The sequence below is a fragment of the Schistocerca serialis genome, chromosome 11, assembly GCF_023864345.2.
Source record: "Schistocerca serialis cubense isolate TAMUIC-IGC-003099 chromosome 11, iqSchSeri2.2, whole genome shotgun sequence".
NCBI lineage: Eukaryota > Metazoa > Arthropoda > Insecta > Orthoptera > Acrididae > Schistocerca > Schistocerca serialis.
The window spans coordinates 13796-85884 of record NC_064648.1 but is presented as its reverse complement, the minus strand read 5'-3'; positions in this window follow the sequence as shown (position 1 = coordinate 85884).

The window sequence follows — 72089 nt, the reverse complement described above, 5'->3', positions numbered from 1 at the left end:
TCACAGGAGAACGACCATATGGTGCCCGAGGCAGCAATAGACACTTGGAGACAAGTCGGCTGGAGGCCGATGTATTGAATCTCGACGCAATTTGAGTGTTCCATCAGCATTAGGAGTCCCTAAACGTTACAATTAAGCTATCATTTTTGCGTCGGATTCGATAATCTAAACTCACAGGAGAACGACCATATGGAGCCCGAGGCAGCAATAGACCCTTGGAGACAAGTCGGCTGGAGGCCGATGTATTGAATCTCGACGCAATTTGAGTGTTCCATCGGCATTACAAGGCCCTGAACGTTACAATTAACTATCATTTTTGCGTCGGATTCGAAAATCTAAACTCACAGGAGAACGACCATAAGGTGCCCGAGGCAGCAATAGACCCGTGGAGACAAGTCCGCTGGAGGCCGATGTATTGAATCTCGACGCAATTTGAGTGTTCCATCGTCATTACAAGGCCCTGAACGTTACAATTCACTATCATTTTTGCGTCGGATTCGAAAATCTAGACTCACAGGAGAAGGACCATGTGGTGCCCGAGGCAGCGATATCCCCTTGGAGACAAGTCGGCTGGAGGCCGATGTATTGAATCTCGACGCAATTTGAGTGTTCCATCGTCATTAGAAGGCCCTGAACGTTACAATTAACTATCATTTTTGCGTCGGATTCGAAAATCTAGACTCACAGGAGAACGACCATAAAGTGCCCGAGGCAGCATTAGACCCTTGGAGACAAGTCGGCTGGAGGACGATGTAATGAATCTCGACGCAATTTGAGAGTTCCATCGTCATTAGGCGGCCCTGAACGTTACAATTAACTATCATTTTTGCGTCGGATTCGAAAATCTAGACTTACAAGAGAACGACCATAAAGTGCCCGAGGCAGCATTAGACTCTTGGAGACAAGTCGGCTGGAGGATGATGTATTGGATCGCGACGCAATTTGAGTGTTCCATCTTCATTAGCAGGCCCTGAATGTTACAAATAACTATCAGTTTTTCGTGGGATTCGAAAATGTAGACTCACAGGGGAAGGATCATATTGTGCCCGAGACAGCAATATCCCCTTGGAGACAAGTCGACTGGAGGACGATGTATTGAATCTCGACGCAATTTGAGTGTCCCATCGTCATTAGGAGGCCCTAAACGTTACAATTAACTATCATTTTTGCGTCGCATTCGATAATCTAAACTCACAGGGGAACGACGATACGGTGACCGAGGCAGCTATTGACCCTTGGAGACAAGTCGGTTGGAGGACGATGTATTGGATCGCGACGCAATTTGAGAGTTCCATCGGCATTAGGAGGCCATGAACGTTACAATTAACTGTCAGATTTTCGTCGGATTCGAAAATCTAAACTCACAGGAGAACGACCATAAGGTGCCCGAGGCAGCAATAGACCGTTGGAGACAAGTCGGCTGGAGGCCAATGTATTGAATCTCGACACAATTTGAGTGTTCCATCGTCATTACAAGGCCCTGAACCTTACAATTAACTATCAGTTTCGCGTCGGATTCGAAAATCTACTCACAGGAGAAGTTCATACGGTGCTCGAGACAGCAATATACCCCTTGGAGACAAATCGGCTGGAGGACGATGTATTGAATCTCGACGCAATTTGAGTCTTCTATCGTCATTAGGAGGCGCTGAACGTTACAATTCACTATCATTTTTGCGTCGGATTCGAAAATCTAGACTTACAGGAGAAGGATCATATTGTGCCCGAGACAGCAATATCCCCTTGGAGACAAGTCGACTGGAGGACGATGTATTGAATCTCGACGCAATTTGAGTGTCCCATCGTCATTAGGAGGCCCTAAACGTTACAATTAACTATCATTTTTGCGTCGGATTCGAAAATCTAGACTTACAAGAGAACGACCATAAGGTGCCCGAGACAGCATTAGACCCTTGGAGACAAGTCGGCTGGAGGACGATGTATTGAATCTCGACGCAATTTGAGTGTCCCATCGTCATTACAAGGCCCTAAACGTTACAATTAACTATCATTTTTGCGTCGGATTCGATAATCTAAACTCACAGGAGAACGACCACAAGGGGCCCGAGGCAGCAACATACACTTGGAGACAAGTCGGCGGGAGGCCGATGTATTGAATCTCGACGCAATTTGAGTGTTCAATCGTCTTTACAAGGCCCTGAACGTTACAATTAACTATCATTTTTGAGTCGGATTCGAAAATCTAGACTCACAGGAGAACGACCATAAGGTGCCCGAGGCAGCAATAGACCCTTGGAGACGAGTCGGCTGGAGGCCGATGTATTGAATCTCGACGCAATTTGAGTGTTCCATCGGCATTAGGAGGCCCTGAACGTTACAATTAACAATCATTTTTGCGTCGGATTCGATAATCTAAACTCACAGGAGAACGACCATAAGGTGCCCGAGGCAGCAATAGAGCCGTGGAGACAAGTCGGCTGGAGGCCGATGTATTGAATCTCGACGCAATTTGAGTGTTCCATCGTCATTACAAGGCCCTGAACGTTACAATTAACTATCATTTTTGCGTCGGATTCGAAAATCTAGACTCACAGGAGAACGACCATAAGGTGCCCGAGGCAGCAATAGACCCTTGGAGACAAGTCGGCTGGAGGACGATGTATTGGATCGCGACGCAATTTGAGTCTTCTATCGTCATTAGGAGGCGCTGAACGTTACAATTCACTATCATTTTTGCGTCGGATTCGAAAATCTAGACTCACAGGAGAAGGACCATGTGGTGCCCGAGGCAGCGATATCCCCTTGGAGACAAGTCGGCTGGAGGCCGATGTATTGAATCTCGACGCAATTTGAGTGTTCCATCGTCATTAGAAGGCCCTGAACGTTACAATTAACTATCATTTTTGCGTCGGATTCGAAAATCTAGACTCACAGGAGAACGACCATAAGGTGCCCGAGGCAGCAATAGACCCTTGGAGACAAGTCGGCTGGAGGACGATGTATTGCATCTCGACGCAATTTCAGAGTTCCATCGTCATTAGGCGGCCCTGAAAGTTACAATTAACTATCACTTTTGCGTCGGATTCGAAAATCTAGACTTACAAGAGAACGACCATAAAGTGCCCGAGGCAGCATTAGACTCTTGGAAACAAGTCGGCTGGAGGATGATGTATTGGATCGCGACGGAATTTGAGTGTTCCATCGTCATTAGGAGGCCCTGAATATTACAATTAACTATCAGTTTTTCGTCGGATTCGAAAATCTAGACTCACAGCAGACGAACCATTTGGTGCCCGAGGCAGCAATATCCCCTTGGAGACAAATCGGCTGGAGGACGATGTATTGAATCCCGACGCAATTTGAGTCTTCTATCGTCATTAGGAGGCGCTGAACGTTACAATTCACTATCATTTTTGCGTCGGATTCGAAAATGTAGACTCACAGGAGAAGGATCATATTGTGCCCGAGACAGCAATATCCCCTTGGAGACAAGTCGACTGGAGGCCGATGTATTGAATCTCGACGCAATTTGAGTGTTCCATCGTCATTAGAAGGCCCTGAACGTTACAATTAACTATCATTTTTGCGTCGGATTCGATAATCTAAACTCACAGGGGAACGACGATACGGTGACTGAGGCAGCTATTGACCCTTGGAGACAAGTCGGTTGGAGGACGATGTATTGGATCGCGACGCAATTTGAGAGTTCCATCGGCATTAGGAGGCCATGAACGTTACAATTAACTGTCAGTTTTTCGTCGGATTCGAAAATCTAAACTCACAGGAGAACGACCATAAGGTGCCCGAGGAAGCAATAGACCGTTGGAGACAAGTCGGCTGGAGGCCGATGTATTGAATCTCGACGCAATTTGAGTGTTCCATCGCCATTACAAGGCCCTGAACCTTACACTTAACTATCAGTTTCGCGTCGGATTCGAAAATCTACTCACAGGAGAAGTTCATACTGTGCTCGAGACAGCAATATACCCCTTGGAGACAAATCGGCTGGAGGACGATGCATTGCATCTCGACGCAATTTGAGTCTTCTATCGTCATTAGGAGGCGCTGAACGTTACAATTCACTATCATTTTTGCGTCGGATTCGAAAATCTAGACTTACAGGAGAAGGATCATATTGTGCCCGAGACAGCAATATCCCCTTGGAGACAAGTCGACTGGAGGCCGATGTATTGAATCTCGACGCAATTTGAGTGTCCCATCGTCATTAGGAGTCCCTAAACGTTGCAATTAACTATCATTTTTGCGTCGGATTCGATAATCTAAACTCACAGGGGAACGACCATACGGTGACCGAAGCAGCTATTGACCCTTGGAGACAAGTCGGTTGGTGGTCGATGTATTGGATCGCGACGCAATTTGAGAGTTCCATCGGCATTAGGAGGCAATGAACGTTACAATTAACTATCATTTTTGCGTCGGATTCGAAAATCTAGACTTAGAAGAGAACGACCATAAGGTGCCCGAGACAGCATTAGACCCTTGGAGACAAGTCGGCTGGAGAACGATGTATTGAATCTCGACTTAATTTGAGTGTCCCATCGTCATTACAAGGCCCTAAACGTTACAATTAACTATCATTTTTGCGTCGGATTCGACAATCTAAACTCACAGGAGAACGACCACAAGGGGCCCGAGGCAGCAACAGACCCTTGGAGACAAGTCGGCGGGAGGCCGATGTATTGAATCTCGACGCAATTTGAGTGTTCCATCGTCATTACAAGGCCCTGAACGTTACAATTAAATATCATTTTTGCGTCGGATTCGAAAATCTAGACTCACAGGAGAACGACCATAAGGTGCCCGAGGCAGCAATAGACCCTTGGAGACGAGTCGGCTGGAGGAGGATGTATTGAATCTCGACGCAATTTGAGTGTTCCTTCGGCATTAGGAGGCCCTGAACGTTACAATTAACTATCATTTTTGCGTCGGATTCGATAATCTAAACTCACAGGAGAACGACCATAAGGTGCCCGAGGCAGCAATAGACCCGTGGAGACAAGACGGCTGGAGGCCGATGTATTGTATCTCGACGCAATTTGAGTGTCCCATCGTCATTACAAGGCCCTGAACGTTACAATTAACTATCATTTTTGCGTCGGATTCGAAAATCTAGACTCACAGGAGAACGACCATAAGGTGCCCGAGGCAGCAATAGACCCTTGGAGACAAGTCGGCTGGAGGACGATGTATTGGATCGCGACGCAATTTGAGTCTTCTATCGTCATTAGGAGGCGCTGAACGTTACAATTCACTATCATTTTTGCGTCGGATTCGAAAATCTAGACTCACTGGAGAAGGACCATGTGGTGCCCGAGGCAGCGATATCCCCTTGGAGACAAGTCGGCTGGAGGCCGATGTATTGAATCTCGACGCAATTTGAGTGTTCCATCGTCATTAGAAGGCCCTGAACGTTACAATTAACTATCATTTTTGCGTCGGATTCGAAAATCTAGACTTACAAGAGAACGACCATAAAGTGCCCGATGCAGCATTAGACTCTTGGAGACAAGTCGGCTGGAGGATGATGTATTGGATCGCGACGCAATTTGAGTGTTCCATCGTCATTAGGAGGCCCTGAATGTTACAATTAACTATCAGTTTTTCGTCGGATTCGAAAATCTAGACTCACAGCAGACGAACCATTTGGTGCCCGAGGCAGCAATATCCCCTTGGAGACAAATCGGCTGGAGGACGATGTATTGAATCTCGACGCAATTTGAGTCTTCTATCGTCATTAGGAGGCGCTGAACGTTACAATTCACTATCATTTTTGCGTCGGATTCGAAAATCTAGACTCACAGGAGAAGGATCATATTGTGCCCGAGACAGCAATATCCCCTTGGAGACAAGTCGGCTGGAGGACGATGTATCGAATCTCGACGCAATTTGAGTGTCCCATCGTCATTAGGAGACCCTAAACGTTACAATTAAGCTATCATTTTTGCGTCGGATTCGATAATCTAAACTCACAGGAGAACGACCATATGGTGCCCGAGGCAGCAATAGACCCGTGGAGACAAGTCGGCTGGAGGCCGATGTATTGAATCTCGACGCAATTTGAGTGTTCCATCGTCATTACAAGGCCCTGAACGTTACAATTAACTATCATTTTTGCGTCGGATTCAAAAATCTAGACTCACAGGAGAACGACCATAAGGTGCCCGAGGCAGCAATAGACCCTTGGAGACAAGTCGGCTGCAGGCCGATGTATTGAGTCTCGACGCAATTTGAGTGTTCCATCGGCATTAGGAGGCCCTGAACGTTACGATTAACTATCATTATTGCGTCGGATTCGATAATCTAAACTCACAGGAGAACGACCATAAGCTGCCCGAGGCAGCAACAGACCCTTGGAGACAAGTCGGCTGGAGGACGATGTATTGAATCTCGACGCAATTTGAGTGTTCCATCGTCATTACAAGGCCCTGAACGTTACAATTAACTATCCTTTTTGCGTCGGATTCGATAATCTAGACTCACAGGAGAACGACCATAAGGTGCCCGAGGCAGCAATAGACCCTTGGAGACAAGTCGGCTGGAGGACGATGTATTGAGTGTTCCATCGGCATTAGGAGGCCCTGAACGTTACAATTAACTATCATTTTTGCGTCGGATTCGATAATCTAACCTCACAGGAGAACGACCATAAGGTGCCCGAGACAGCAATAGACCCTTGGAGACAAGTCGGCTGGAGGCCGATGTATTGAATCTCGACGCAATTTGAGTGTTCCATCGTCATTACAAGGCACTGAACGTTACAATTAACTATCATTTTTGCGTCGGATTCGAAAATCTAGACTCACAGGAGAGCGACCATAAGGTGCCCGAGGCAGCAATAGACCCTTGGAGACAAGTCGGCTGGAGGCCGATGTATTGAATTCGACGCAATTTGAGTCTTCTATCGTCATTAGGAGGCGCTGAACGTTACAATTCACTATCATTTTTGCGACGGATTCGAAAATCTAGACTCACAGGAGAAGGACCATGTGGTGCCCGAGGCAGCGACATCCCCTTGCAGCCAAGTCGGCTGGAGGCCGATGTATTGAATCTCGACGCAATTTGAGTGTTCCATCGTCATTAGAAGGCCCTGAACGTTACAATTAACTATCATTTTTGCGTCGGATTCGAAAATCTAGACTCACAGGAGAACGACCATAAGGTGTCCGAGGCAGCAATAGACCCTTGGACACAAGTCGGTTGGAGGACGATGTATTGAATCTCGACGCAATTTGAGAGTTCCATCGTCATTAGGCGGCCCTGAACGTTACAATTAACTATCATTTTTGCGTCGGATTCGAAAATCTAGACTTACAAGAGAACGACCATAAAGTGCCCGAGGCAGCATTAGACCCTTGGAGACAAGTCGGCTGGAGGATGATGTATTGGATCGCGACGCAATTTGAGTGTTCCATCGTCATTAGGAGGCCCTGAATATTACAATTAACTATCAGTTTTTCGTCGGATTTGAGAATCTAGACTCACAGCAGACGAACCATTTGGTGCCCGAGGCAGCAATATCCCCTTGGAGACAAATCGGCTGGAGGACGATGTATTGAATCTCGACGCAATTTGAGTCTTCTATCGTCATTAGGAGGCGCTGAACGTTACAATTCGCTATCATTTTTGCGTCGGATTCGAAAATCTTGACTCACAGGAGAAGGATCATATTGTGCCCGAGACAGCAATATCCCCTTGGAGACAAGTCGGCTGGAGGACGATGTATTGAATCTCGACGCAATATGAGTGTCCCATCGTCATTAGGAGGCCCTAAACGTTTCAATTAACTATCATTTTTGCGTCGGATTCGATAATCTAAATTCACAGGGGAACGACCATACGGTGCCCGAGGCAGCTATTGACCCTTGGAGACAAGTCGGTTGGAGGACGATGTATTGGATCGCCACGCAAAATGAGTGTTCCATCGTTATTAGGAGGCCCTGAATGTTACAATTAACTATCAGTTTTTCGTCGGATTCGAAAATCTAAACCCACAGGAGAACGACCAGAAGGTGCCCGAGGCAGCAATAGACCGTTGGAGACAAGTCGGCTGGAGGCCGATGTATTGAATCTCGACGCAATTTGAGAGTTCCATCGGCATTAGGAGGCCCTGAACGTTACAATTAACTATCATTTTTGCGTCGGGTTCGAAAATCTAGACTTACAAGAGAACGACCATAAGGTGCCCGAGGCAGCATTAGACCCTCGGATACAAGTCGGCTGGAGGACGATGTATTGAATCTCGACGCAATTGGAGAGTTCTATCGTCATCAGGAGGCGCTGAACGTTACTATTCACTATCATTTTTGCGTCGGATTCGAAAATCTAGACTCACAGGAGAAGGATCATATGGTGCCCGAGGCAGCAACAGACCCTTGGAGACAAGTCGGCTGGAGGCCGATGTATTGAATATCGACGCAATCTGAGTGTTCCATCGTCATTAGGAGGCCCTAAACGTTACAATTAACTATCATTTTTGCGTCGGATTCGATAATCTAAACTCACAGGAGAACGACCATAAGGTGCCCGAGGCAGCATTAGACCCTTGGAGACAAGTCGGCTGGAGGAGGATGTATTGAATCTCGACGCAATTTGAGTGTCCCATCGTCATTACAAGGCCCTAAACGTTACAATTAACTATCATTTTTGCGTCGGATTCGATAATCTAAACTCACAGGAGAACGACCATAAGGTGCCCGAGGCAGCAACAGACCCTTGGAGACAAGTCGGCTGGAGGCCGATGTATTGAATCTCGACGCAATTTGAGTGTTCCATCGTCATTACAAGGCCCTGAACGTTACAATTAACTATCATTTTTGCGTCGGATTCGAAAATCTAGACTCACAGGAGAACGACCATAAGGTGCCCGAGGCAGCAATAGAGCCTTGGAGACAAGTCGGCTGGAGGCCGATGAATTGAATCTCGACGCAATTTGAGTGTTCCATCGTCATTAGAAGGCCCTGAACGTTACAATTCACTATCATTTTAGCGTCGGATTCGAAAATCTACTCACAGGAGAAGTTCATACGGTGCTCGAGACAGCAATATACCCCTTGGAGACAAATCGGCTGGAGGACGATGTATTGGATCTGGACGCAATTTGAGTCTTCTATCGTCATTAGGAGGCGCTGAACGTTACAATTCACTATCATTTATGCGTCGGATTCGAAACTCTAGACTCACAGGAGAAATATCATATTGTGCCCGAGACAGCAATATCCGCTTGGAGACAAGTCGGCTCGAGGACGATGTATTGAATCTCGACGCAATTTGAGTGTCCCATCGTCATTAGGAGGCCCTAAACGTTACAATTAACTATCATTTTTGCGTCGGATTCGATAATCTAAACTCACAGGGGAACGACCACACGGTGCCCGAGGCAGCTATTGACCCTTGGAGACAAGTCGGTTGGAGGACGATGTATTGGATCGCCACGCAAAATGAGTGTTCCATCGTCATTAGGAGGCCCTGAATGTTACAATTAACTATCATTTATGCGTCGGATTCGAAAATCTACTCACAGGAGAAGTTCATACGGTGCTCGAGACAGCAATATCCCCTTGGAGACAAGTCCGCTGGAGGCCGATGTTTTGAAACTCGACGCAATTTGAGAGTTCCATCGGCATTAGGAGGCCCTGAACGTTACAATTAACTATCATTTTTGCGTCGGATTCGAAAATCTAGACTCACAGGAGAACGGCCATAAGGTGCCCGAGGCAGCACCAGACCCTTGGAGACAAGTCGGCTGGAGGCCGATGTATTGAATCTCGACGCAAGTTGAGTGTTCCATCGTCATTACTAGGCCCTGAACGTTACAATTAACTATCATTTTTGCGTCGGATTCGAAAATCTAGACTCACAGGAGAACGACCATAAGGTGCTCGAGGCAGCAATAGACCGTTGGAGACAAGTCGGCTGGAGGCCGATGTATTGAATCTCGACGCAATTTGAGTGTTCCATCGTCATTACAAGGCCCTGAACCTTACAATTAACTATCAGTTTCGCGTCGGATTCGAAAATCTACTCACAGGAGAAGTTCATACGGTGCTCGAGTCAGCAATATCCCCTTGGAGACAAGTCTGCTGGAGGCCGATGTATTGAATCTCGACGCAATTTGAGAGTTCCATCGGCATTAGGAGGCCCTGAACGTTACAATTCAGTATCATTTTGGCGTCGGATTCGAAAATCTAGACTCACAGGAGAAGGATCATATTGTGCCCGAGACAGCAATATCCCCTTGGAGACAAGTCGGCTGGAGGACGATGTATTGAATCTCGACGCAATTTGAGTGTCCCATCGTCATTAGGAGGCCCTAAACGTTACAATTAACTATCATTTTTGCGTCGGATTCGATAATCTAAACTCACATGGGAACGACCATACGGTGCCCGAGTCAGCTATTGACCCTTGGAGACAAGTCGGTTGGAGGACGATGTATTGGATCGCCAAGCAAAATGAGTGTTCCATCGTCATTAGGAGGCCCTGAATGTTACAATTAACTATCAGTTTTTCGTCGGATTCGAAAATCTAAACCCACAGGAGAACGACCAGAAGGTGCCCGAGGCAGCAATAGACCGTTGGAGACAAGTCGGCTGGAGGCCGATGTATTGAATCTCGACGCAATTTGAGAGTTCCATCGGCATTAGGAGGCCCTGAACGTTACAATTAACTATCATTTTTGCGTCGGGTTCGAAAATCTAGACTTACAAGAGAACGACCATAAGGTGCCCGAGGCAGCATTAGACCCTCGGATACAAGTCGGCTGGAGGACGATGTATTGAATCTCGACGCAATTGGAGAGTTCTATCGTCATCAGGAGGCGCTGAACGTTACTATTCACTATCATTTTTGCGTCGGATTCGAAAATCTAGACTCACAGGAGAAGGATCATATGGTGCCCGAGGCAGCAACAGACCCTTGGAGACAAGTCGGCTGGAGGCCGATGTATTGAATATCGACGCAATCTGAGTGTTCCATCGTCATTAGGAGGCCCTAAACGTTACAATTAACTATCATTTTTGCGTCGGATTCGATAATCTAAACTCACAGGAGAACGACCATAAGGTGCCCGAGGCAGCATTAGACCCTTGGAGACAAGTCGGCTGGAGGAGGATGTATTGAATCTCGACGCAATTTGAGTGTCCCATCGTCATTACAAGGCCCTAAACGTTACAATTAACTATCATTTTTGCGTCGGATTCGAAAATCTAGACTTACAAGAGAACGACCATAAAGTGCCCGAGGCAGCATTAGACCCTTGGAGACAAGTCGGCTGGAGGATGATGTATTGGATCGCGACGCAATTTGAGTGTTCCATCGTCATTAGGAGGCCCTGAATGTTACAATTAACTATCAGTTTTTCGTCGGATTTGAGAATCTAGACTCACAGCAAACGAACCATTTGGTGCCCGAGGCAGCAATATCCCCTTGGAGACAAATCGGCTGGAGGACGATGTATTGAATCTCGACGCAATTTGAGTCTTCTATCGTCATTAGGAGGCGCTGAACGTTACAATTCACTATCATTTTTGCGTCGGATTCGAAAATCTAGACTCACAGGAGAAGGATCATATTGTGCCCGAGACAGCAATATCCCCTTGGAGACAAGTCGGCTGGAGGACGATGTATTGAATCTCGACGCAATATGAGTGTCCCATCGTCATTAGGAGGCCCTAAACGTTTCAATTAACTATCATTTTTGCGTCGTATTCGATAATCTAAATTCACAGGGGAACGACCATACGGTGCCCGAGGCAGCTATTGACCCTTGGAGACAAGTCGGTTGGAGGACGATGTATTGGATCGCCACGCAAAATGAGTGTTCCATCGTTATTAGGAGGCCCTGAATGTTACAATTAACTATCAGTTTTTCGTCGGATTCGAAAATCTAAACCCACAGGAGAACGACCAGAAGGTGCCCGAGGCAGCAATAGACCGTTGGAGACAAGTCGGCTGGAGGCCGATGTATTGAATCTCGACGCAATTTGGGAGTTCCATCGGCATTAGGAGGCCCTGAACGTTACAATTAACTATCATTTTTGCGTCGGGTTCGAAAATCTAGACTTACAAGAGAACGACCATTAGGTGCCCGAGGCAGCATTAGACCCTCGGATACAAGTCGGCTGGAGGACGATGTATTGAATCTCGACGCAATTGGAGAGTTCTATCGTCATCAGGAGGCGCTGAACGTTACTATTCACTATCATTTTTGCGTCAGATTCGAAAATCTAGACTCACAGGAGAAGGATCATATGGTGCCCGAGGCAGCAACAGACCCTTGGAGACAAGTCGGCTGGAGGCCGATGTATTGAATATCGACGCAATCTGAGTGTTCCATCGTCATTAGGAGGCCCTAAACGTTACAATTAACTATCATTTTTGCGTCGGATTCGATAATCTAAACTCACAGGAGAACGACCATAAGGTGCCCGAGGCAGCATTAGACCCTTGGAGACAAGTCGGCTGGAGGAGGATGTATTGAATCTCGACGCAATTTGAGTGTCCCATCGTCATTACAAGGCCCTAAACGTTACAATTAACTATCATTTTTGCGTCGGATTCGATAATCTAAACTCACAGGAGAACGACCATAAGGTGCCCGAGGCAGCAACAGACCCTTGGAGACAAGTCGGCTGGAGGCCGATGTATTGAATCTCGACGCAATTTGAGTGTTCCATCGTCATTACAAGGCCCTGAACGTTACAATTAACTATCATTTTTGCGTCGGATTCGAAAATCTAGACTCACAGGAGAACGACCATAAGGTGCCCGAGGCAGCAATAGAGCCTTGGAGACAAGTCGGCTGGAGGCCGATGTATTGAATCTCGACGCAATTTGAGTGTTCCATCGTCATTAGAAGGCCCTGAACGTTACAATTCACTATCATTTTAGCGTCGGATTCGAAAATCTACTCACAGGAGAAGTTCATACGGTGCTCGAGACAGCAATATACCCCTTGGAGACAAATCGGCTGGAGGACGATGTATTGGATCTGGACGCAATTTGAGTCTTCTATCGTCATTAGGAGGCGCTGAACGTTACAATTCACTATCATTTATGCGTCGGATTCGAAACTCTAGACTCACAGGAGAAATATCATATTGTGCCCGAGACAGCAATATCCGCTTGGAGACAAGTCGGCTCGAGGACGATGTATTGAATCTCGACGCAATTTGAGTGTCCCATCGTCATTAGGAGGCCCTAAACGTTACAATTAACTATCATTTTTGCGTCGGATTCGATAATCTAAACTCACAGGGGAACGACCACACGGTGCCCGAGGCAGCTATTGACCCTTGGAGACAAGTCGGTTGGAGGACGATGTATTGGATCGCCACGCAAAATGAGTGTTCCATCGTCATTAGGAGGCCCTGAATGTTACAATTAACTATCATTTATGCGTCGGATTCGAAAATCTACTCACAGGAGAAGTTCATACGGTGCTCGAGACAGCAATATCCCCTTGGAGACAAGTCCGCTGGAGGCCGATGTATTGAAACTCGACGCAATTTGAGAGTTCCATCGGCATTAGGAGGCCCTGAACGTTACAATTAACTATCATTTTTGCGTCGGATTCGAAAATCTAGACTCACAGGAGAACGGCCATAAGGTGCCCGAGGCAGCACCAGACCCTTGGAGACAAGTCGGCTGGAGGCCGATGTATTGAATCTCGACGCAAGTTGAGTGTTCCATCGTCATTACTAGGCCCTGAACGTTACAATTAACTATCATTTTTGCGTCGGATTCGAAAATCTAGACTCACAGGAGAACGACCATAAGGTGCTCGAGGCAGCAATAGACCGTTGGAGACAAGTCGGCTGGAGGCCGATGTATTGAATCTCGACGCAATTTGAGTGTTCCATCGTCATTAGAAGGCCCTGAACCTTACAAGTAACTATCAGTTTCGCGTCGGATTCGAAAATCTACTCACAGGAGAAGTTCATACGGTGCTCGAGTATGCAATATCCCCTTGGAGACAAGTCTGCTGGAGGCCGATGTATTGAATCTCGACGCAATTTGAGAGTTCCATCGGCATTAGGAGGCCCTGAACGTTACAATTCAGTATCATTTTGGCGTCGGATTCGAAAATCTAGACTCACAGGAGAAGGATCATATTGTGCCCGAGACAGCAATATCCCCTTGGAGACAAGTCGGCTGGAGGACGATGTATTGAATCTCGACGCAATTTGAGTGTCCCATCGTCATTAGGAGGCCCTAAACGTTACAATTAACTATCATTTTTGCGTCGGATTCGATAATCTAAACTCTCATGGGAACGACCATACGGTGCCCGAGGCAGCTATTGACCCTTGGAGACAAGTCGGTTGGAGGACGATGTATTGGATCGCCAAGCAAAATGAGTGTTCCATCGTCATTAGGAGGCCCTGAATGTTACAATTAACTATCAGTTTTTCGTCGGATTCGAAAATCTAAACCCACAGGAGAACGACCAGAAGGTGCCCGAGGCAGCAATAGACCGTTGGAGACAAGTCGGCTGGAGGCCGATGTATTGAATCTCGACGCAATTTGAGAGTTCCATCGGCATTAGGAGGCCCTGAACGTTACAATTAACTATCATTTTTGCGTCGGGTTCGAAAATCTAGACTTACAAGAGAACGACCATAAGGTGCCCGAGGCAGCATTAGACCCTCGGATACAAGTCGGCTGGAGGACGATGTATTGAATCTCGACGCAATTGGAGAGTTCTATCGTCATCAGGAGGCGCTGAACGTTACTATTCACTATCATTTTTGCGTCGGATTCGAAAATCTAGACTCACAGGAGAAGGATCATATGGTGCCCGAGGCAGCAACAGACCCTTGGAGACAAGTCGGCTGGAGGCCGATGTATTGAATATCGACGCAATCTGAGTGTTCCATCGTCATTAGGAGGCCCTAAACGTTACAATTAACTATCATTTTTGCGTCGGATTCGATAATCTAAACTCACAGGAGAACGACCATAAGGTGCCCGAGGCAGCATTAGACCCTTGGAGACAAGTCGGCTGGAGGAGGATGTATTGAATCTCGACGCAATTTGAGTGTCCCATCGTCATTACAAGGCCCTAAACGTTACAATTAACTATCATTTTTGCGTCGCATTCGATAATCTAAACTCACAGGAGAACGACCATAAGGTGCCCGAGGCAGCAACAGACCCTTGGAGACAAGTCGGCTGGAGGCCGATGTATTGAATCTCGACGCAATTTGAGTGTTCCATCGTCATTACAAGGCCCTGAACGTTACAATTAACTATCATTTTTGCGTCGGATTCGAAAATCTAGACTCACAGGAGAACGACCATAAGGTGCCCGAGGCAGCAATAGAGCCTTGGAGACAAGTCGGCTGGAGGCCGATGTATTGAATCTCGACGCAATTTGAGTGTTCCATCGTCATTAGAAGGCCCTGAACGATACAATTCACTATCATTTTAGCGTCGGATTCGAAAATCTACTCACAGGAGAAGTTCATACGGTGCTCGAGACAGCAATATCCCCTTGGAGACAAGTCCGCTGGAGGCCGATGTATTGAAACTCGACGCAATTTGAGAGTTCCATCGGCATTAGGAGGCCCTGAACGTTACAATTAACTATCATTTATGCGTCGGATTCGAAACTCTAGACTCACAGGAGAAATATCATATTGTGCCCGAGACAGCAATATCCGCTTGGAGACAAGTCGGCTCGAGGACGATGTATTGAATCTCGACGCAATTTGAGTGTCCCATCGTCATTAGGAGGCCCTAAACGTTACAATTAACTATCATTTTTGCGTCGGATTCGATAATCTAAACTCACAGGGGAACGACCACACGGTGCCCGAGGCAGCTATTGACCCTTGGAGACAAGTCGGTTGGAGGACGATGTATTGGATCGCCACGCAAAATGAGTGTTCCATCGTCATTAGGAGGCCCTGAATGTTACAATTAACTATCATTTATGCGTCGGATTCGAAAATCTACTCACAGGAGAAGTTCATACGGTGCTCGAGACAGCAATATCCCCTTGGAGACAAGTCCGCTGGAGGCCGATGTATTGAAACTCGACGCAATTTGAGAGTTCCATCGGCATTAGGAGGCCCTGAACGTTACAATTAACTATCATTTTTGCGTCGGATTCGAAAATCTAGACTCACAGGAGAACGGCCATAAGGTGCCCGAGGCAGCACCAGACCCTTGGGGACAAGTCGGCTGGAGGCCGATGTATTGAATCTCGACGCAAGTTGAGTGTTCCATCGTCATTACTAGGCCCTGAACGTTACAATTAACTATCATTTTTGCGTCGGATTCGAAAATCTAGACTCACAGGAGAACGACCATAAGGTGCTCGAGGCAGCAATAGACCGTTGGAGACAAGTCGGCTGGAGGCCGATGTATTGAATCTCGACGCAATTTGAGTGTTCCATCGTCATTACAAGGCCCTGAACCTTACAATTAACTATCAGTTTCGCGTCGGATTCGAAAATCTACTCACAGGAGAAGTTCATACGGTGCTCGAGTCAGCAATATCCCCTTGGAGACAAGTCTGCTGGAGGCCGATGTATTGAATCTCGACGCAATTTGAGAGTTCCATCGGCATTAGGAGGCCCTGAACGTTACAATTCAGTATCATTTTGGCGTCGGATTCGAAAATCTAGACTCACAGGAGAAGGATCATATTGTGCCCGAGACAGCAATATCCCCTTGGAGACAAGTCGGCTGGAGGACGATGTATTGAATCTCGACGCAATTTGAGTGTCCCATCGTCATTAGGAGGCCCTAAACGTTACAATTAACTATCATTTTTGCGTCGGATTCGATAATCTAAACTCACATGGGAACGACCATACGGTGCCCGAGGCAGCTATTGACCCTGGGAGACAAGTCGGTTGGAGGACGATGTATTGGATCGCCAAGCAAAATGAGTGTTCCATCGTCATTAGGAGGCCCTGAATGTTACAATTAACTATCAGTTTTTCGTCGGATTCGAACATCGAAACTCACAGGAGAACGACCATAAGGTGCCCGAGGCAGCAATAGACCGTTGGAGACAAGTCGGCTGGAGGCCGATGTATTGAATCTCGACGCAATTTGAGTGTCCCATCGTCATTAGAAGGCCCTGATCGTTACAATTAACTATCATTTATGCGCCGGATTCGAAAATCTACTCACAGGAGAAGTTCATACGGTGCTCGAGACAGCAATATCCCCATGGAGACAAGTCCGCTGGAGGCCGATGTATTGAATCTCGACGCAATTTGAGAGTTCCATCGGCATTAGGAGGCCCTGAACGTTACAATTAACTATCACTTTTGCGTCGGATTCGAAAATCTGGACTTACAAGAGAACGACCATAAGGTGCCCGAGGCAGCATTAGACCCTTGGAGACAAGTAGGCTGGAGGACGATCTATTGAATCTCGACGCAATTTGAGTGTCCCATCGGCATTAGGAGGCCCTGAACGTTACAATTAACTATCATTTTTGCGTCGGATTCGATAATCTAAAATCACAGGAGAACGACCATAAGGTGCCCGAGGCAGCAACACACCCTTGGAGACAAGTCGGCTGGAGGCCGATGTATTGAATCTCGATGCAATTTGAGTGTTCCATCGGCATTAGGAGGCCCTGAACGTAACAATTAACTATCATTTTTGCGTCGGATTCGATAATCTAAACTCACAGGAGAACGGCCATAAGGTTCCCGAGGCAGCAACAGACCCTTGGAGACAAGTCGGCTGGAGGACGATGTATTGAATCTCGACGCAATTTGAGTGTTCCATCGTCATAACAAGGACCTAAACGTTACAATTAACTATCTTTTTTGCGTCGGATTCGATAATCTAAACTCACAGGAGAACGACCATAAGATGCCCGAGGCAGCAACAGACCCTTGGAGACAAGTCGGCTGGAGGACGATGTATTGGATCGCGACGCAATTTGAGTCTTCTATCGTCATTAGGAGGCGCTGAACGTTACAATTCACTATCATTTTTGCGTCTGATTCGAAACTCTAGACTCACAGGAGAAAGATCAAATTGTGCCCGAGACAGCAATATCCCCTTGGAGACAAGTCGGCTCGAGGACGATGTATTGAATCTCGACGCAATTTGAGTGTCCCATCGTCATTAGGAGGCCCTAAACGTTACAATTAACTATCATTTTTGCGTCGGATTCGATAATCTAAACTCACAGGGGAACGACCATACGGTGCCCGAGGCAGCTATTGACCCTTGGAGACAAGTCGGTTGGAGGACGAAGTATTGGATCGCCACGCAAAATGAGTGTTCCATCGTCATTAGGAGGCCCTAAATGTTACAATTAACTATCATTTATGCGTCGGATTCGAAAATCTACTCACAGGAGAAGTTCATACGGTGCTCGAGACAGCAATATCCCCTTGGAGACAAGTCCGCTGGAGGCCGATGTATTGCATCTCGACGCAATTTGAGAGTTCCATCGGCATTAGGAGGCCCTGAACGTTACAATTAACTATCATTTTTGAGTCGGATTCGAAAATCTAGACTTACAAGAGAACTACCATAAGGTGCCCGAGGCAGCATTAGACCCTTGGAGACAAGTCGGCTGGAGGACGATCTATTGAATCCCGACGCAATTTGAGTGTTCCATAGGCATTAGGAGGCCCTGAACGTTACAATTAACTATCATTTTTGCGTCGGATTCGATAATCTAAAATCACAGGAGAACGACCATAAGGTGCCCGAGGCAGCAACACACCCTTGGAGACAAGTCGGCTGGAGGCCGATGTATTGAATCTCGACGCAATTTGAGTGTTCCATCGGCATTAGGAGGCCCTGAACTTTACAATTAACTATCATTTTTGCGTCGGATTCGATAATCTAAATTCACAGGAGAACGGCCATAAGGTTCCCGAGGCAGCAACAGACCCTTGGAGACAAGTCGGCTGGAGGACGATGGATTGAATCTCGACGCAATTTGAGTCTTCTATCGTCATTAGGATGCGCTGAACGTTACAAATCACTATCATTTTTGCGTCGGATTCGAAACTCTAGACTCACAGGAGAAACATCATATTGTGCCCGAGACAGCAATATCCCCTTGGAGACAAGTCGGCTCGAGGACGATGTATTGAATCTCGACGCAATATGAGTGTCCCATCGTCATTAGGAGGCCCTAAACGTTACAATTAACTATCATTTTTCGTCGGATTCGAAAATCTAAACTCACAGGGGAACGACCATACGGTGCCCGAGGCAGCTATTGACCCTCGGAGACAAGTCGGTTGGAGGACGATGTATTGGATCGCCACGCAAAATGAGTGTTCCATCGTCATTAGGAGGCCCTGAATGTTACAATTAACTATCATTTATGCGTCGGATTCGAAAATCTACTCACAGGAGAAGTTCATACGGTGCTCGAGACAGCAATATCCCCTTGGAGACAAGTCCGCTGGAGGCCGATGTATTGAATCTCGACGCAATTTGAGAGTTCCATCGGCATTAGGAGGCCCTGAACGTTACAATTAACTATCATTTTTGCGTCGGATTCGAAAATCTAGACTCACAGGAGAACGACCATAAGGTGCCCGAGGCAGCAACAGACCCTTGGTGACAAATCGGCTGGAGGCCGATGTATTGAATCTCGACGCAATTTGAGTATTCCATCGTCATTACAAGGCCCTAAACGTTACAATTAACTATCATTTTTGCGTCGGATTCGATAATCTAAACTCACAGGAGAACGACCATAAGGTGCCCGAGGCAGCAACAGACCCTTGGAGACAAGTCGGCTGGAGGCCGATGTATTGAATCTCGACGCAATTTGAGTGTTCCATCGTCATTACAAGGCCCTGAACGTTACAATTAACTATCATTTTTACTTCGGATTCGAAAATCTAGACTCACAGGAGAACGACCATAAGGTGCCCGAGGCAGCAATAGACCCTGGGAGACAAGTCGGCTGGAGGCCGATGTATTGAATCTCGACGCAATTTGAGTGTTCCATCTTCATTAGGAGGCCCTGAACGTTACAATTAACTATCATTTTTGCGTCGGATTCGATAATCTAAACTCACAGGAGAACGACCATAAGGTGCCCAAGACAGCAATAGACCCTTGGAGACAATTCGGCTGGAGGCCGATGTATTGAATCTCGACGCAATTTGAGTGTTCCATCGTCATTACAACGCCCTGAACGTTACAATTAACTATCATTTTTGCGTCGGATTCGAAAATCTAGACTCACCGGAGAGCGACCATAAGGTGCCCGAGGCAGCAATAGACCCTTGGAGACAAGTCGGCTGGAGGCCGATGTATTGAATCTCGACGCAACTTGAGTGTTCCATCGTCATTACAAGGCCCTAAACGTTACAATTAACTATCATTTTTGCGTCGGATTCGATAATCTAAACTCACAGGAGAACGACCATAAGGTGCCCGAGGCAGCAACAGACCCTTGGAGACAATTCGGCTGGAGGCCGATGTATCGAATCTCGACGCAATTTGAGTGTTCCATCGTCATTACAAGGCCCTGAACGTTACAATTAACTATCATTTTTGCGTCGGATTCGAAAATCTAGACTCACAGGAGAACGACCATAAGGTGCCCGAGGCAGCAATAGACCCTTGGAGACAAGTCGGCTGGAGGCCGATGTGTTGAATCTCGACGCAATTTGAGTGTTCCATCGGCATTAGGAGGCCCTGAAGGTTACAATTAACTATCATTTTTGCGTCGGATTCGATAATCTAAACTCACAGGAGAACGACCATAAGGTGCCCGAGGCAGCAACAGACCCTTGGAGGCAAGTCCGCTGGAGGACGATGTATTGGATCGCGACGCAATTTGAGTCTTCTATCGTCATTAGGAGGCGGTGAACGTTACAATTCACTATCATTTTTGCGTCGGATTCGAAAATCTAGACTCACAGGAGAAGGACCATGTGGTGCCCGAGGCAGCGATATCCCCTTGGAGACAAGTCGGCTGGAGGCCGATGTATTGAATCTCGACGCAATTTGAGTGTTCCATCGTCATTAGAAGGCCCTGAACGTTACAATTCACTATCATTTTAGCGTCGGATTCGAAAATCTACACTCACAGGAGAAGGATCATATTGTGCCCGAGACAACAATATCCCCTTGGAGACAAGTCGGTTGGAGGACGATGTATTGAATCTCGACGCAATTTGAGTGTCCCATCGTCATTAGGAGGCCCTAAACGTTACAATTAACTATCATTTTTGCGTCGGATTCGAAAATCTACTCACAGGAGAAGTTCATACGGTGCTCGAGACAGCAATATCCCCTTGGAGACAAGTCCGCTGGAGGCCGATGTATTGAATCTCGACGCAATTTGAGAGTTCCATCGGCATTAGGAGGCCCTGAACGTTACAATTCACTATCATTTTTGCGTCGGATTCGAAAATCAAGACTCACAGGAGAAGGATCATATTGTGCCCGAGACAGCAATATCCCCTTGGAGACAAGTCGGCTGGAGGACGATGTATTGAATCTCGACGCAATTTGTGTGTCCCATCGTCATTAGGAGGCCCTAAACGATACAATTAACTATCATTTATGCGCCGGATTCGAAAATCTACTCACAGGAGAAGTTCATACGGTGCTCGAGACAGCAATATCCCCTTGGAGACAAGTCGGCTGGAGGCCGATGTATTGAATCTCGACGCAATTTGAGTGTTCCATCGGCATTAGGAGGCCCTGAACGTTACAATTAACTATCATTTTTGCGTCGGATTCGATAATCTAAACTCACAGGAGAACGACCATAAGGTGCCCGAGGCAGCAACAGACGCTTGGAGACAAGTCGGCTGGAAGCCGATGTATTGAATCTCGACGCAATTTGAGTGTTCCATCGTCATTACAAGGCCCTGAACGTTACAATTAACTATCATTTTTGCGTCGGAATCGAAAATCTAGACTCACAGGAGAACGACCATAAGATGCCCGAGGCAGCAATAGACCCCTGGAGACAAGTCGGCTGGAGGCCGATGTATTGAATCTCGACGCAATTTGAGTGTTCCATCGGCATTAGGAGGCCCTGAACGTTACAATTCACTATCATTTTTGCGTCGGATTCGATAATCTAAACTCACAGGAGAACGACCATAAGGTACCCGAGGCAGCAACAGACCATTGGAGACAAGTCGGCTGGAGGACGATGTATTGAATCTCGACGCAATTTGAGTGTTCCATCGTCATTACAAGGCCCTGAACGTTACAATTAACTATCATTTTTGCGTCGGATTCGAAAATCTAGACTCACAGGAGAAGGACCATGTGGTGCCCGAGGCAGCGATATCCCCTTGGAGACAAGTCGGCTGGAGGCCGATGTATTGAATCTCGACGGAATTTGAGTGTCCCATCGTCATTAGGAGGCCCTAAACGTTACAATTAACTATCATTTTTGCGTCGGATTCGAAAATCTAAACTCACAGGCGAACGACCATACGGTGCCCGAGGCAGCTATTGAAACTTGGAGACAAGTCGGCTGGAGGCCGATGTATTGAATCTCGATGCAATTTGAGTGTTCCATCGTCATTGCAAGGCCCTGAACCTTACATTTAACTATCAGTTTCGCGTCGGATTCGAAAATCTACTCACAGGAGAAGTTCATACGGTGCTCGAGATAGCAATATACCCCTTTAGACAAATCGGCTGGAGGACGATGTATTGAATCCCGACGCAATTTGAGTGTTCCATCGGCATTAGGAGGCCCTGAACGTTACAATTAACTATCATTTTTGCGTCGGATTCGAAAATCTAGACTCACTGGAGAACGACCATAAGGTGCCCGAGGCAGCAATAGACCCTTGGAGACAAGTCGGCTGGAGGACGATGTATTGGATCGCGACGCAATTTGAGTCTTCTATCGTCATTAGGAGGCGCTGAACGTTACAATTCACTATCACTTTTGCGACGGATTCGAAAATCTAGACTCACAGGAGAAGGACCATGTGGTGCCCGAGGCAGCGATATCCCCTTGCAGCCAAGTCGGCTGGAGGCCGATGTATTGAATCTCGACACAATTTGAGTGTCCCATCGTCATTAGCAGGCCCTAAACGTTACAATTAACTATCATTTTTGCGTCGGATTCGAAAATCTAAACTCACAGGGGAACGACCATACGGTGCTCGAGGCAGCTATTGACCCTTGGAGACAAGTCGGTTGGAGGACGATGTATTGGATCGCGACGCAAAATGAGTGTTCATCGTCATTAGGAGGCCCTGAATGTTACAATTAACTATCAGTTTTTCGTCGGATTCGAAAATCTAAACTCACAGGAGAACGACCATAAGGTGCCCGAGGCAGCAATAGACCGTTGGAGACAAGTCGGCTGGAGGCCGATGTATTGAATCTCGACGCAATTTGAGTGTTCCATCGTCATTACAAGGCCCTGAACCTTACAATTAACTATCAGTTTCGCGTCGGATTCGAAAATCTACTCACAGGAGAAGTTCATACGGTGCTCGAGACAGCAATATACCCCTTGGAGACAAATCGGCTGGAGGACGATGTATTGAATCTCGACGCAATTTGAGTCTTCTATCGTCATTAGGAAGCGCTGAACGTTACAATTCACTATCATTTTTGCGTCGGATTCGAAACTCTAGACTCACTGGAGAAAGATCATATTGTGCCCGAGACAGCAATATCCCCTTGGAGACAAGTCGGCTGGAGGCCGATGTATTGAATCTCGACGCAATTTGAGTGTCCGATCGTCATTACAAGGCCCTGAACGTTACAATTAACTATCATTTTTGCGTCGGATTCGAAAATCTAGACTCACAGGAGAACGACCATAAGGTGCCCGAGGCAGCAATAGACCCTTGGAGACAAGTCGGCTGGAGGACGATGTATTAGATCGCGACGCAATTTGAGTCTTCTATCGTCATTAGAAGGCGCTGAAAGTTGCAATTCACTATCATTTTTGCGTCGGATTCGAAAATCTAGACTCACAGGAGAAGGACCATGTGGTGCCCGAGGCAGCGATATCCCCTTGGAGACAAGTCGGCTGGAGGCCGATGTATTGAATCTCGACGCAATTTGAGTGTTCCATCGTCATTATAAGGCCCTGAACGTTACAATTAACTATCATTTTTGCGTCGGATTCGAAAATCTAGACTCACAGGAGAACGACCATAAGGTGCCCGAGGCAGCAATAGACCCTTGGAGACAAGTCGGCTGGAGGACGATGTATTGAATCTCGACGCAATTTGAGAGTTCCATCTTCATTAGGCGGCCCTGAACGTTACAATTAACTATCATTTTTGCGTCGGATTCGAAAATCTAGACTTACAAGAGAACGACCATAAAGTGCCCGAGGCAGCATTAGACTCTAGGAGAAAAGTCGGCTGGAGGATGATGTATTGGATCGCGACGCCATTTGAGTGTTCCATCGTCATTAGGAGGCCCTGAATGTTACAATTAACTATCAGTTTTTCGTCGGATTCGAAAATCTACACTCACAGGAGAAGGATCATATTGTGCCCGAGGCAGCAATAGACCCTTGGAGACAAGTCGGCTGCAGGCCGATGTATTGAATCTCGACGCAATTTGAGTGTTCCATCGGCACTACAAGGCCCTGAACGTTACAATTAACTATCATTTTTGCGTCGGATTCGATAATCTAAACTCACAGGAGAACGACCACAAGGGGCCCGAGGCAGCAATAGACCCTTGGGGACAAGTCGGCGGGAGGGCGATGTATTGAATCTCGACGCAATTTGAGTGTTCCATCGTCATTACAAGGCCCTGAACGTTACAATTAACTATCATTTTTGCGACGGATTCGAAAATCTAGACTCACAGGAGAACGACCATAAGGTGCCCGAGGCAGCAATAGACCCTTGGAGACGAGTCGGCGGGAGGCCGATGTATTGAATCTCGACGCAATTTGAGTGTTCCATCGGCATAGGAGGCCCTGAACGTTACAATTAACTATCATTTTTGCGTCGGATTCGATAATCTAAACTCACAGGAGAACGACCATAAGGTGCCCGAGGCAGCAATAGACCCGTGGAGACAAGTCGGCTGGAGGCCGATGTATTGAATCTCGACGCAATTTGAGTGTTCCATCGTCATTACTAGGCCCTGAACGTTACAATTAACTTTCATTTTTGCGTCGGATTCGAAAATCTAGACTCACAGGAGAACGACCATAAGGTGCCCGAGGCAGCAATAGACCCTTGGAGACAAGTCGGCTGGAGGACGATGTATTGAATCTCGACGCAATTTGAGAGTTCCATCGTCATTAGGCGGCCCTGAACGTTACAATTAACTATCATTTTTGCGTCGGATTCGAAAATCTAGACTTACAAGAGAACGACCATAAAGTGCCCGAAGCAGCATTAGACTCTTGGAGACAAGTCGGCTGGAGGATGATGTATTGCATCGCGACGCAATTTGAGTGTTCCATCGTCATTAGGAGGCCCTGAATCTTACAATTAACTATCAGTTTTTCGTCGGATTCGAAAATCTAGACTCACAGCAGGCGAACCATTTGGTGCCCGAGGCAGCAATATCCCCTTGGAGACAAATCGGCTGGAGGACGATGTATTGAATCCCGACGCAATTTGTGTCTTCTATCGTCATTAGGAGGCGCTGAACGTTACAATTCACTATCATTCTTGCGTCGGATTCGAAAATGTAGACTCACAGGAGAAGGATCATATTGTGCCCGAGACAGCAATATCCCCTTGGAGACAAGTCGACTGGAGGACGATGTATTGAATCTCGTCGCAATTTGAGTGTCCCATCGTCATTAGGAGGCCCTAAACGTTTCAATTAACTATCATTTTTGCGTCGGATTCGATAATCTAAACTCAAAGGGGAACGACGATACGGTGACCGAGGCAGCTATTGACCCTTGGAGACAAGTCGGTTGGAGGACGATGTATTGGATCGCGACGCAATTTGAGAGTTCCATCGGCATTAGGAGGCCATGAACGTTACAATTAACTGTCAGTTTTTCGTCGGATTCGAAAATCTAAACTCACAGGAGAACGACCATAAGGTGCCCGAGGCAGCAATAGACCGTTGGAGACAAGTCGGCTGGAGGCCGATGTATTGAATCTCGACGCAATTTGAGTGTTCCATCGTCATTACAAGGCCCTGAACCTTACAATTAACTATCAGTTTCGCGTCGGATTCGAAAATCTACTCACAGGAGAAGTTCATACGGTGCTCGAGACAGCAATATACCCCTAGGAGACAAATCGACTGGAGGACGATGTATTGAATCTCGACGCAATTTGAGTCTTCTATCGTCATTAGGAGGCGCTGAACGTTACAATTCACTATCATTTTTGCGTCGGATTCGAAAATCTAGACTTACAGGAGAAGGATCATATTGTGCCCGAGACAGCAATATCCCGTTGGAGACAAGTCTACTGGAGGACGATGTATTGAATCTCAACGCAATTTGAGTGTCCCATCGTCATTAGGAGGCCCTAAACGTTACAATTAACTATCATTTTTGCGTCGGATTCGAAAATCTAGACTTACAAGAGAACGACCATAAGGTGCCCGGGACAGCATTAGACCCTTGGAGACAAGTCGGCTGGAGGACGATGTATTGAATCTCGACGCAATTTGAGTGTCCCATCGTCATTACTAGGCCCTAAACGTTACAATTAACTATCATTTTTGCGTCGGATTCGATAATCTAAACTCACAGGAGAACGACCACAAGGGGCCCGAGGCAGCAACAGACCCTTGGAGACAAGTCGGCGGTAGGCCGATGTATTGAATCTCGACGCAATTTGAGTGTTCCATCGTCATTACAAGGCCCTGAACGTTACAATTAACTATCATTTTTGCGTCGGATTCGAAAATCTAGACTCACACGAGAACGACCATAAGGTGCCCGAGGCAGCAATAGACCCTTGGAGACGAGTCGGCTGGAGGCCGATGTATTGAATCTCGACGCAATTTGAGTGTTCCATCGGCATTAGGAGGCCCTGAACGTTACAATTAACTATCATTTTTGCGTCGGATTCGATAATCTAAACACACAGGAGAACGACCATAAGGTGCCCGAGGCAGCAATAGACCCGTCTAGACAAGTCGGCTGGAGGCCGATGTATTGAATCTCGACGCAATTTGAGTGTTCCATCGTCATTACAAGGCCCTGAACGTTACAATTAACTATCATTATTGCGTCTGATTCGAAAATCTAGACTCACAGGAGAACGACCATAAGGTGCCCGAGGCAGCAATAGACCCTTGGAGGCAAGTCGTCTGGAGGATGATGTATTTAATCGCGACGCAATTTGAGTGTTCCATCGTCATTAGGAGGCCCTGAATGTTACAATTAACTATCAGTTTTTCGTCGGATTCGAAAATCTAGACTCACAGCAGACGAACCATTTGGTGCCCGAGGCAGCAATATCCCCTTGGAGACAAATCGGCTGGAGGACGATGTATTGAATCTCGACGCAATTTGAGTCTTCTATCGTCATTAGGAGGCGCTGAACGTTACAGTTCACTATCATTTTTGCGTCGGATTCGAAAATCTAGACTCACAGGAGAAGGATCAAATTGTGCCCGAGACAGCAATTTCTCCTTGGAGACAAGTCGGCTGGAGGACGATGTATTGAATCTCGACGCAATTTGAGTGTCCCATCGTCATTAGGAGGCCCTAAACGTTACAATTAAGCTATCATTTTTGCGTCGGATTCGAAAATCTAGACTCACAGGAGAACGACCATATGGTGCCCGAGGCAGCAATAGACCATTGGAGACAAGTCGGCTGGAGGCCGATGTATTGAATCTCGACGCAATTTGAGTGTTCCATCGGCATTAGGAGGCCCTAAACGTTACAATTAAGCTATCATTTTTGCGTCGGATTCGATAATCTAAACTCACAGGAGAACGACCATATGGTGCCCGAGGCAGCAATAGACCCTTGGAGACAAGTCGGCTGGAGGCCGATGTATTGAATCTAGACGCAATTTGAGTGTTCCATCGTCATTAGGAGGCCCTGAATCTTACAATTAACTATCAGTTTTTCGTCGGATTCGAAAATCTAGACTCACAGCAGGCGAACCATTTGGTGCCCGAGGCAGCAATATCCCCTTGGAGACAAATCGGCTGGAGGACGATGTATTGAATCCCGACGCAATTTGTGTCTTCTATCGTCATTAGGAGGCGCTGAACGTTACAATTCACTATCATTCTTGCGTCGGATTCGAAAATGTAGACTCACAGGAGAAGGATCATATTGTGCCCGAGACAGCAATATCCCCTTGGAGACAAGTCGACTGGAGGACGATGTATTGAATCTCGTCGCAATTTGAGTGTCCCATCGTCATTAGGAGGCCCTAAACGTTTCAATTAACTATCATTTTTGCGTCGGATTCGATAATCTAAACTCAAAGGGGAACGACGATACGGTGACCGAGGCAGCTATTGACCCTTGGAGACAAGTCGGTTGGAGGACGATGTATTGGATCGCGACGCAATTTGAGAGTTCCATCGGCATTAGGAGGCCATGAACGTTACAATTAACTGTCAGTTTTTCGTCGGATTCGAAAATCTAAACTCACAGGAGAACGACCATAAGGTGCCCGAGGCAGCAATAGACCGTTGGAGACAAGTCGGCTGGAGGCCGATGTATTGAATCTCGACGCAATTTGAGTGTTCCATCGTCATTACAAGGCCCTGAACCTTACAATTAACTATCAGTTTCGCGTCGGATTCGAAAATCTACTCACAGGAGAAGTTCATACGGTGCTCGAGACAGCAATATACCCCTAGGAGACAAATCGACTGGAGGACGATGTATTGAATCTCGACGCAATTTGAGTCTTCTATCGTCATTAGGAGGCGCTGAACGTTACAATTCACTATCATTTTTGCGTCGGATTCGAAAATCTAGACTTACAGGAGAAGGATCATATTGTGCCCGAGACAGCAATATCCCGTTGGAGACAAGTCTACTGGAGGACGATGTATTGAATCTCAACGCAATTTGAGTGTCCCATCGTCATTAGGAGGCCCTAAACGTTACAATTAACTATCATTTTTGCGTCGGATTCGAAAATCTAGACTTACAAGAGAACGACCATAAGGTGCCCGGGACAGCATTAGACCCTTGGAGACAAGTCGGCTGGAGGACGATGTATTGAATCTCGACGCAATTTGAGTGTCCCATCGTCATTACTAGGCCCTAAACGTTACAATTAACTATCATTTTTGCGTCGGATTCGATAATCTAAACTCACAGGAGAACGACCACAAGGGGCCCGAGGCAGCAACAGACCCTTGGAGACAAGTCGGCGGTAGGCCGATGTATTGAATCTCGACGCAATTTGAGTGTTCCATCGTCATTACAAGGCCCTGAACGTTACAATTAACTATCATTTTTGCGTCGGATTCGAAAATCTAGACTCACACGAGAACGACCATAAGGTGCCCGAGGCAGCAATAGACCCTTGGAGACGAGTCGGCTGGAGGCCGATGTATTGAATCTCGACGCAATTTGAGTGTTCCATCGGCATTAGGAGGCCCTGAACGTTACAATTAACTATCATTTTTGCGTCGGATTCGATAATCTAAACACACAGGAGAACGACCATAAGGTGCCCGAGGCAGCAATAGACCCGTCTAGACAAGTCGGCTGGAGGCCGATGTATTGAATCTCGACGCAATTTGAGTGTTCCATCGTCATTACAAGGCCCTGAACGTTACAATTAACTATCATTATTGCGTCTGATTCGAAAATCTAGACTCACAGGAGAACGACCATAAGGTGCCCGAGGCAGCAATAGACCCTTGGAGGCAAGTCGTCTGGAGGATGATGTATTTAATCGCGACGCAATTTGAGTGTTCCATCGTCATTAGGAGGCCCTGAATGTTACAATTAACTATCAGTTTTTCGTCGGATTCGAAAATCTAGACTCACAGCAGACGAACCATTTGGTGCCCGAGGCAGCAATATCCCCTTGGAGACAAATCGGCTGGAGGACGATGTATTGAATCTCGACGCAATTTGAGTCTTCTATCGTCATTAGGAGGCGCTGAACGTTACAGTTCACTATCATTTTTGCGTCGGATTCGAAAATCTAGACTCACAGGAGAAGGATCAAATTGTGCCCGAGACAGCAATTTCTCCTTGGAGACAAGTCGGCTGGAGGACGATGTATTGAATCTCGACGCAATTTGAGTGTCCCATCGTCATTAGGAGGCCCTAAACGTTACAATTAAGCTATCATTTTTGCGTCGGATTCGAAAATCTAGACTCACAGGAGAACGACCATATGGTGCCCGAGGCAGCAATAGACCATTGGAGACAAGTCGGCTGGAGGCCGATGTATTGAATCTCGACGCAATTTGAGTGTTCCATCGGCATTAGGAGGCCCTAAACGTTACAATTAAGCTATCATTTTTGCGTCGGATTCGATAATCTAAACTCACAGGAGAACGACCATATGGTGCCCGAGGCAGCAATAGACCCTTGGAGACAAGTCGGCTGGAGGCCGATGTATTGAATCTAGACGCAATTTGAGTGTTCCATCGACATTACAAGGCCCTGAACGTTACAATTAACTATCATTTTTGCGTCGGATTCGATAATCTAAAATCACAGGAGAACGACCATAAGGTGCCCGAGGCAGCAATAGACCCGTGGAGACAAGTCGGCTGGAGGCCGATGTATTGAATCTCGACGCAATTTGAGTGTTCCATCGTCATTACAAGGCCCTGAACGTTACAATTCACTATCATTTTTGCGTCGGATTCGAAAATCTAGACTCACAGGAGAAGGACCATGTGGTGCCCGAGGCAGCGATATCCCCTTGGAGACAAGTCGGCTGGAGGCCGATGTATTGAATCTCGACGCAATTTGAGTGTTCCATCGTCATTAGAAGGCCCTGAACGTTACAATTAACTATCATTTTTGCGTCGGATTCGAAAATCTAGACTCACAGGAGAACGACCATAAGGTGCCCGAGGCAGCAATAGACCCTTGGAGTCAAGTCGGCTGGAGGACGATGTATTGAATCTCGACGCAATTTGAGAGTTCCATCGTTTTAGGCGGCCCTGAACGTTACAATTAACTATCATTTTTGCGTCGGATTCGAAAATCTAGACTTACAAGAGAACGACCATAAAGTGCCCGAGGCAGCATTAGACTCTTGGAGACAAGTCGGCTGGAGGATGATGTATTGCATCGCGACGCAATTTGAGTGTTCCATCGTCATTAGGAGGCCCTGAATGTTACAATTAACTATCAGTTTTTCGTCGGATTCGAAAATCTAGACTCACAGCAGGCGAACCATTTGGTGCCCGAGGCAGCAATATCCCCTTGGAGACAAATCGGCTGGAGGACGATGTATTGAATCCCGACGCAATTTGAGTCTTCTATCGTCATTAGGAGGCGCTGAACGTTACAATTCACTATCATTCTTGCGTCGGATTCGAAAATGTAGACCCACAGGAGAAGGATCATATTGTGCCCGAGACAGCAATATCCCCTTGGAGACAAGTCGACTGGAGGACGATGTATTGAATCTCGACGCAATTTGAGTGTCCCATCGTCATTAGGAGGCCCTAAACGTTACAATTAACTATCATTTTTGCATCGGATTCGATAATCTAAACTCACAGGGGAACGACGATACGGTGACCGAGGCAGCTATTGACCCTTGGAGACAAGTCGGTTGGAGGACGATGTATTGGATCGCGACGCAATTTGAGAGTTCCATCGGCATTAGGAGGCCATGAACGTTACAATTAACTGTCAGTTTTTCGTCGGATTCGAAAATCTAAACTCACAGGAGAACGACCATAAGGTGCCCGAGGAAGCAATAGACCGTTGGAGACAAGTCGGCTGGAGGCCGATGTATTGAATCTCGACGCAATTTGAGTGTTCCATCGTCATTACAAGGCCCTGAACCTTACAATTAACTATCATTTTTGCGTCGGATTCGATAATCTAAACTCACAGGAGAACGACCATAAGGTGCCCGAGGCAGCAATAGACCCGTGGAGACAAGTCGGCTGGAGGCCGATGTATTGAATCTCGACGCAATTTGAGTGTTCCATCGTCATTAGAAGGCCCTGAACTTTACAATTAACTATCATTTTTGCGTCGGATTCGAAAATCTAGACTCACAGGAGAACGACCATAAGGTTCCCGAGGCAGCAATAGACCCTTGGAGACAAGTCGGCTGGAGGACGATGTATTGAATCTCGACGCAATTTGAGAGTTCCATCGTCATTAGGCGGCCCCGAACGATACAATTAACTATCATTTTTGCGTCGGATTCGAAAATCTAGACTTACAAGAGAACGACCATAAAGTGCCCGAGGCAGCATTAGACTCTTGGAGACAAGTCGGCTGGAGGATGATGTATTGGATCGCGACGCAATTTGAGTGTTCCATCGTCATTAGGAGGCCCTGAATGTTACAATTAACTATCAGTTTTTCGTCGGATTCGAAAATCTAGACTCACAGCAGACGAACCATTTGGTGCCCGAGGCAGCAATATCCCCTTGGAGACAAATCGGCTGGAGGACGATGTATTGAATCTCGACGCAATTTGAGTCTTCTGTCGTCATTAGGAGGCGCTGAATGTTACAATTCACTATCATTTTTGCGTCGGATTCGAAAATCTAGACTCACAGGAGAAGGATCATATTGTGCCCGAGACAGCAATATCCCCTGGAGACAAGTCGGCTGGAGGACGATGTATTGAATCTCGACGCAATTTGGGTGTCCCATCGTCATTAGGAGGCCCTAAACGTTACAATTAACTATCATTTTTGCGTCGGATTCGAAAATCTAAACTCACAGGGGATCGACCATACGGTGCTCGAGGCAGCTATTGACCATTGGAGACAAGTCGGTTGGAGGACGAGGTATTGGATCGCGACGCAAAATGAGTGTTCATCGTCATTAGGAGGCCCTGAATGTTACAATTAACTATCAGTTTTTCGTCGGATTCGAAATTCTAAACTCACAGGAGAACGACCACAAGGTGCCCGAGGCTGCAACAGACCCTTGGAGACAAGTCGGCTGGAGAACGATGTATTGAATCTCGACGCAATTTGAGTGTTCCATCGTCATTACAAGGCCCTGAACCTTACAATTAACTATCAGTTTCGCGTCGGATTCGAAAATCTACTCACAGGAGAAGTTCATACGGTGCTCGAGACAGCAATATACCCCTTGGAGACAAATCGGCTGGAGGACGATGTATTGAATCTCGACGCAATTTGAGTCTTCTATCGTCATTAGGAGGCACTGAACGTTACAATTCACTATCATTTTTGCGTCGGATTCGAAACTCTAGACTCACAGGAGAAAGATCATATTGTGCCCGAGACGGCAATATCAACTTGGAGACAAGTCGGCTCAAGGACGATGTATTGAATCTCGACGCAATTTGAGTGTCCCATCGTCATTAGGAGGCCCTAAATGTTACAATTAACTATCATTTTTGTGTCGGATTCGATAATCTAAACTCACAGGGGAACGACCATACGGTGAGCGGGGCAGCTATTGACCCTTGGAGACAAGTCGGTTGGAGGACGATGTATCTGATCGCCACGCAAAATGAGTGTTCCATCGTCATTAGGAGGCCCTGAATGTTACAATTAACTATCATTTATGCGTCGGATTCGAAAATCTACTCACAGGAGAAGTTCATGCGGTGCTCGAGACAGCTATATCCCCTTGGAGACAAGTCCGCTGGAGGCCGATGTATTGAATCTCGACGCAATTTGAGAGTTCCATCGGCATTAGGAGGCCCTGAACGTTACAATTAACTATCATTTTTGCGTCGGATTCGAAAATCTAGACTTACAAGAGAACGACCATAAGGTGCCCGAGACAGCATTAGACCCGTGGAGACAAGACGGCTGGAGGACGATGTATTGAATCTCGACGCAATTTGAGTGTCCCATCGTCATTACAAGGCCCTAAACGTTACAATTAACTATCATTTTTGCGTCGGATTCGATAATCTAAACTCACAGGAGAACGACCACAAGGGGCCCGAGGCAGCAACAGACCCTTGGAGACAAGTCGGCGGGAGGGCGATGTATTGAATCTCGACGCAATTTGAGTGTTCCATCGTCATTACAAGGCCCTGAACGTTACAATTAACTATCATTTTTGCGTCGGATTCGAAAATCTAGACTCACAGGAGAACGACCATAAGGTGCCCGAGGCAGCAATAGACCCTTGGAGACGAGTCGGCTGGAGGCCGATGTATTGAATCTCGACGCAATTTGAGTGTTCCATCGTCATTACAAGGCGATGAACGTTACAATTAACTATCATTTTTGCGTCGGATTCGAAAATCTAGACACACAGGAGAACGACCATAAGGTGCCCGAGGCAGCAATTGACCGTTGGAGACAAGTCGGCTGGAGGACGATGTATTGGATCGCGACGCAATTTGAGTCTTCTATCGTCATTAGGAGGCGCTGAAAGTTACAATTCACTATCATTTTTGCGTCGGATTCGAAAATCTAGACTCACAGGAGAAGGACAATGTGGTGCCCGAGGCAGCGATATCCCCTTGCAGACAAGTCGGCTGGAGGCCGATGTATTGAATCTCGACGCAATTTGAGTGTTCCATCGTCAATAGAAGGCCCTGAACGTTACAATTAACTATCATTTTTGCGTCGGATTCGAAAATCTAGACTCACAGGAGAACGACCATAAGGTGCCCGAGGCAGCAATAGACCCTTGGAGACAAGTCGGCTGGAGGACGATGTATTGAATCTCGACGCAATTTGAGAGTTCCATCGTCATTAGGCGGCCCTGAACGTTACAATTAACTATCATTTTTGCGTCGGATTCGAAAATCTAGACTTACAAGAGAACGACCATAAAGTGCCCGAGGCAGCATTAGACTCTTGGAGACAAGTCGGCTGGAGGATGATGTATTGGATCGCGCCGCAATTTGAGTGTTCCGTCGTCATTAGGAGGCCCTGAATGTTACAATTAACTATCAGTTTTTCGTCGGATTCGAAAATCTAGACTCACTGCAGACGAACCATTTGGTGCCCGAGGCAGCAATATCCCCTTGGAGACAAATCGGCTGGAGGACGATGTATTGAATCTCGACGCAATTTGAGTCTTCTATCGTCATTAGGAGGCGCTGAACGTTACAATTCACTATCATTTTTGCGTCGGATTCGAAAATCTAGACTCACAGGAGAAGGATCATATTGTGCCCGAGACAGCAATTTCCCCTTGGAGACAAGTCGGCTGGAGGACGATGTATTGAATCTCGACGCAATTTGAGTGTCCCATCGTCATTAGGAGGCCCTAAACCTTGCAATTAAGCTATCATTTTTGCGTCGGATTCGATAATCTAAACTCACAGGAGAACGACCATATGGTGCCCGAGGCAGCAATAGACCCTTGGAGACAAGTCGGCTGGAGGCCGATGTATTGAATCTCGACGCAATTTGAGTGTTCCATCGGCATTAGGAGGCCCTGAACGTTACAATTAAGCTATCATTTTTGCGTCGGATTCGATAATCTAAACTCACAGGAGAACGACCATATGGTGCCCGAGGCAGCAATAGACCCTTGGAGACAAGTCGGCTGGAGGCCGATGTATTGAATCTCGACGCAATTTGAGTGTTCCATCGGCATTACAAGGCCCTGAACGTTACAATTAACTATCATTTTTGCGTCGGATTCGATAATCTAAACCCACAGGAGAACGACCATAAGGTGCCCGAGGCAGCAATAGACCCGTGGAGACAAGTCGGCTGGAGGCCGATGTATTGAATCTCGACGCAATTTGAGTGTTCCATCGTCATTACAAGGCCCTGAACGTTACAATTCACTATCATTTTTGCGTCGGATTCGAAAATCTAGACTCACAGGAGAAGGACCATGTGGTGCCCGAGGCAGCGATATCCCCTTGGAGACAAGTCGGCTGGAGGACGATGTATTGAATCTCGACGCAATTTGAGTGTTCCATCGTCATTAGAAGGCCCTGAACGTTACAATTAAGTATCATTTTTGCGTCGGCTTCGAAAATCTAGACTCACAGGAGAACGAGCATAAGGTGCCCGAGGCAGCAATAGACCCTTGGAGTCAAGTCGGCTGGAGGACGATGTATTGAATCTCGACGCAATTTGAGTGTCCCATCGTCATTAGGAGGCCCTAAACCTTACAATTAAGCTATCATTTTTGCGTCGGATTCGATAATCTAAACTCACAGGAGAACGACCATATGGTGCCCGAGGCAGCAATAGACCCTTGGAGACAAGTCGGCTGGAGGCCGATGTATTGAATCTCGACGCAATTTGAGTGTTCCATCGGCATTAGGAGGCCCTAAACGTTACAATGAAGCTATCATTTTTGCGTCGGATTCGATAATCTAAACTCACAGGAGAACGACCATATGGTGCCCGAGGCAGCAATAGACCCTTGGAGACAAGTCGGCTGGAGGCCGATGTATTGAATCTCGACGCAATTTGAGTGTTCCATCGGCATTACAAGGCCCTGAACGTTACAATTAACTATCATTTTTGCGTCGGATTCGATAATCTAAACCCACAGGAGAACGACCATAAGGTGCCCGAGGCAGGAATAGACCCGTGGAGACAAGTCGGCTGGAGGCCGATGTATTGAATCTCGACGCAATTTGAGTGTTCCATCGTCATTACAAGGCCCTGAACGTTACAATTCACTATCATTTTTGCGTCGGATTCGAAAATCTAGACTCACAGGAGAAGGACCATGTGGTGCCCGAGGCAGCGATATCCCCTTGGAGACAAGTCGGCTGGAGGACGATGTATTGAATCTCGACGCAGTTTGATTGTTCCATCGTCATTAGAAGGCCCTGAACGTTACAATTAAGTATCATTATTGCGTCGGCTTCGAAAATCTAGACTCACAGGAGAACGAGCATAAGGTGCCCGAGGCAGCAATAGACCCTTGGAGTCAAGTCGGCTGGAGGACGATGTATTGAATCTCGACGCAATTTGAGAGTTCCATCGTCATTAGGCGGCCCTGAACGTTACAATTAACTATCATTTTTGCGTCGGATTCGAAAATCTAGACTTACAAGAGAACGACCATAAAGTGCCCGAGGCAGCATTAGACTCTTGGAGACAAGTCGGCTGGAGGATGATGTATTGGATCGCGACGCAATTTGAGTGTTCCATCGTCATTAGGAGGCCCTGAATGTTACAAATATCTATCAGTTTTTCGTCGTATTAGAAAATCTAGACTCACAGCAGACGAACCATTTGGTGCCCGAGGCAGCAATATCCCCTTGGAGACAAATCGGCTGGAGGCCGATGTATTGAATCTCGACGCAATTTGAGTGTTCCATCGTCATTACAAGGCCCTGAACCTTACAATTAACTATCAGTTTCGCGTCGGATTCGAAAATCTACTCACAGGAGAAGTTCATACGGTGCTCGAGACAGCAATATACCCGTCGGAGACAAATCGGCTGGAGGACGATGACGTTGTATTGAATCTCGACGCAATTTGAGTCTTCTATCGTCATTAGGAGGCGCTGAACGTTACAATTCACTATCATTTTTGCGTCGGATTCGAAAATCTAGACTTACAGGAGAAGGATCATATTGTGCCCGAGACAGCAATATCCCCTTGGAGACAAGTCGACTGGAGGACGATGTATTGAATCTCGACGCAATTTGAATGTCCCATCGTCATTAGGAGGCCCTAAACGTTACAATTAACTATCATTTTTGCGTCGGATTCGAAAATCTAGACTTACAAGAGAACGACCATAAGGTGCCCGAGACAGCATTAGACCCTTGGAGACAAGTCGGCTGGAGGACGATGTATTGAATCTCGACGCAATTTGAGTGTCCCATCGTCATTACAAGGCCCTAAACGTTACAATTAACTATCATTTTTGCGTCGGATTCGATAATCTAAACTCACAGGAGAACGACTACAAGGGGCCTGAGGCAGCAACAGACCCTTGGAGACAAGTCGGCGGGAGGCCGATGTATTGAATCTCGACGCAATTTGAGTGTTCCATCGTCATTACAAGGCCCTGAACGTTACAATTATCTATCATTTTTGCGTCGGATTCGAAAATCTAGACTCACAGGAGAACGACCATAAGGTGCCCGAGGCAGCAATAGACCCGTGGAGACGTGTCGGCTGGAGGCCGATGTATTGAATCTCGACGCAATTTGAGTGTTCCATCGGCATTAGGAGTCCCTGAACGTTACAATTAAGCTATCATTTTTGCGTCGGATTCGATAATCTAAACTCACAGGGGAACGACCATTTGGTGCCCGAGGCAGCAATAGACCCTTGGAGACAAGTCGGCTGGAGGCCGATGTATTGAATCTCGACGCAATTTGAGTGTTACATCGTCATTACAAGGCCCTGAACGTTACAATTAACTATCATTTTTGCGTCGGATTCGATAATCTAAAATCACAGGAGAACGACCATAAGGTGCCCGAGGCAGCAATAGACCCGTGGAGACAAGTCGGCTGGAGGCCGATGTATTGAATCTCGACGCAATTTGAGTGTTCCATCGTCATTACAAGGCCCTGAACGTTACAATTCACTATCATTTTTGCGTCGGATTCTAAAATCTAGACTCACAGGAGAAGGACCATGTGGTGCCCGAGGCAGCGATATCCCCTTGGAGACAAGTCGGCTGGAGGCCGATGTATTGAATCTCGACGCAATTTGAGTGTTCCATCGTCATTAGAAGGCCCTGAACGTTACAATTAACTATCATTTTTGCGTCGGAATCGAAAATCTAGACTCACAGGAGAACGACCATAAGGTGCCCGAGGCAGCAATAGACCCTTGGAGACAAGTCGGCTGGAGGACGATGTATTGAATCTCGACGCAATTTGAGAGTTCCATCGTCATTAGGCGGCCCTGAACGTTACAATTAACTATCATTTTTGCGTCGGATTCGAAAATCTAGACTTACAAGAGAACGACCATAAAGTGCCCGAGGCAGCATTAGACTCTTGGAGACAAGTCGGCTGGAGGATGATGTATTGGATCGCGACGCAATTTGAGTGTTCCATCGTCATTACAAGGCCCTGAATGTTACAATTAACTATCAGTGTTTCGTCGGATTCGAAAATCTAGGCTCACAGCAGACGAACCATTTGGTGCCCGAGGCAGCAATATCCCCTTGGAGACAAATCGGCTGGAGGACGATGTATTGAATCCCGACGCAATTTGAGTCTTCTATCGTCATTAGGAGGCGCTGAACTTTACAATTCACTATCATTTTTGCGTCGGATTCGAAAATCTACTCACAGGAGAAGTTCATACGGTGCTCGAGACAGCAATATACCCCTTGGAGACAAATCGGCTGGAGGACGATGTATTGAATCTCGACGCAATTTGAGTCTTCTATCGTCATTAGGAGGCGCTGAACGTTACAAATCACTATCATTTTTGCGTCGGATTCGAAAATCTAAACTCACAGGGGAACGACCATACGGTGCTCGAGGCAGCTATTGACCCTTGGAGACAAGTCGGTTGGATGACGATGTATTGGATCGCGACGCAAAATGAGTGTTCATCGTCATTAGGAGGCCCTGAATGTTACAATTAACTATCAGTTTTTCGTCGGATTCGAAAATCTAAACTCACAGGAGAACGACCATAAGGTGCCCGAGGCTGCAACAGACCCTTGGAGACAAGTCGGCTGGAGAACGATGTATTGAATCTCGACGCAATTTGAGTGTTCCATCATCATTACAAGGCCCTGAACCTTACAATTAACTATCAGTTTCGCGTCGGATTCGAAAATCTAAACTCACAGGGGAACGACCATATGGTGCCCGAGGCAGCAATAGACCCTTGGAGACAAGTCGGCTGGAGGCCGATGTATTGAATCTCGACGCAATTTGAGTGTTACATCGTCATTACAAGGCCCTGAACGTTACAATTAACTATCATTTTTGCGTCGGATTCGATAATCTAAAATCACAGGAGAACGACCATAAGGTGCCCGAGGCAGCAATAGACCCGTGGAGACAAGTCGGCTGGAGGCCGATGTATTGAATCTCGACGCAATTTGAGTGTTCCATCGTCATTACAAGGCCCTGAACGTTACAATTCACTATCATTTTTGCGTCGGATTCGAAAATCTAGACTCACAGGAGAAGGACCATGTGGTGCCCGAGGCAGCGATATCCCCTTGGAGACAAGTCGGCTGGAGGCCGATGTATTGAATCTCGACGCAATTTGAGTGTTCCATCGTCATTAGAAGGCCCTGAACGTTACAATTAACTATCATTTTTGCGTCGGAATCGAAAATCTAGACTCACAGGAGAACGACCATAAGGTGCCCGAGGCAGCAATAGACCCTTGGAGACAAGTCGGCTGCAGGACGATGTATTGAATCTCGACGCAATTTGAGAGTTCCATCGTCATTAGGCGGCCCTGAACGTTACAATTAACTATCATTTTTGCGTCGGATTCGAAAATCTAGAATTACAAGAGAACGACCATAAAGTGCCCGAGGCAGCATTAGACTCTTGGAGACAAGTCGGCTGGAGGATGATGTATTGGATCGCGACGCAATTTGAGTGTTCCATCGTCATTAGGAGGCCCTGAATGTTACAATTAACTATCAGTTTTTCGTCGGATTCGAAAATCTAGGCTCACAGCAGACGAACCATTTGGTGCCCGAGGCAGCAATATCCCCTTGGAGACAAATCGGCTGGAGGACGATGTATTGAATCCCGACGCAATTTGAGTCTTCTATCGTCATTAGGAGGCGCTGAACTTTACAATTCACTATCATTTTTGCGTCGGATTCGAAAATCTACTCACAGGAGAAGTTCATACGGTGCTCGAGACAGCAATATACCCCTTGGAGACAAATCGGCTGGAGGACGATGTATTGAATCTCGACGCAATTTGAGTCTTCTATCGTCATTAGGAGGCGCTGAACGTTACAAATCACTATCATTTTTGCGTCGGATTCGAAAATCTAAACTCACAGGGGAACGACCATACGGTGCTCGAGGCAGCTATTGACCCTTGGAGACAAGTCGGTTGGATGACGATGTATTGGATCGCGACGCAAAATGAGTGTTCATCGTCATTAGGAGGCCCTGAATGTTACAATTAACTATCAGTTTTTCGTCGGATTCGAAAATCTAAACTCACAGGAGAACGACCATAAGGTGCCCGAGGCTGCAACAGACCCTTGGAGACAAGTCGGCTGGAGAACGATGTATTGAATCTCGACGCAATTTGAGTGTTCCATCATCATTACAAGGCCCTGAACCTTACAATTAACTATCAGTTTCGCGTCGGATTCGAAAATCTACTCACAGGAGATGTTCATACGGTGCTCGAGACAGCAATATACCCCTTGGAGACAAATCGGCTGGAGGACGATGTATTGAATCTCGACGCAATTTGAGTCTTCTATCGTCATTAGGAGGCGCTGAACGTTACAATTCACTATCATTTTTGCGTCGGATTCGAAACTCTAGACTCACAGGAGAAATTTCATATTGTGCCCGAGACAGCAATATCAACTTGGAGACAAGTCGGCTCGAGGACGATGTATTGAATCTCGACGCAATTTGAGAGTCCCATCGTCATTAGGAGGCCCTAAACGTTACAATTAACTATCATTTTTGTGTCGGATTCGATAATCTAAACTCACAGGGGAACGACCATACGGTGCCCGAGGCAGCTATTGACCCTTGGAGACAAGTCGGTTGGAGGACGATGTATCTGATCGCCACGCAAAATGAGTGTTCCATCGTCATTAGGAGGCCCTGAATGTTACAATTAACTATCATTTATGCGTCGGATTCGAAAATCTACTCACAGGAGAAGTTCATACGGTGCTCGAGACAGCAATATCCCCTTGGAGACAAGTCCGCTGGAGGCCGATGTATTGAATCTCGACGCAATTTGAGAGTTCCATCGGCATTTGGAGGCCCTGAACGTTACAATTAACTATCATTTTTGCGTCGGATTCGAAAATCTTGACTTACAAGAGAACGACCATAAGGTGCCCGAGACAGCATTAGACCCTTGGAGACAAGTCGGCTGGAGGACGATGTATTGAATCTCGACGCAATTTGAGTGTCCCATCGTCATTACAAGGCCCTAAACGTTACAATTAACTATCATTTTTGCGTCGGATTCGATAATCTAAACTCACAGGAGAACGACCACAAGGGGCCCGAGGCAGCAACAGACCCTTGGAGACAAGTCGGCGGGAGGGCGATGTATTGAATCTCGACGCAATTTGAGTGTTCCATCGTCATTACAAGGCCCTGAACGTTACAATTAACTATCATTTTTGCGTCGGATTCGAAAATCTAGACTCACAGGAGAACGACCATAAGGTGCCCGAGGCAGCAATAGACCCTTGGAGACGAGTCGGCTGGAGGCCGATGTATTGAATCTCGACGCAATTTGAGTGTTCCGTCGGCATTAGGAGGCCCTGAACGTTACAATTAACTATCATTTTTGCGTCGGATTCGATAATCTAAACTCGTAGGAGAACGACCATTAGGTGCCCGAGGCGGCAATAGACCCGTGGAGACAAGTCGGCTGGAGGCCGATGTATTGAATCTCGACGCTATTTGAGTGTTCCATCGTCATTACAAGGCCCTGAACGTTACAATTAACTATCATTTTTGCGTCGGATTCGAAAATCTAGACACACAGGAGAACGACCATAAGGTGCCCGAGGCAGCAATAGACCCTTGGAGACAAGTCGGCTGGAGGACGATGTATTGGATCGCGACGCAATTTGAGTCTTCTATCGTCATTAGGAGGCGCTGAAAGTTACAATTCACTATCATTTTTGCGTCGGATTCGAAAATCTAGACTCACAGGAGAAGGACCATGTGGTGCCCGAGGCAGCGATATCCCCTTGCAGACAAGTCGGCTGGAGGCCGATGTATTGAATCTCGACGCAATTTGAGTGTTCCATCGTCATTAGAAGGCCCTGAACGTTACAACTAACTATCATTTTTGCGTCGGATTCGAAAATCTAGACTTACAAGAGAACGACCATAAAGTGCCCGAGGCAGCATTAGACTCTTGGAGACAAGTCGGCTGGAGGATGATGTATTGGATCGCGACGCAATTTGAGTGTTCCATCGTCATTAGGAGGCCCTGAATGTTACAATTAACTATCAGTTTTTCGTCGGATTCGAAAATCTAGACTCACTGCAGACGAACCATTTGGTGCCCGAGGCAGCAATATCCCCTTGGAGACAAATCGGCTGGAGGACGATGTATTGAATCTCGACGCAATTTGAGTCTTCTATCGTCATTAGGAGGCGCTGAACGTTACAGTTCACTATCATTTTTGCGTCGGATTCGAAAATCTAGACTCACAGGAGAAGGATCATATTGTGCCCGAGACAGCAATTTCCCCTTGGAGACAAGTCGGCTGGAGGACGATGTATTGAATCTCGACGCAATTTGAGTGTCCCATCGTCATTAGGAGGCCCTAAACCTTACAATTAAGCTATCATTTTTGCGTCGGATTCGATAATCTAAACTCACAGGAGAACGACCATATGGTGCCCGAGGCAGCAATAGACCCTTGGAGACAAGTCGGCTGGAGGCCGATGTATTGAATCTCGACGCAATTTGAGTGTTCCATCGGCATTAGGAGGCCCTAAACGTTACAATTAAGCTATCATTTTTGCGTCGGATTCGATAATCTAAACTCACAGGAGAACGACCATATGGTGCCCGAGGCAGCAATAGACCGTTGGAGACAAGTCGGCTGGAGGCCGATGTATTGAATCTCGACGCAATTTGAGTGTTCCATCGGCATTACAAGGCCCTGAACGTTACAATTAACTATCATTTTTGCGTCGGATTCGATAATCTAAACCCACAGGAGAACGACCATAAGGTGCCCGAGGCAGCAATAGACCCGTGGAGACAAGTCGGCTGGAGGCCGATGTATTGAATCTCGACGCAATTTGAGTGTTCCATCGTCATTACAAGGCCCTGAACGTTACAATTCACTATCATTTTTGCGTCGGATTCGAAAATCTAGACTCACAGGAGAAGGACCATGTGGTGCCCGAGGCAGCGATATCCCCTTGGAGACAAGTCGGCTGGAGGACGATGTATTGAATCTCGACGCAATTTGAGTGTTCCATCGTCATTAGAAGGCCCTGAACGTTACAATTAACTATCATTTTTGCGTCGGAATCGAAAATCTAGACTCACAGGAGAACGACCATAAGGTGCCCGAGGCAGCAATAGACCCTTGGAGACAAGTCGGCTGGAGGACGATGTATTGAATCTCGACGCAATTTGAGAGTTCCATCGTCATTAGGCGGCCCTGAACGTTACAATTAACTATCATTTTTGCGTCGGATTCGAAAATCTAGACTTACAAGAGAACGACCATAAAGTGCCCGAGGCAGCATTAGACTCTTGGAGACAAGTCGGCTGGAGGATGATGTATTGGATCGCGACGCAATTTGAGTGTTCCATCGTCATTAGGAGGCCCTGAATGTTACAATTAACTATCAGTTTTTCGTCGGATTCGAAAATCTAGGCTCACAGCAGACGAACCATTTGGTGCCCGAGGCAGCAATATCCCCTTGGAGACAAATCGGCTGGAGGACGATGTATTGAATCCCGACGCAATTTGAGTCTTCTATCGTCATTAGGAGGCGCTGAACTTTACAATTCACTATCATTTTTGCGCCGGATTCGAAAATCTACTCACAGGAGAAGTTCATACGGTGCTCGAGACAGCAATATACCCCTAGGAGACAAATCGGCTGGAGGACGATGTATTGAATCTCGACGCAATTTGAGTCTTCTATCGTCATTAGGAGGCGCTGAACGTTACAAATCACTATCATTTTTGCGTCGGATTCGAAAATCTAAACTCACAGGGGAACGACCATACGGTGCTCGAGGCAGCTATTGACCCTTGGAGACAAGTCGGTTGGATGACGATGTATTGGATCGCGACGCAAAATGAGTGTTCATCGTCATTAGGAGGCCCTGAATGTTACAATTAACTATCAGTTTTTCGTCGGATTCGAAAATCTAAACTCACAGGAGAACGACCATAAGGTGCCCGAGGCTGCAACAGACCCTTGGAGACAAGTCGGCTGGAGAACGATGTATTGAATCTCGACGCAATTTGAGTGTTCCATCATCATTACAAGGCCCTGAACCTTACAATTAACTATCAGTTTCGCGTCGGATTCGAAAATCTACTCACAGGAGATGTTCATACGGTGCTCGAGACAGCAATATACCCCTTGGAGACAAATCGGCTGGAGGACGATGTATTGAATCTCGACGCAATTTGAGTCTTCTATCGTCATTAGGAGGCGCTGAACGTTACAATTCACTATCATTTTTGCGTCGGATTCGAAACTCTAGACTCACAGGAGAAATTTCATATTGTGCCCGAGACAGCAATATCAACTTGGAGACAAGTCGGCTCGAGGACGATGTATTGAATCTCGACGCAATTTGAGAGTCCCATCGTCATTAGGAGGCCCTAAACGTTACAATTAACTATCATTTTTGTGTCGGATTCGATAATCTAAACTCACAGGGGAACGACCATACGGTGCCCGAGGCAGCTATTGACCCTTGGAGACAAGTCGGTTGGAGGACGATGTATCTGATCGCCACGCAAAATGAGTGTTCCATCGTCATTAGGAGGCCCTGAATGTTACAATTAACTATCATTTATGCGTCGGATTCGAAAATCTACTCACAGGAGAAGTTCATACGGTGCTCGAGACAGCAATATCCCCTTGGAGACAAGTCCGCTGGAGGCCGATGTATTGAATCTCGACGCAATTTGAGAGTTCCATCGGCATTTGGAGGCCCTGAACGTTACAATTAACTATCATTTTTGCGTCGGATTCGAAAATCTTGACTTACAAGAGAACGACCATAAGGTGCCCGAGACAGCATTAGACCCTTGGAGACAAGTCGGCTGGAGGACGATGTATTGAATCTCGACGCAATTTGAGTGTCCCATCGTCATTACAAGGCCCTAAACGTTACAATTAACTATCATTTTTGCGTCGGATTCGATAATCTAAACTCACAGGAGAACGACCACAAGGGGCCCGAGGCAGCAACAGACCCTTGGAGACAAGTCGGCGGGAGGGCGATGTATTGAATCTCGACGCAATTTGAGTGTTCCATCGTCATTACAAGGCCCTGAACGTTACAATTAACTATCATTTTTGCGTCGGATTCGAAAATCTAGACTCACAGGAGAACGACCATAAGGTGCCCGAGGCAGCAATAGACACTTGGAGACGAGTCGGCTGGAGGCCGATGTATTGAATCTCGACGCAATTTGAGTGTTCCGTCGGCATTAGGAGGCCCTGAACGTTACAATTAACTATCATTTTTGCGTCGGATTCGATAATCTAAACTCGTAGGAGAACGACCATAAGGTGCCCGAGGCGGCAATAGACCCGTGGAGACAAGTCGGCTGGAGGCCGATGTATTGAATCTCGACGCTATTTGAGTGTTCCATCGTCATTACAAGGCCCTGAACGTTACAATTAACTATCATTTTTGCGTCGGATTCGAAAATCTAGACACACAGGAGAACGACCATAAGGTGCCCGAGGCAGCAATAGACCCTTGGAGACAAGTCGGCTGGAGGACGATGTATTGGATCGCGACGCAATTTGAGTCTTCTATCGTCATTAGGAGGCGCTGAAAGTTACAATTCACTATCATTTTTGCGTCGGATTCGAAAATCTAGACTCACAGGAGAAGGACCATGTGGTGCCCGAGGCAGCGATATCCCCTTGCAGACAAGTCGGCTGGAGGCCGATGTATTGAATCTCGACGCAATTTGAGTGTTCCATCGTCATTAGAAGGCCCTGAACGTTACAACTAACTATCATTTTTGCGTCGGATTCGAAAATCTAGACTTACAAGAGAACGACCATAAAGTGCCCGAGGCAGCATTAGACTCTTGGAGACAAGTCGGCTGGAGGATGATGTATTGGATCGCGACGCAATTTGAGTGTTCCATCGTCATTAGGAGGCCCTGAATGTTACAATTAACTATCAGTTTTTCGTCGGATTCGAAAATCTAGACTCACTGCAGACGAACCATTTGGTGCCCGAGGCAGCAATATCCCCTTGGAGACAAATCGGCTGGAGGACGATGTATTGAATCTCGACGCAATTTGAGTCTTCTATCGTCATTAGGAGGCGCTGAACGTTACAGTTCACTATCATTTTTGCGTCGGATTCGAAAATCTAGACTCACAGGAGAAGGATCATATTGTGCCCGAGACAGCAATTTCCCCTTGGAGACAAGTCGGCTGGAGGACGGTGTATTGAATCTCGACGCAATTTGAGTGTCCCATCGTCATTAGGAGGCCCTAAACCTTACAATTAAGCTATCATTTTTGCGTCGGATTCGATAATCTAAACTCACAGGAGAACGACCATATGGTGCCCGAGGCAGCAATAGACCGTTGGAGACAAGTCGGCTGGAGGCCGATGTATTGAATCTCGACGCAATTTGAGTGTTCCATCGGCATTACAAGGCCCTGAACGTTACAATTAAGTATCATTTTTGCGTCGGATTCGAAAATCTAGACTCACAGGAGAACGACCATAAGGTGCCCGAGGCAGCAATAGACCCTTGGAGACAAGTCGGCTGGAGGACGATGTATTGAATCTCGACGCAATTTGAGAGTTCCATCGTCATTAGGCGGCCCTGAACGTTACAATTAACTATCATTTTTGCGTCGGATTCGAAAATCTAGACTTACAAGAGAACGACCATAAAGTGCCCGAGGCAGCGATAGACTCTTGGAGACAAGTCGGCTGGAGGATGATGTATTGGATCGCGACGCAATTTGAGTGTTCCATCGTCATTAGGAGGCCCTGAATGTTACAAATAACTATCATTTTTGCGTCGGATTCGATAATCTAAACTCACAGGAGAACGACCACAAGGGGCCCGAGGCAGCAACAGACCCTTGGAGACAAGTCGGCGGGAGGCCGATGTATTGAATCTCGACGCAATTTGAGTGTTCCTTCGTCATTACAAGGCCCTGAACGTTACAATTAACTATCATTTTTGCGTCGGATTCGAAAATCTAGACTCACAGGAGAACGACCATAAGGTGCCCGAGGCAGCAATAGACCCTTGGAGACGAGTCGGCTGGAGGCCGATGTATTGAATCTCGACGCAATTTGAGTGTTCCATCGGCATTAGGAGGCCCTGAACGTTACAATTAACTATCATTTTGGGTCGGATTCGATAATCTAAACTCACAGGAGAACGACCATAAGGTGCCCGAGGCAGCAATAGACACGTGGAGACAAGTCGGCTGGAGGCCGATGTATTGAATCTCGACGCAATTTGAGTGTTCCATCGTCATTACAAGGCCCTGAACGTTACAATTAACTATCATTTTTGCGTCGGATTCGAAAATCTAGAGTCACAGGAGAACGACCATAAGGTGCCCGAGGCAGCAATAGACCCTTGGAGACAAGTCGGCTGGAGGACGATGTATTGGATCGCGACGCAATTTGAGTCTTCTATTGTCATTAGGAGGCGCTGAACGTTACAATTCACTATCATTTTTGCGTCGGATTCGAAAATGTAGACTCACAGGAGAAGGACCATGTGGTGCCCGAGGCAGCGATATCCCCTTGGAGACAAGTCGGCTGGAGGCCGATGTATTGAATCTCGACGCAATTTGAGTGTTCCATCGTCATTAGAAGGCCCTGAACGTTACAATTGACTATCATTTATGCGTCGGATTCAAAAATCTACACTTACAAGAGAACGACCATAAAGTGCCCGAGGCAGCATTAGACTCTTGGAGACAAGTCGGCTGGAGGATGATGTATTGGATCGCGACGCAATTTGAGTGTTCCATCGTCGTTAGGAGGCCCTGAATGTTACAATTAACTATCAGTTTTTCGTCGGATTCGAAAATCTAGACTCACAGCAGACGAACAATTTGGTGCCCGAGGCAGCAATATCCCCTTGGAGACAAATCGGCTGGAGGACGATGTATTGAATCTCGACGCAATTTGAGTCTTCTATCGTCATTAGGAGGCTCTGAACGTTACAGTTCACTATCATTTTTGCGTCGGATTCGAAAATCTAGACTCACAGGAGAAGGATCATATTGTGCCCGAGACAGCAATTTCCCCTTGGAGACAAGTCGGCTGGAGGACGATGTATTGAATCTCGACGCAATTTGAGTGTTCCATCGGCATTAGGAGGCCCTAAACGTTACAATTAAGCTATCATTTTTGCGTCGGATTCGATAATCTAAACTCACAGGAGAACGACCATATGGTGCCCGAGGCAGCAATAGACCCTTGGAGACAAGTCGGCTGGAGGCCGATGTATTGAATCTCGACGCAATTTGAGTGTTCCATCGGCATTACAAGGCCCTGAACGTTACAAATAACTATCATTTTTGCGTCGGATTCGATAATCTAAACTCACAGGAGAACGACCACTAGGGGCCCGAGGCAGCAACAGACCCTTGGAGACAAGTCGGCGGGAGGCCGATGTATTGAATCACGACGCAATTTGAGTCTTCTATCGTCATTAGGAGGCGCTGAACTTTACAATTCACTATCATTTTTGCGTCGGATTCGAAAATCTACTCACAGGAGAAGTTCATACGGTGCTCGAGACAGCAATATACCCCTTGGAGACAAATCAGCTGGAGGACGATGTATTGAATCTCGACGCAATTTGAGTCTTCTATCGTCATTAGGAGGCGCTGAACGTTACAATTCACTATCATTTTTGCGTCGGATTCGAAAATCTAGACTTACAGGAGAAGGATCATATTGTGCCCGAGACAGCAATATCCCCTTGGAGACAAGTCGACTGGAGGACGATGTATTGAATCTCGACGCAATTTGAGTGTCCCATCGTCATTAGGAGTCCCTAAACGTTACAATTAACTATCATTTTTGCGTCGGATTCGATAATCTAAACTCACAGGGGAACGACCATACGGTGACCGAGGCAGCTATTGACCCTTGGAGACAAGTCGGTTGGAGGTCGATGTATTGGATCGCGACGCAACTTGAGAGTTCCATCGGCATTAGGAGGCCATGAACGTTACAATTAACTTTCATTTTTGCGTCGGATTCGAAAATCTAGACTTACAAGAGAACGACCATAAGGTGCCCGAGACAGCATTAGACCCTTGGAGACAAGTCGGCTGGAGGACGATGTATTGAATCTCGACGCAATTTGAGTGTTCCATCGGCATTAGGAGGCCCTGAACGTTACAATTAACTATCATTTTGGGTCGGATTCGATAATCTAAACTCACAGGAGAACGACCACAAGGGGCCCGAGGCAGCAACAGACCCTTGGAGACAAGTCGGCGGGAGGCCGATGTATTGAATCTCGACGCAATTTGAGTGTTCCTTCGTCATTACAAGGCCCTGAACGTTACAATTAACTATCATTTTTGCGTCGGATTCGAAAATCTAGACTCACAGGAGAACGACCATAAGGTGCCCGAGGCAGCAATAGACCCTTGGAGACGAGTCGGCTGGAGGCCGATGTATTGAATCTCGACGCAATTTGAGTGTTCCATCGGCATTAGGAGGCCCTGAACGTTACAATTAACTATCATTTTGGGTCGGATTCGATAATCTAAACTCACAGGAGAACGACCATAAGGTGCCCGAGGCAGCAATAGACACGTGGAGACAAGTCGGCTGGAGGCCGATGTATTGAATCTCGACGCAATTTGAGTGTTCCATCGTCATTACAAGGCCCTGAACGTTACAATTAACTATCATTTTTGCGTCGGATTCGAAAATCTAGAGTCACAGGAGAACGACCATAAGGTGCCCGAGGCAGCAATAGACCCTTGGAGACAAGTCGGCTGGAGGACGATGTATTGGATCGCGACGCAATTTGAGTCTTCTATTGTCATTAGGAGGCGCTGAACGTTACAATTCACTATCATTTTTGCGTCGGATTCGAAAATGTAGACTCACAGGAGAAGGACCATGTGGTGCCCGAGGCAGCGATATCCCCTTGGAGACAAGTCGGCTGGAGGCCGATGTATTGAATCTCGACGCAATTTGAGTGTTCCATCGTCATTAGAAGGCCCTGAACGTTACAATTGACTATCATTTATGCGTCGGATTCAAAAATCTACACTTACAAGAGAACGACCATAAAGTGCCCGAGGCAGCATTAGACTCTTGGAGACAAGTCGGCTGGAGGATGATGTATTGGATCGCGACGCAATTTGAGTGTTCCATCGTCGTTAGGAGGCCCTGAATGTTACAATTAACTATCAGTTTTTCGTCGGATTCGAAAATCTAGACTCACAGCAGACGAACAATTTGGTGCCCGAGGCAGCAATATCCCCTTGGAGACAAATCGGCTGGAGGACGATGTATTGAATCTCGACGCAATTTGAGTCTTCTATCGTCATTAGGAGGCTCTGAACGTTACAGTTCACTATCATTTTTGCGTCGGATTCGAAAATCTAGACTCACAGGAGAAGGATCATATTGTGCCCGAGACAGCAATTTCCCCTTGGAGACAAGTCGGCTGGAGGACGATGTATTGAATCTCGACGCAATTTGAGTGTTCCATCGGCATTAGGAGGCCCTAAACGTTACAATTAAGCTATCATTTTTGCGTCGGATTCGATAATCTAAACTCACAGGAGAACGACCATATGGTGCCCGAGGCAGCAATAGACCCTTGGAGACAAGTCGGCTGGAGGCCGATGTATTGAATCTCGACGCAATTTGAGTGTTCCATCGGCATTACAAGGCCCTGAACGTTACAAATAACTATCATTTTTGCGTCGGATTCGATAATCTAAACTCACAGGAGAACGACCACTAGGGGCCCGAGGCAGCAACAGACCCTTGGAGACAAGTCGGCGGGAGGCCGATGTATTGAATCACGACGCAATTTGAGTCTTCTATCGTCATTAGGAGGCGCTGAACTTTACAATTCACTATCATTTTTGCGTCGGATTCGAAAATCTACTCACAGGAGAAGTTCATACGGTGCTCGAGACAGCAATATACCCCTTGGAGACAAATCAGCTGGAGGACGATGTATTGAATCTCGACGCAATTTGAGTCTTCTATCGTCATTAGGAGGCGCTGAACGTTACAATTCACTATCATTTTTGCGTCGGATTCGAAAATCTAGACTTACAGGAGAAGGATCATATTGTGCCCGAGACAGCAATATCCCCTTGGAGACAAGTCGACTGGAGGACGATGTATTGAATCTCGACGCAATTTGAGTGTCCCATCGTCATTAGGAGTCCCTAAACGTTACAATTAACTATCATTTTTGCGTCGGATTCGATAATCTAAACTCACAGGGGAACGACCATACGGTGACCGAGGCAGCTATTGACCCTTGGAGACAAGTCGGTTGGAGGTCGATGTATTGGATCGCGACGCAACTTGAGAGTTCCATCGGCATTAGGAGGCCATGAACGTTACAATTAACTTTCATTTTTGCGTCGGATTCGAAAATCTAGACTTACAAGAGAACGACCATAAGGTGCCCGAGACAGCATTAGACCCTTGGAGACAAGTCGGCTGGAGGACGATGTATTGAATCTCGACGCAATTTGAGTGTCACATCGTCATTACAAGGCCCTAAACGTTACAATTAACTATCATTTTTGCGTCGGATACCATAATCTAAACTCACAGGAGAACGACCACAAGGGGCCCGAGGCAGCAACAGACCCTTGGAGACAAGTGGGCAGGAGGCCGATGTATTGAATCTCGACGCAATCTGAGTGTTCCATCGTCATTACAAGGCCCTGAACGTTACAATTAACTATCATTTTTGCGTCGGATTCGAAAATCTAGACTCACAGGAGAACGACCATAAGGTGCCCGAGGCAGCAATAGACCCTTGGAGACGAGTCGGCTGTAGGCCGATGTATTGAATCTCGACGCAATTTGAGTGTTCCATCGGCATTAGGAGGCCCTGAACGTTACAATTAACTATCATTTTTGCGTCGGATTCGATAGTCTAAACTCACAGGAGAACGACCATAAGGTGCCCGAGGCAGCAACAGACCCGTGGAGACAAGTCGGCTGGAGGCCGATGTATTCAATCTCGACGCAATTTGAGTGTTCCATCGTCATTACAAGGCCCTGAACGTTACAATTAACTATCATTTTTGCGTCGGATTCGAAAATCTAGACTCACAGGAGAACGACCATAAGGTGCCCGAGGCAGCAATAGACCCTTGGAGACAAGTCGGCTGGAGGACGATGTATTGGATCGCGACGCAATTTGAGTCTTCTATCGTCATTAGGAGGCGCTGAACGTTACAATTCACTATCATTTTTGCGTCGGATTCGAAAATCTAGACTCACTGGAGAAGGACCATGTGGTGCCCGTGGCAACGATATCCCCTTGGAGACAAGTCGGCTGGAGGCCGATGTATTGAATCTCGACGCAATTTGAGTGTTCCATCGTCATTAGAAAACCCTGAACGTTACAATTAACTATCATTTTTGAGTCGGATTCGAAAATCTAGACTCACAGGAGAACGACCATAAGGTGCCCGAGGCAGCAATAGACTCTTGGAGACAAGTCGGCTGGAGGACGATGTATTGAATCTCGACGCAATTTGAGAGTTCCATCGTCATTAGGCGGCCCTGAACGTTACAATTAACTATCATTTTTGCGTCGGATTCGAAAATCTAGACTTACAAGAGAACGACCATAAAGTGCCCGAGGCAGCATTAGACTCTTGGAGACAAGTCGGCTGGAGGATGATGTATTGGATCGCGACGCAATTTGAGTGTTCCATCGTCATTAGGAGGCCCTAAATGTTACATTTAACTATCAGTTTTTCGTCGGATTCGAAAATCTAGACTCACAGCAGACGAACCATTTGGTGCCCGAGGCAGCAATATCTCCTTGGAGACAAATCGGCTGGAGGACGATGTATTGAATCTCGACGCAATTTGAGTCTTCTATCGTCATTAGGAGGCGCTGAACGTTACAATTCACTATCATTTTTGCGTCGGATTTGAAAATGTAGACTCACAGGAGAACGACCATAAGGTGCCCGAGGCAGCAATAGACCCTTGGAGACAAGTCGGCTGCAGGCCGATGTATTGAATCTCGACGCAATTTGAGTGTTCCATCGGCATTAGGAGGCCCTGAACGTCACAATTAACTATCATTTTTGCGTCGGATTCGATAATCTAAACTCACAGGAGAACGACCATAAGCTGCCCGAGGCAGCAACAGACCCTTGGAGACAAGTCGGCTGGAGGACGATGTATTGAATCTCGACGCAATTTGAGTGTTCCATCGTCATTACAAGGCCCTGAACGTTACAATTAACTATCCTTTTTGCGTCGGATTCGAAAATCTAGACTCACAGGAGAACGACCATAAGGTGCCCGAGGCAGCAATAGACCCTTGGAGACAAGTCGGCTGGAGGACGATGTATTGAGTGTTCCATCGGCATTAGGAGGCCCTGAACGTTACAATTAACTATCATTTTTGCGTCGGATTCGATAATCTAAACTCACAGGAGAACGACCATAAGGTGCCCGAGACAGCAATAGACCCTTGGAGACAAGTCGGCTGGAGGCTTATGTATTGAATCTCGACGCAATTTGAGTGTTCCATCGTCATTACAAGGCCCTGAACGTTACAATTAACTATCATTTTTGCGTCGGATTCGAAAATCTAGACTCACAGGAGAGCGACCATAAGGTGCCCGAGGCAGCAATAGACCCTTGGAGACAAGTCGGCTGGAGGCCGATGTATTGAATTCGACGCAATTTGAGTCTTCTATCGTCATTAGGAGGCGCTGAACGTTACAATTAACTATCATTTTTGCGTCGGATTCGAAAATCTAGACTCACAGGAGAACGACCATAAGGTGGTCGAGGCAGCAATAGACCCTTGGAGACAAGTCGGTTGGAGGACGATGTATTGAATCTCGACGCAATTTGAGAGTTCCATTGTCATTAGGCGGCCCTGAACGTTACAATTAACTATCATTTTTGCGTCGGATTTGAAAATCTAGACTTACAAGAGAACGACCATAAAGTGCCCGAGGCAGCATTAGACCCTTGGAGACAAGGCGGCTGGAGGATGATGTATTGGATCGCGACGCAATTTGAGTGTTCCATCGTCATTAGGAGGCCCTGAATGTTACAATTAACTATCAGTTTTTCGTCGGATTCGAGAATCTAGACTCACAGCAGACGAACCATTTGGTGCCCGAGGCAGCAATATCCCCTTGGAGACAAATCGGCTGGAGGACGATGTATTGAATCTCGACGCAATTTGAGTCTTCTATCGTCATTAGGAGGCGCTGAATGTTACAATTCACTATCATTTTTGCGTCGGATTCGAAAATCTAGACTCACAGGAGAAGGATCATATTGTGCCCGAGACAGCAATATCCCCTTGGAGACAAGTCGGCTGGAGGACGATGTATTGAATCTCGACGCAATATGAGTGTCCCATCGTCATTAGGAGGCCCTAAACGTTACAATTAACTATCATTTTTGCGTCGGATTCGATAATCTAAATTCACAGGGGAACGACCATACGGTGCCCGAGGCAGCTATTGACCCTTGGAGACAAGTCGGTTGGAGGACGCTGTATTGGATCGCCACGCAAAATGAGTGTTCCATCGTCATTAGGAGGCCCTGAATGTTACAATTAACTATCAGTTTTTCGTCGGATTCGAAAATCTAAACCCACAGGAGAACGACCAGAAGGTGCCCCAGGCAGCAATAGACCGTTGGAGACAAGTCGGCTGGAGGCCGATGTATTGAATCTCGACGCAATTTGAGTGTCCTATCGTCATTAGAAGGCCCTGAACGTTACAATGAACTATCATTTATGCGTCGGATTCGATAATCTACTCACAGGAGAAGTTCATACGGTACTCGAGACAGCAATATCCCCTTGGAGACAAGTCCGCTGGAGGCCGATGTATTGAATCTCGACGCAATTTGAGAGTTCCATCGGCATTAGGAGGCCCTGAACGTTACAATTAACTATCATTTTTGCGTCGGATTCGAAAATCTAGACTTACAAGAAAACGACCATAAGGTGCCCGAGGCAGCATTAGACCCTTGGAGACAAGTCGGCTGGAGGCCGATGTATTGAATCTCGACGCAATTTGAGTGTTCCATCGGCATTAGGAGGCCATGAACGTTACAATTAACTATCATTTTTGCGTGGGATTCGATAATCTAAACTCACAGGAGAACGATCATATGGTGCCCGAGACAGCAATAGACCCTTGGAGACAAGTCGGCTGGAGGCCGATGTATTGAATCTCGACGCAATTTGAGTGTTCCATCGTCATTACAAGGCCCTGAACGTTACAATTAACTATCATTTTTGCGTCGGATTCGAAAATCTAGACTCACAGGAGAGCGACCATAAGGTGTCCGAGGCAGCAATAGACCCTTGGAGACAAGTCGGCTGGAGGCCGATGTGTTGAATCTCGACGCAATTTGAGTGTTCCATGGGCATTAGGAGGCCCTGAACGTTACAATTAACTATCATTTTTGCGTCGGATTCGATAATCTAAACTCACAGGAGAACGACCATAAGGTGCCCGAGGCAGCAACAGACCCTTGGAGACAAGTCGGCTGGAGGACGATGTATTGGATCGCGACGCAATTTGAGTCTTCTATCGTCATTAGGAGGCGCTGAACGTTACAATTCACTATCATTTTTGCGTCGGATTCGAAAATCTAGACTCACAGGAGAAGGACCATGTGGTGCCCGAGGCAGCGATATCCCCTTGGAGACAAGTCGGCTGGAGGCCGATGTATTGAATCTCGACGCAATTTGAGTGTTCCATCGTCATTAGAAGGCCCTGAACGTTACAATTCACTATCATTTTAGCGTCGGATTCGAAAATCTACTCACAGGAGAAGTTCATACGGTGCTCGAGACAGCAATATACCCCTTGGAGACAAATCGGCTGGAGGACGATGTATTGAATCTCGACGCAATTTGAGTCTTCTATCGTCATTAGGAGGCGCTGAACGTTACAATTCACTATCATTTTTGCGTCGGATTCGAAACTCTAGACTCACAGGAGAAAGATCATATTGTGCCCGAGACAGCAATATCCCCTTGGAGACAAGTCGGCTCGAGGACGATGTATTGAATCTCGACGCAATTTGAGTGTCCCATCGTCATTAGGAGGCCCTAAACGTTACAATTAACTATCATTTTTGCGTCGGATTCGATTGTCTAAACTCACAGGAGAACGACCATAAGGTGCCCGAGGCAGCAATAGACCCGTGGAGACAAGTCGGCTGGAGGCCGATGTATTGAATCTCGACGCAATTTGAGTGTTCCATCGTCATTAGAAAACCCTGAACGTTACAATTAACTATCATTTTTGAGTCGGATTCGAAAATCTAGACTCACAGGAGAACGACCATAAGGTGCCCGAGGCAACAATAGACCCTTGGAGACAAGTCGGCTGGAGGACGATGTATTGAATCTCGACGCAATTTGAGAGTTCCATCGTCATTAGGCGGCCCTGAACGTTACAATTAACTATCATTTTTGCGTCGGATTCGAAAATCTAGACTTACAAGAGAACGACCATAAAGTGCCCGAGGCAGCATTAGACTCTTGGAGACAAGTCGGCTGGAGGATGATGTATTGGATCGCGACGCAATTTGAGTGTTCCATCGTCATTAGGAGGCCCTAAATGTTACATTTAACTATCAGTTTTTCGTCGGATTCGAAAATCTAGACTCACAGCAGACGAACCATTTGGTGCCCGAGGCAGCAATATCTCCTTGGAGACAAATCGGCTGGAGGACGATGTATTGAATCTCGACGCAATTTGAGTCTTCTATCGTCATTAGGAGGCGCTGAACGTTACAATTCACTATCATTTTTGCGTCGGATTTGAAAATGTAGACTCACAGGAGAACGACCATAAGGTGCCCGAGGCAGCAATAGACCCTTGGAGACAAGTCGGCTGCAGGCCGATGTATTGAATCTCGACGCAATTTGAGTGTTCCATCGTCATTAGGAGGCCCTGAATGTTACAATTAACTATCAGTTTTTCGTCGGATTCGAAAATCTAAACCCACAGGAGAACGACCAGAAGGTGCCCCAGGCAGCAATAGACCGTTGGAGACAAGTCGGCTGGAGGCCGATGTATTGAATCTCGACGCAATTTGAGTGTCCTATCGTCATTAGAAGGCCCTGAACGTTACAATGAACTATCATTTATGCGTCGGATTCGATAATCTACTCACAGGAGAAGTTCATACGGTACTCGAGACAGCAATATCCCCTTGGAGACAAGTCCGCTGGAGGCCGATGTATTGAATCTCGACGCAATTTGAGAGTTCCATCGGCATTAGGAGGCCCTGAACGTTACAATTAACTATCATTTTTGCGTCGGATTCGAAAATCTAGACTTACAAGAAAACGACCATAAGGTGCCCGAGGCAGCATTAGACCCTTGGAGACAAGTCGGCTGGAGGCCGATGTATTGAATCTCGACGCAATTTGAGTGTTCCATCGGCATTAGGAGGCCATGAACGTTACAATTAACTATCATTTTTGCGTGGGATTCGATAATCTAAACTCACAGGAGAACGATCATATGGTGCCCGAGACAGCAATAGACCCTTGGAGACAAGTCGGCTGGAGGCCGATGTATTGAATCTCGACGCAATTTGAGTGTTCCATCGTCATTACAAGGCCCTGAACGTTACAATTAACTATCATTTTTGCGTCGGATTCGAAAATCTAGACTCACAGGAGAGCGACCATAAGGTGTCCGAGGCAGCAATAGACCCTTGGAGACAAGTCGGCTGGAGGCCGATGTGTTGAATCTCGACGCAATTTGAGTGTTCCATGGGCATTAGGAGGCCCTGAACGTTACAATTAACTATCATTTTTGCGTCGGATTCGATAATCTAAACTCACAGGAGAACGACCATAAGGTGCCCGAGGCAGCAACAGACCCTTGGAGACAAGTCGGCTGGAGGACGATGTATTGGATCGCGACGCAATTTGAGTCTTCTATCGTCATTAGGAGGCGCTGAACGTTACAATTCACTATCATTTTTGCGTCGGATTCGAAAATCTAGACTCACAGGAGAAGGACCATGTGGTGCCCGAGGCAGCGATATCCCCTTGGAGACAAGTCGGCTGGAGGCCGATGTATTGAATCTCGACGCAATTTGAGTGTTCCATCGTCATTAGAAGGCCCTGAACGTTACAATTCACTATCATTTTAGCGTCGGATTCGAAAATCTACTCACAGGAGAAGTTCATACGGTGCTCGAGACAGCAATATACCCCTTGGAGACAAATCGGCTGGAGGACGATGTATTGAATCTCGACGCAATTTGAGTCTTCTATCGTCATTAGGAGGCGCTGAACGTTACAATTCACTATCATTTTTGCGTCGGATTCGAAACTCTAGACTCACAGGAGAAAGATCATATTGTGCCCGAGACAGCAATATCCCCTTGGAGACAAGTCGGCTCGAGGACGATGTATTGAATCTCGACGCAATTTGAGTGTCCCATCGTCATTAGGAGGCCCTAAACGTTACAATTAACTATCATTTTTGCGTCGGATTCGATTGTCTAAACTCACAGGAGAACGACCATAAGGTGCCCGAGGCAGCAATAGACCCGTGGAGACAAGTCGGCTGGAGGACGATGTATTCAATCTCGACGCAATTTGAGTCTTCTATCGTCATTAGGAGGCGCTGAACGTTACAATTCACTATCATTTTTGCGTCGGATTCGAAAATCTAGACTCACTGGAGAAGGACCATGTGGTGCCCGTGGCAACGATATCCCCTTGGAGACAAGTCGGCTGGAGGCCGATGTATTGAATCTCGACGCAATTTGAGTGTTCCATCGTCATTAGAAAACCCTGAACGTTACAATTAACTATCATTTTTGAGTCGGATTCGAAAATCTAGACTCACAGGAGAACGACCATAAGGTGCCCGAGGCAACAATAGACCCTTGGAGACAAGTCGGCTGGAGGACGATGTATTGAATCTCGACGCAATTTGAGAGTTCCATCGTCATTAGGCGGCCCTGAACGTTACAATTAACTATCATTTTTGCGTCGGATTCGAAAATCTAGACTTACAAGAGAACGACCATAAAGTGCCCGAGGCAGCATTAGACTCTTGGAGACAAGTCGGCTGGAGGATGATGTATTGGATCGCGACGCAATTTGAGTGTTCCATCGTCATTAGGAGGCCCTAAATGTTACATTTAACTATCAGTTTTTCGTCGGATTCGAAAATCTAGACTCACAGCAGACGAACCATTTGGTGCCCGAGGCAGCAATATCTCCTTGGAGACAAATCGGCTGGAGGACGATGTATTGAATCTCGACGCAATTTGAGTCTTCTATCGTCATTAGGAGGCGCTGAACGTTACAATTCACTATCATTTTTGCGTCGGATTTGAAAATGTAGACTCACAGGAGAACGACCATAAGGTGCCCGAGGCAGCAATAGACCCTTGGAGACAAGTCGGCTGCAGGCCGATGTATTGAATCTCGACGCAATTTGAGTGTTCCATCGGCATTAGGAGGCCCTGAACGTTACAATTAAGCTATCATTTTTGCGTCGGATTCGATAATCTAAACTCACAGGAGAACGACCATAAGCTGCCCGAGGCAGCAACAGACCCTTGGAGACAAGTCGGCTGGAGGCCGATGTATTGAATCTCGACGCAATTTGAGTGTTCCATCGTCATTACAAGGCCCTGAACGTTACATTTAACTATCATTTTTGCGTCGGATTCGAAAATCTAGACTCACAGGAGAGCGACCATAAGGTGCCCGAGGCTGCAATAGACCCTTGGAGACAAGTCGGCTGGAGGCCGATGTATTGAATTCGACTCAATTTGAGTCTTCTATCGTCATTAGGAGGCGCTGAACGTTACAATTCACTATCATTTTTGCGACGGATTCGAAAATCTAGACTCACAGGAGAAGGACCATGTGGTGCCCGAGGCAGCGATATCCCCTTGCAGCCAAGTCGGCGGGAGGCCGATGTATTGAATCTCGACGCAATTTGAGTGTTCCATCGTCATTAGAAGGCCCTGAACGTTACAATTAACTATAATTTTTGCGTCGGATTCGAAAATCTAGACTCACAGGAGAACGACCATAAGGTGGTCGAGGCAGCAATAGACCCTTGGAGACAAGTCGGTTGGAGGACGATGTATTGAATCTCGACGCAATTTGAGAGTTCCATCGTCATTAGGCGGCCCTGAACGTTACAATTAACTATCATTTTTGCGTCGGATTTGAAAATCTAGACTTACAAGAGAACGACCATAAAGTGCCCGAGGCAGCATTAGACCCTTGGAGACAAGTCGGCTGGAGGATGATGTATTGGATCGCGACGCAATTTGAGTGTTCCATCGTCATTAGGAGGCCCTGAATGTTACAATTAACTATCAGTTTTTCGTCGGATTCGAGAATCTAGACTCACAGCAGACGAACCATTTGGTGCCCGAGGCAGCAATATCCCCTTGGAGACAAATCGGCTGGAGTACGATGTATTGAATCTCGACGCAATTTGAGTCTTCTATCGTCATTAGGAGGCGCTGAACGTTACAATTCACTATCATTTTTGCGTCGGATTCGAAAATCTAGACTCACAGGAGAAGGATCATATTGTGCCCGAGACAGCAATATCCCCTTGGAGACAAGTCGGCTGGAGGACGATGTATTGAATCTCGACGCAATATGAGTGTCCCATCGTCATTAGGAGGCCCTAAACGTTACAATTAACTATCATTTTTGCGTCGGATTCGATAATCTAAATTCACAGGGGAACGACCATACGGTGCCCGAGGCAGCTATTGACCCTTGGAGACAAGTCGGTTGGAGGACGATGTATTGGATCGCCACGCAAAATGAGTGTTCCATCGTCATTAGGAGGCCCTGAATGTTACAATTAACTATCAGTTTTTCGTCGGATTCGAAAATCTAAACCCACAGGAGAACGACCAGAAGGTGCCCGAGGCAGCAATAGACCGTTGGAGACAAGTCGGCTGGAGGCCGATGTATTGAATCTCGACGCAATTTGAGTGTCCTATCGTCATTAGAAGGCCCTGAACGTTACAATGAACTATCATTTATGCGTCGGATTCGAAAATCTACTCACAGGAGAAGTTCATACGGTACTCGAGACAGCAATATCCCCTTGGAGACAAGTCCGCTGGAGGCCGATGTTTTGAATCTCGACGCAATTTGAGAGTTCCATCGGCATTAGGAGGCCCTGAACGTTACAATTAACTATCATTTTTGCGTCGGATTCGAAAATCTAGACTCACAGGAGAACGACCATACGGTGCCCGAGGCAGCAATAGACCCTTGGAGACAAGTCGGCTGGAGGCCGATGTATTGAATCTCGACGCAATTTGAGTAATCCATCAGCATTAGGAGGCACTGAACGTTACAATTAACTATCATTTTTGCGTCGGATTCGAAAATCTAAACTCACAGGGGAACGACCATACGGTGCCCGAGGCAGCTATTGACCCTTGGAGACAAGTCGGTTGGAGGACGATGTATTGGATCGTGACGCAAAATGAGTGTTCATCGTCATTAGGAGGCCCTGAATGTTACAATTAACTATCAGTTTTTCGTCGGATTCGAAAATCTAAACTCACAGGAGAACGACCATAAGGTGCCCGAGGCAGCAATAGACCGTTGGAGACAAGTCGGCTGGAGGCCGATGTATTGAATCTCGACGCAATTTGAGTGTTCCATCGTCATTAGAAGGCCCTGAACGTTACAATTCACTATCATTTTAGCGTCGGATTCGAAAATCTACACTCACAGGAGAAGGATCATGCTGTGCCCGAGACAGCAATATCCCCTTGGTGACAAGTCGGCTGGAGGACGATGTATTGAATCTCGACGCAATTTGAGTGTCCCATCGTCATTAGGAGGCCCTAAACGTTACAATTAACTATCATTTTTGCGTCGGATTCGAAAATCTAAACTCACAGGCGAACGACCATACGGTGCCCGAGCCAGCTATTGACCCTTGGAGACTAGTCGGTTGGAGGATGATGTATTGGATCGCGACGCAAAATGAGTGATCCATCGTCATTAGGAGGCCCTGAATGTTACAATTAACTATCAGTTTTTCGTCGTATTCGAAAATCTAAACTCACAGGAGAACGACCATAAGGTGCCCGAGGCAGCAATAGACCGTTGGAGACAAGTCGGCTGGAGGCCGATGTATTGAATCTCGACGCAATTTGAGTCTTCTATCGTCATTAGGAGGCGCTGAACGTTACAATTCACTATCATTTTTGCGACGGATTCGAAAATCTAGACTCACAGGAGAAGGACCATGTGGTGCCCGAGGCAGCGATATCCCCTTGCAGCCAAGTCGGCGGGAGGCCGATGTATTGAATCTCGACGCAATTTGAGTGTTCCATCGTCATTAGAAGGCCCTGAACGTTACAATTAACTATCATTTTTGCGTCGGATTCGAAAATCTAGACTCACAGGAGAACGACCATAAGGTGGTCGAGGCAGCAATAGACCCTTGGAGACAAGTCGGTTGGAGGACGATGTATTGAATCTCGACGCAATTTGAGAGTTCCATCGTCATTAGGCGGCCCTGAACGTTACAATTAACTATCATTTTTGCGTCGGATTTGAAAATCTAGACTTACAAGAGAACGACCATAAAGTGCCCGAGGCAGCATTAGACCCTTGGAGACAAGTCGGCTGGAGGATGATGTATTGGATCGCGACGCAATTTGAGTGTTCCATCGTCATTAGGAGGCCCTGAATGTTACAATTAACTATCAGTTTTTCGTCGGATTCGAGAATCTAGACTCACAGCAGACGAACCATTTGGTGCCCGAGGCAGCAATATCCCCTTGGAGACAAATCGGCTGGAGTACGATGTATTGAATCTCGACGCAATTTGAGTCTTCTATCGTCATTAGGAGGCGCTGAACGTTACAATTCACTATCATTTTTGCGTCGGATTCGAAAATCTAGACTCACAGGAGAAGGATCATATTGTGCCCGAGACAGCAATATCCCCTTGGAGACAAGTCGGCTGGAGGACGATGTATTGAATCTCGACGCAATATGAGTGTCCCATCGTCATTAGGAGGCCCTAAACGTTACAATTAACTATCATTTTTGCGTCGGATTCGATAATCTAAATTCACAGGGGAACGACCATACGGTGCCCGAGGCAGCCATTGACCCTTGGAGACAAGTCGGTTGGAGGACGATGTATTGGATCGCCACTCAAAATGAGTGTTCCATCGTCATTAGGAGGCCCTGAATGTTACAATTAACTATCAGTTTTTCGTCGGATTCGAAAATCTAAACCCACAGGAGAACGACCAGAAGGTACCCGAGGCAGCAATAGACCGTTGGAGACAAGTCGGCTGGAGGCCGATGTATTGAATCTCGACGCAATTTGAGTGTCCTATCGTCATTAGAAGGCCCTGAACGTTACAATGAACTATCATTTATGCGTCGGATTCGAAAATCTACTCACAGGAGAAGTTCATATGGTACTCGAGACAGCAATATCCCCTTGGAGACAAGTCCGCTGGAGGCCGATGTTTTGAATCTCGACGCAATTTGAGAGTTCCATCGGCATTAGGAGGCCCTGAACGTTACAATTAACTATCATTTTTGCGTCGGATTCGAAAATCTAGACTCACAGGAGAACGACCACACGGTGCCCGAGGCAGCAATAGACCCTAGGAGACAAGTCGGCTGGAGGCCGATGTATTGAATCTCGACGCAATTTGAGTAATCCATCAGCATTAGGAGGCCCTGAACGTTACAATTAACTATCATTTTTGCGTCGGATTCGAAAATCTAAACTCACAGGGGAACGACCATACGGTGCCCGAGGCAGCTATTGACCCTTGGAGACAAGTCGGTTGGAGGACGATGTATTGGATCGTGACGCAAAATGAGTGTTCATCGTCATTAGGAGGCCCTGAATGTTACAATTAACTATCAGTTTTTCGTCGGATTCGAAAATCTAAACTCACAGGAGAACGACCATAAGGTGCCCGAGGCAGCAATAGACCGTTGGAGACAAGTCGGCTGGAGGCCGATGTATTGAATCTCGACGCAATTTGAGTGTTCCATCGTCATTAGAAGGCCCTGAACGTTACAATTCACTATCATCTTAGCGTCGGATTCGAAAATCTACACTCACAGGAGAAGGATCATATTGTGCCCGAGACAGCAATATCCCCTTGGTGACAAGTCGGCTGGAGGACGATGTATTGAATCTCGACGCAATTTGAGTGTCCCATCGTCATTAGGAGGCCCTACACGTTACAATTAACTATCATTTTTGCGTCGGATTCGAAAATCTAAACTCACAGGCGAACGACCATACGGTGCCCGAGCCAGCTATTGACCCTTGGAGACTAGTCGGTTGGAGGACGATGTATTGGATCGCGACGCAAAATGAGTGATCCATCGTCATTAGGAGGCCCTGAATGTTACAATTAACTATCAGGTTTTCGTCGTATTCGAAAATCTAAACTCACAGGAGAACGACCATAAGGTGCCCGAGGCAGCAATAGACCGTCGGAGACAAGTCGGCTGGAGGCCGATGTATTGAATCTCGACGCAATTTGAGTGTTCCATCGTCATTACAAGGCCCTGAACCTTACAATTAACTATCAGTTTCGCATCGGATTCGAAAAACTACTCACAGGAGAAGTTCATACGGTGCTCGAGACAGCAATATCCCCTTGGAGACAAGTCCGCTGGAGGCCGATGTATTGAATCTCGACGCAATTTGAGAGTTCCATCGGCATTAGGAGGCCCTGAACGTTACAATTCACTATCATTTTTGCGTCGGATTCGAAAATCTAGACTTACAGGAGAAGGATCATATTGTGCCCGAGACAGCAATATCCCCTTGGAGACAAGTCGACTGGAGGACGATGTATTGAATCTCGACGCAATTTGAGTGTCCCATCGTCATTAGGAGTCCCTAAACGTTACAATTAACTATCATTTTTGCGTCGGATTCGATAATCTAAACTCACAGGGGAACGACCATACGGTGACCGAGGCAGCTATTGACCCTTGGAGACAAGTCGGTTGGAGGTCGATGTATTGGATCGCGACGCAATTTGAGAGTTCCATCGGCATTAGGAGGCCATGAACGTTACAATTAACTTTCATTTTTGCGTCGGATTCGAAAATCTAGACTTACAAGAGAACGACCATAAGGTGCCCGAGACAGCATTAGACCCTTGGAGGCAAGTCGGCTGGAGGACGATGTATTGAATCTCGACGCAATTTGAGTGTCCCATCGTCATTACAAGGCCCTAAACGTTACAATTAAGTATCATTTTTGCGTCGGATTCCATAATCTAAACTCACAGGAGAACGACCACAAGGGGCCCGAGGCAGCAACAGACCCTTGGAGACAAGTGGGCAGGAGGCCGATGTATTGAATCTCGACGCAATTTGAGTGTTCCATCGTCATTACAAGGCCCTGAACGTTACAATTAACTATCATTTTTGCGTCGGACTCGAAAATCTAGACTCACAGGAGAACGACCATAAGGTGCCCGTGGCAGCAATAGACCCTTGGAGACGAGTCGGCTATAGGCCGATGTATTGAATCTCGACGCTATTTGAGTGTTCCATCGGCATTAGGAGGCACTGAACGTTACAATTAACTATCATTTTTGCGTCGGATTCGATAGTCTAAACTCACAGGAGAACGACCATAAGGTGCCCGAGGCAGCAATAGACCCGTGGAGACAAGTCGGCTGGAGACCGATGTATTCAATCTCGACGCAATTTGAGTGTTCCATCGTCATTACAAGGCCCTGAACGTTACAATTAACTATCATTTTTGCGCCGGATTCGAAAATCTAGACTCACAGGAGAACGACCATAAGGTGCCCGAGGCAGCAATAGACCCTTGGAGACAAGTCGGCTGGAGGACGATGTATTGGATCGCGACGCAATTTGAGTCTTCTATCGTCATTAGGAAGCGCTGAACGTTACAATTCACTATCATTTTTGCGTCGGATTCGAAAATCTAGACTCACTGGAGAAGGACCATGTGGTGCCCGTGGCAACGATATCCCCTTGGAGACAAGTCGGCTGGAGGCCGATGTATTGAATCTCGACGCAATTTGAGTGTTCCATCGTCATTAGAAAACCCTGAACGTTACAATGAACTATCATTTTTGCGTCGGATTTGAAAATGTAGACTCACAGGAGAACGACCATAAGGTGCCCGAGGCAGCAATAGACCCTTGGAGACAAGTCGGCTGCAGGCCGATGTATTGAATCTCGACGCAATTTGAGTGTTCCATCGGCATTAGGAGGCCCTGAACGTTACAATTAACTATCATTTTTGCGTCGGATTCGATAATCTAAACTCACAGGAGAACGACCATAAGCTGCCCGAGGCAGCAACAGACCCTTGGAGACAAGTCGGCTGGAGGACGATGTATTGAATCTCGACGCAATTTGAGTGTTCCATCGTCATTACAAGGCCCTGAACGTTACAATTAACTATCCTTTTAGCGTCGGATTCGAAAATCTAGACTCACAGGAGAACGACCATAAGGTGCCCGAGGCAGCAATAGACCCTTGGAGACAAGTCGGCTGGAGGACGATGTATTGAGTGTTCCATCGGCATTAGGAGGCCCTGAACGTTACAATTAACTATCATTTTTGCGTCGGATTCGATAATCTAAACTCACAGGAGAACGACCATAAGGTGCCCGAGACAGCAATAGACCCTTGGAGACAAGTCGGCTGGAGGCCGATGTATTGAATCTCGACGCAATTTGAGTGTCCTATCGTCATTAGAAGGCCCTGAACGTTACAATGAACTATCATTTATGCGTCGGATTCGAAAATCTACTCACAGGAGAAGTTCATACGGTACTCGAGACAGCAATATCCCCTTGGAGACAAGTCCGCTGGAGGCCGATATATTGAATCTCGACGCAATTTGAGAGTTCCATCGGCATTAGGAGGCCCTGAACGTTACAATTCAGTATCATTTTTGCGTCGGATTCGAAAATCTAGACTCACAGGAGACGGATCATATTGTGCCCGAGACAGCAATATCCCCTTGGAGACAAGTCGGCTGGAGGACGATGTATTGAATCTCGACGCAATTTGAGTGTCCCATGGTCATTAGGAGGCCCTAAACGTTACAATTAACTATCATTTTAGCGTCGGATTCGATAATCTAAACTCACATGGGAACGACCATACGGTGCCCGAGGCAGCTATTGACCCTTGGAGACAAGTCGGTTGGAGGACGATGTATTGGATCGCCACGCAAAATGAGTGTTCCATCGGCATTAGGAGGCCCGGAACGTTACAATTAACTATCATTTTTGCGTCGCATTCGAAAATCTAGACTTACAAGAGAACGACCATAAGGTGCCCGAGGCAGCATTAGAGCCTTGGAGACAAGTCGGCTCGAGGACGATGTATTGAATCTCGACGCAATTTGAGTGTTCCATCGTCATTACAAGGCCCTGATCGTTACAATTAACTATCATTTTTGCGTCGGATTCGAAAATCTAGACTCAAAGGAGAAGGACCATGTGGTGCCCGAGGCAGCGATATCCCCTTGGAGACAAGTCGGCTGGGGGCCGATGTATTGAATCTCGACGCAATTTGAGTGTTCCATCGTCATTAGAAGACCCTGAACGTTACAATTCACTATCATTTTAGCGTCGGATTCGAAAATCTAGACACACAGGAGAAGGATCATATTGTGCCCGAGACAGCAATATCCCTTTGGAGACAAGTCGGCTGGAGGACGATGTATTCAATCTCGATGGAATTTGAGTGTCCCATCGTCATTAGGAGGCCCTAAACTTTACAATTAACTATCATTTTTGTGTCGGATTCGAAAATCTAAACTCACAGGCGAACGACCATACGGTGCCCGAGCCAGCTATTGACCCTTGGAGACAAGTCGGTTGGAGGACGATGTATTGGATCGCGACGCAAAATGAGTGTTCCATCGTCATTAGGAGGCCGTGAATGTTACAATTGACTATCAGTTTTTCGTCGGTTTCGAAAATCTTAAATCACAGAAAACGACCATAAGGTGCCCGAGGGAGCAATAGACCGTTGGAGACAAGTCGGCTGGAGGCCGATGTATTGAATCTCGACGCAATTTGAGTGTTCCATCGTCATTGCAAGGCCCTGAACCTTACATTTAACTATCAGTTTCGCGTCGGATTCGAAAATCTACTCACAGGAGAAGTTCATACTGTGCTCGAGACAGCAATATACCCCTCGGAGACAAATCGGCTGGAGGATGATGTATTGAATCTCGACGCAATTTGAGTGTTCCATCGGCATTAGGAGGCCCTGAACGTTACAATTAACTATCATTTTCGCGTTGGATTCGATAATCTAAACTCACAGGAGAACGACCATAAGCTGCCCGAGGCAGCAACAGACCCTTGGAGACAAGTCGGCTGGAGGACGATGTATTGAATCTCGACGCAATTTGAGTTTTCCATCGTCATTACAAGGCCCTGAACCTTACAATTTTTGCGTCGGATTCGAAAATCTAGACTCACAGGGGAACGACCATAAGGTGCCCGAGGCAGCAATAGACCCTTGGAGACAAGTCGGCTGGAGGACGATGTATTGGATCGCGACGCAATTTGAGTGTTCCATCGTCATTAGGAGGCCCTGAATGTTACAATTAACTATCAGTTTTTCGTCGGATTCGAGAATCTAGACTCACAGGAGAACGAACATATTGTGCCCGAGACAGCAATATCCCTTTGGAGACAAGTCGGCTGGAGGACGATGTATTGAATCTCGACGCAATTTGAGTGTTCCATCGTCATTACAAGGCCCTGAACCTTACAATTAACTATCAGTTTCGCGTCGGATTCGAAAATCTACTCACAGGAGAAGTTCATACGGTGCTCGAGACAGCAATATACCCCTTGGAGACAAATCAGCTGGAGGACGATGTATTGAATCTCGACGCAATTTGAGTGTTCCATCGTCATTAGAAGGCCCTGAACGTTACAATTCACTATCATTTTAGCGTCGGATTCGAAAATCTAGACTCACAGGAGAAGGATCATATTGTGCCCGAGACAGCAGAATCCCTTTGGAGACAAGTCGGCTGGAGGACGATGTATTGAATCTCGATGGAATTTGAGTGTCCCATCGTCATTAGGAGGCCCTAAACTTTACAATTAACTATCATTTTTGTGTCGGATTCGAAAATCTAAACTCACAGGCGAACGACCATACGGTGCCCGAGCCAGCTATTGACCCTTGGAGACAAGTCGGTTGGAGGACGATGTATAGGATCGCGACGCAAAATGAGTGTTCCATCGTCATTAGGAGGCCGTGAATGTTACAATTGACTATCAGTTTTTCGTCGGTTTCGAAAATCTTAACTCACAGAAAACGACCATTAGGTGCCCGAGGCAGCAATAGACCGTTGGAGACAAGTCGGCTGGAGGCCGATGTATTGAATCTCGACGCAATTTGAGTGTTCCATCGTCATTGCAAGGCCCTGAACCTCACATTTAACTATCAGTTTCGCGTCGGATTCGAAAATCTACTCACAGGAGAAGTTCATACGGTGCTCGAGACAGCAATATACCCCTTGGAGACAAATCGGCTGGAGGACGATGTATTGAATCTCGACGCAATTTGAGTGTTCCATCGGCATTAGGAGGCCCTGAACGTTACAATTAACTATCATTTTTGCGTCGGATTCGATAATCTAAACTCACAGGAGAACGACCATAAGGTGCCCGAGGCAGCAACAGACCCTTGGAGACAAGTCGGCTGGAGGACGATACAATGAATCTCGACGCAATTTGAGTGTTCCATCGTCATTACAAGGCCCTGAACCTTACAATTAACTATCATTTTTGCGTCGGATTCGAAAATCTAGACTCACAGGGGAACGACCATAAGGTGCCCGAGGCAGCAATAGACCCTTGGAGACAAGTCGGCTGGAGGACGATGTATTGGATCGCGACGCAATTTGAGTGTTCCATCGTCATTAGGAGGCCCTGAATGTTACAATTAACTATCAGTTTTTCGTCGGATTCGAGAATCTAGACTCACAGGAGAACGACCATATTGTGCCCGAGACAGCAATATCCCTTTGGAGACAAGTCGGCTGGAGGACGATGTATTGAATCTCGACGGAATTTGAGTGTCCCATCGTCATTAGGAGGCCCTAAACGTTAAAATTAACTATCATTTATGCGTCGGATTCGAAAATCTAAACTCACAGGCGAACGACCATAGGGTGCCCGAGGCAGCTATTGACCCTTGGAGACAAGTCGGTTGGGGGACGATGTATTGGATCGCGACGCTAAATGAGTGTTCCATCGTCATTAGGAGGCCCTGAATGTTACAACTGACTATCAGTTTTTCGTCGGTTTCGAAAATCTTAACTCACAGTGGAACGACCATAAGGTGCCCGAGGCAGCAATAGACCCTTGGAGACAAGTCGGCTGGAGGACGATGTATTGGATCGCGACGCAATTTGAGTCTTCTATCGTCATTAGGAGGCGCTGAACGTTACAATTCACTATCATTTTTGCGACGGATTCGAAAATCTAGACTTACAGGAGAAGGACCATGTGGTGCCCGAGGCAGCGATATCCCCTTGCAGCCAAGTCGGCTGGAGGCCGATGTATTGAATCTCGACGCAATTTGAGTGTTCCATCGTCATTAGAAGGCCCTGAACGTTACAATTCACTATCATTTATGCGTCGGATTCGAAACTCTAGACTCACAGGAGAAAGATCGTATTGTGCCAGAGACAGCAAAATCCCCTTGGAGACAAGTCGGCTCGAGGACGATCTATTGAATCTCGACGCAATTTGAGTGTCCCATCGTCATTAGGAGGCCCTAAACGTTACAATTAACTATCATTTTTGCGTCGGATTCGATAATCTAAACTCACAGGGGAACGACCATACGGTGCCCGAGGCAGCTATTGACCCTTGGAGACAAGTCGGTTGGAGGACGATGTATTGGATCGCGACGCAAAATGAGTGTTCATCGTCATTAGGAGGCCCTGAATGTTACAATTAACTATCAGTTTTTCGTCGTATTCGAAAATCTAAACTCACA